We start from the raw sequence: 60,466 nt of genomic DNA on the forward strand, positions 1-60,466 counted from the left end.
CACCACCACGATGTGGAACCAGCTGCCCACTGAAGTATTTCCAAACCAATTTGACTTAGGGTCCTTCAAGAAAAGAGCGTACCGATTCTTAAAAGGCCGGCAGCGCGCTTGCGAGCCTTCTGGCAGTGCGAGTGTCCGTGGGCGGCGATGTCACATAACATCAGGTGAGCCTCCTGCTCGTCTGCCTCTTGTAACATAAAAAAATACTGACCCTTTCCTAGGCCGTTTGAAAAATATTTTGTAGTTGAATTTGAAATTAAATTACCCCGGAATCACAAGGCCGTATCACCAGTTGAATCGTTGCCAAGGTCCGCAATCAGGAATCTAGGACAAGAGGCTGCGGCTATGTACCAATGCGACACAATAATTATGAAATACCAATAAATCATTAATATATTGAAGGTTTTATAGACCAGAGAACTTCTTTATAATCATGGCCTGTCATGTCATCTTTTAACAAGTAATGGAATTTGGTTTGTTATAGATTCCCACATATTTTTGACATTTTATTTATAAGTTAATAACTAAATTCTACATTGAACGTAAGTAATTTTGGAAATTGTTGAAAAACTATTTATCACGTTTCAAAAATACAGTGTAAAGTATTTTTTTATTTATTTATATATAATAGGTAAACGAGCCTACGAGACGCACAAAAAGGGCTATCATCGCAGCCCATAGACACCCATTTTTAGTGGGTGCGTTGCCGGCCTTTAAGGGAGGAGTACACTCCACAGACCCCCACTAGAGTCGAAAATGCCTTGTGAAACGGACTGTGGAAGATTTCCAGCCATCAAGGGGATATTAGTGGTGTTCTTGCACATATAACTCCATTGTGCTATACATCAGACACCTTTTAGGTCTAGCCCTCAGAGTTCCGTGTGTGTTTCGTGTTCATTTGTTTTTTCTAATATAGCAAGTAGGTGATTAGCCTTCTATATACGCCGTTGTCTTATTGGGCCTAAGGTAGGAAGCCTCACTATCTTTCACCATACCAGCGAGTGTTTAAAGAGTAAATCCATTGGTGCAGACCCCGGGGTCTAGTTCAAATTTAGGATTCATGGTCACACGCTGAACGCACTAGACACGGCTAGTCTATACTAATATTATAAAGAGGAAAGGTTTGATTTTTTGTTTGTTTGTATGAATTGAATAGGCTCCGAAACTACTTGGCAGATTTGAAAAATTCTTTCACTGTTGGAAAGCTACATCATTCCTGAGTGACATAGGCTATATTTCATTTTCAAAAAAAATAGGCATCCTTACTAAAATTACGATAACATTAACATTTGTTTATTATTTGATACAATTCTAACAGATGGCGCTGAGTTAAAGGTAGTTTAGTTTAGGTCCGTGTCGTGGTACCAAGGTTTCACATAAGTTCTCCTACGGTTTCCCTTGATTAATTTACTACTATGTAATATAACAAAAACCTTAGCCACAGCAACGCTTGGCCGAGTCTGCTAGTATTAAATATAACTATTTTTATTCTATGGGCAATTCTTAAATTATTATTAAATTAATTAAAATATTTATAAATTATTTTTTGGAAGACGATCAAGTTAAAGAGCATTAGACAATCGTTCCTTTATCAAATGATGATCGGGGCTAGTTTTAGAAGTACTTGTACAAACTCAGTTTGTACAATTATTTTTATTTAGCTTACAACAAACGTGGTGAGGAAACTGGTTTAAACAAATGACATCGTCAGGTATTAGTTACGTTATTGAAAAGAAAATACTATAGAAATATTTTCACAGTAAAACCTAACTTGCTAGAGTTCTATCGGACTCATTTTATATAGAACCTATACTCAGTACCTGTTCAAAATCGATATGATAGTAATGATGGTCGCCCCATGTCAACATGACGTCCCACGGGCCGGGTGCAATTTAAAATCCATCAATAATGCTCTAATGGACAAACTTTCCGCCTTGCATCGCAATTACATTAATACGATTATTTCTTTGTGAACAATACATACTGCTAGAAAGTTTGGCGACATACGGACCGCACAAGAGTTACTTCTGAATATGTCGCATATTCTAATTAAAATATTTCTAACCACGTGGTTAGTTATGTTGATTTTAAATCATTTTCGATTCTTATCTTTACACCCAAACCAGTCTCGTCTATAAGCTTGTTGGGCACTACAAAGAGTTGTTACTCATGAACATATACTAATGTTATAAAGAGAAAATGTAATAGAATAAGCTCCAGAACTTCATGATGTATTCGAATAATTCTATCACCATTAGAATCCTGCTATCTCTCTCTCTTAAGTTGGTAGCTCATGAGCATATTCAACATCATCATCGCAAATCACTATAAAGCATTGGTATTTTCAGGACTTATTAAAATAAACAATAATGTATCGCACACCACTGTAAATTAATATTCTATAAATCATAATTTTGCTCTATTTCTTTCCTGCAGAAAAGAATTGAATGGGCGCGACACAAAACAAATGCTGTCCGCGTAAGGGCGGGCGTCTGAGAACAAGTGTACGCGAGCGTTAGTATTCTAACACAATATGTTCACAGAACTCTCCGCACGTGTGTCGCAGTCAACAATCCCTTTTGCGGTCGCGGGTTTGAAGCCCTACCACTTGAGTTAATAGTAAAGTTTAGATTCGTAATTAGCTGTAGGATAATTAAACTAAGATAAATCGTTTTGGGTCTCATGCAGTGTATCTTGCAACTATGAATGTCTACATGGGAAACAAAGTCACATTCCGCTGTATGTGTTTATTTAACTACCCGACGGTTCTTAATTAAGTTTTCATTGATGGAAAAATATAATTAAAAATATATATTTCTATTTACTCAGATAAGCTGATCCCGCGATCTTCGTTTCGCCTTTATTTGATTTTTTAAGAAAGGTTTTAGACGACTTGTACTTCACGGGCTGGGCTGGATTCGTAGATAAAATATGCAATTTAAATACAACTATATGGGAAGAACCAACGGGAAGAAGAAGAAGAGGATGCCCTAGAAATAGGTGGAGAGAACATATAAAAGTATTTGCAGAAAGTCATAGATAGAGAAATTTGGAAAAAGCTTGAGGAGGAGGAAAAAATGAAACTGACTTTATTATTATTATTATCAAATTGAAGACTGGCGCTCTTCACAATAGTTTAATTCAGAAAAGAGACTTAGCGCGAACGAAGGCTTCCGGATGTTAATATTTAATACATTTTTTACATATAGGAGGTTCTACTTATCGCTAATTCTAGTTATACATTTCCCTTCGATGTCATAAACCACTGCATGGTTTTCAATATAAAATTATTTTAATATTTAGCGGGGATATTTGGAATATCGCGACATTTACCGATGTCAGAGCTCTTTCTTGTTTTAACCGTTATGTCAAAAAGATTTAATTTATTTGGCCCAATTAGTCATGTTTAAGTCGATATGGGAATTGATAGTATGTAGTAAAAATGTCTCGCGAACTCACGTGTTCTGCAAATATACTTTGCTTTATATTAGTTGAAAGTAGTAATGCCCGTTTCGTTTTCGAAATGTAATGCTAAAAACTACATAACCGATACAGAAACCAATATCTAAAACCGGGGATATCTGAATAGCTCTGCTGTTTCTGCTAGAGCATATAGAAGTTATTTTAACAAAGTTAATTTAATATAGATGAGGTACCAAGAAAAAAAATACTATAGGCAAATTACTGAAACATTGTTACACACTTGACCTGATATTTATTAGCGAAATGTAAATTAAACGTAACATTTGTTCGTATTAACAATTTTCATAATAACAAACCAAACATTTATTTTGGATCTGTATTTAGATACCTACTCAATTCGGACGCGAACATAAACATAACAATTGGAGCGTTTATAATAATTAACAATGGAAAATTTTGAATTTACGCACTGTACGGAATTATTTTACATTTAAGCAATAAAAACTCAGTATATATCATATTTGATATCAGTCATATATTTATAGATCAATACGAATTATATATGTGTCCAATACTTAATAGCACATGTTAATCGCTGTATAATCAATCAGGTTTTTAGGTCAACTAACAAAACTTCTACAATTTGTTAAGGCCTTTGATAATTTTAAAAAATATGTTCTTTTGTCTTTTTACGTTTTAACTTTAACTTTTGTTTTTCTCTATTTGTGTGTGACTTTCTTTGTATGTTGTGTGTGTTGATATAGCCTCTTTAAGTCGTTTAGAAATTAAAATCTTCCTTTTTATATTTTTAAAATTTATTTACGAATCTTAATACAAAAATATTAATATATTTGATTTATCATAAATTAACTGTTATTGGATCTCGCACAGTTTTAAATCAGTGAGATAAAAATCAGTTAAATCATTAATTATAAACATCAAAAATGGTGTTTGCATCTTATGAGATTCTATCTCCGCACAATTATTGTCGGGAGTCAATATATAGAATTTTCTATATTGTAGAAAATATCTCTCGTTCATTTTAAAAATAAATAATTACAAAAAGAAAACTTCTAAACTACGTATAGTTTATATTTCTCATAAAAAATTGCAAAAAAATATAAAAAGTTATGTCAGAAGTGGGATTCGAACCCACGCCCTCAGAGAGGACCAGAACAGCTCAACCCGATTCACAGGCAAGATTTCTCTTGAGTCTGGCGCCTTAGACCGCTCGGCCATCCTGACGAATACGTGGCAGCACCAAATATATCTAAACGTTCTATTTAACTAAATATATCTATAAGATACCGTAGTAATTAGTATAGCAAAATAAATCTCATTATTTGTTTTATAGTACAATTTTTCTAGTAAAATATATTTATTTTATTTATAACGCGCAATATTTTGGGGACTTCTATTAAATATAACGCTTACCATAACTAATACATTACATACTTTTTTGTTTGTTGTCAAATACTGCAATACAAACCATAACAATTTAAATAAAAAAAGTAATAATGAAACAATATTGCTCATAGTTTAACATAGGCGCTGCAAAATTCAAAACATATTTATCAATATACGTTTATCATTTGATAACTAAATCGATTAATAAACTTACTCGCATCTCAGTAAAATATTAATTATTTATACGAGTATTAGCAGCAAGAAAAGCTTTCAGTATCACTTTTTCCATGCCCAATTTTTAAAATTTTTTAGGACGTAATTTTTCAGTGGTTTTAATAGTGTGCAGATGCGATAAGTAGTAGGAGAAACTGTTTCTGGTTGGTATTGCAGAAGGCTAAAGGTCCTGTGGCTGAACCAAATGGACTTTTTAATTGAAAGCCTCATCGTCCTCAAACCTGTATAATGCACTAAGAGAGGTCAGAAACTGTACATCTACAACAACCATTTAATGAATAACTCAAAGTACGATATATATAATTGTTTTGTCCAGTTTTAATGAAATCCCCAGTGTCCTAAAAAGGCAGGAGTAATAACATTCTATATGGCTAATTTTTGTATTAAATATGTATATGTGCATAGCACGTACAACACATATGTAACTTTTAGTTCTGTAATTATTTTAGGTTGACTAATAATAATTACTTTTAGTTGTAAGACACGCCTTTTTTAACCTTTGTCTTACTTTTACATGGTATTTCTGTGCTGAAAATAAAGTGTTTATATACTTTACAGACAGGATTTTTAAAGTCGGTTAAAAGTATAATTTCTATGCACAGTGCGTAAAAGGATCCGAATCAACATTTCCCCGATTAACAATAAGATATTAAATTGCGATCTACCCTCAGTGCAAACAGAAATCAATCATCGTTCCATCACGCCAAGGAAGGGGTTAATTCAGTTCAAATACCTCGAATACTCGCTCCAGTGATTATCAAGGATCAAGATTTGTATTGGACAAATTGGTGGACGGAAAGTGAAGTAAGGTATATGGTATATGTATTTATCTGATATGATATTAAATAGTACTTGTGAAGCAGACTTCAACAATACCGTAATAATCTACTCCAAAATTAACTATAGGATTGAGGTATTTATATGAAGTACTTAACAGTTATTTATATAATTATATATATATATATATATATATATATATATATATATATATATATATATATATATATATATATATATATATATATATATATAAAACAATTGCAGTTTAATTTATATTTTCGTTGTATTTTATTAATGTTCTTAAATTTAAATAAAAAATATTAATAAGGATGATAATTAGGTTTTAGTCGAACCTTTCTATGGGACCTATTCTCTTTATATATATTTTTTGAAGTCAGTTAATAAGTTAATATTTCGTATAACTTCATTTTGCTCCATACAAAGAAACTGTTGCAACATTAAACTATCTAAAAGTTTTAATCGCTAACTTTAATGTGAACATGTATGTATTAACAAGCCACTTTAAAACATCCTCCAACATCCCACACGATATTTTTAAATAGGGTGACCAATTAAATCAAATTAACAAGATAATTTAATAGTCTAACTTAAATGTAAGACTCATTCCTTAGAGATAGGGGAAAAGAAGAACTATGGAAAACAGGCGGATAGTACAAGAGATAGGAAGATGAAATAAACGGTTGCGGGCATGATTTGGTCAAGAGTGGAGCCAGAAAGCTCATAATTGAAGGGAGAAGGAGGCAACAGTCCTTTGCCGAAAAAGGTAAACTTAAATGACAAACAGACGTAACAAAAGAGAACTTGTCTGAATGTAAGTTTTTTTAATTTTATTTATCTATGAACAATGTTCACTCCTTGTTATCTGTGTGCCATTTTTGTATGTCACTCTCTGCCAGGGTTTTCCCTAACCTTGTATATCCATAGTTGAAATAAAGGAAACAAGATCTAATATAATAACTGTCAAAATTTAATATAATATAAAAAAGATTTTTCAAGTTACTGAAAAGTATTGTCACTCCATAAAAGTAACACACGCGGGTACATATAAATTAATTACTATAAGTTAAACCCTCTCACTCATTAAAGCTACAAAACTTTAAGCGAACGGCTCTTAGCTGTCTGCTAAAATTAGCAGTCGATTAAACTCCTATAAATAAATAAATAAAAATAAAATAAAATAGCCTTTATTGCTGAACTTATTTTTACAGTAATTTTTCTTACAAATACGTTTATAACTTTTAACAGTTTCTTTTCTTTTCATAAATCAGGTATCGGTAAACGGTCGTTTCTACATTTCAGCTTGTCTTTCGACATAGGCCTCCTCTAAAGATTTCCACTCTGTTCTATTTTTCGCTATGCGCGTCCATATTGGGCCCGCCACTTTTTTGATGTCGTCCTCCCATCTTCTAGTCTGTCTGCCTCTGTTTCTTTTACTATCTCGTGGTTGCCATTCAGTTATTATTCTCGTCCATTTCTCCTTCTTCTCTCTTATCATATGCCCAGCCCACCTCCACTTTAAGCACCTGTATGTTGTGTATGCATTCTTAAATTTTGTTTTGTTTTTGATACATTTTAGTTTAACTCGGTCTTTTCTTTTAATTCCTATTGTGCTTCTCTCCATTCCATTCTGACAAACTTTTATTTTCCTTGCTTGTTCTTCTGTCAATGCCCATGTTTGGCACCCATATAGTAAGCATGGTAAGATACACATATTGTATATTCTCCTCTTGTTCCTCATAGACATATCCTGGTTCTTCATGACTTCACTGAGTGACCAATATCTCTTCCAAGTATTAGTTATTCTTCTTTCTATTTCTTTTTGCATACATTCCTCAGTAGATATTAACTGTCCCAAATACACATACTCCTTTACATACTCTATTTCTTCATCATTTACTGTTATGGACTCTGTTTGTGAGGAGTTAGACATTACTTTTGTTTTCGTTAAGTTCATTGACAGGCCTGCCTTCTCACTTTCTTCCGCTAACTGTTGCAACATTTCCTTTAGGGTTTTCGGGTTTTCCGAAAATAAGATTAGCAAAGCGTAGGTGACTCAGATTTTCGCCATTTATATTTAGTCCTTTATTCGTCCAATCCAGATTTCTGAATATCATTTCCAGAACTGCTGCAAATATTTTTGGTGAAATTGGGTCTCCCTGGCGTACACCTCTCTCAACCGGAAATTCTTCGCCTATAGATTCTAATTTTACTTGTGTGGTGCTTTTTGTGTATACGTTTTTCAGTATCCGTATGTATTTTGCATGTACGCCTTGATCTTTTAGTGCGTCCCAGATAAATCTATGTTCAAGTGTGTCGAATGCTTTGTTGAAATCCACGAACCCTATGTAGTAAATTTTGTTATATTCTTTAAATTTCTGGAGTATTTGTCTAAGGGCGTGTATGTGGTCTATTGTTGAAAAATGTCTACGGAATCCAGCTTGTTCTTTGGGTTGATTTTCTTCAAGTGTGTTTGTGATTCTAGATAATATTATTTTTGAAAACACTTTGTAAATATTGGACATTAAACTGATTGGTCTGTAATTTGCTATATCTCCTTTGTCACCTTTTTTATGTAGTAGTATAATTGTAGATTTTGTCCAATCCTCTGGAATGTTTTCCGTATTGATAATTTCATTAAATATATCTGTAAGTCTTGGAGCGATTACTGGTAACGTTGCTTTTAGAAGTTCGTTTGTAACAAGATCAGATCCAGGGGCTTTGTCGAGTTTTTGTGTATTTATTGCTTTTATGGTTTCTTCCTTCATTATTTCCGGTATATATTCTTCGTTAGTTATTTCGTCGTTTTCTTTTATAGTGTCTTTCTCTTTTTGACTTCGGTATAAGTTTCGGTAGAATTCTGTAGCGATTTTTAATATTTCGAGTCTTTTACCTGTACTATTACCATCTTTCTTTCTCATACTTGGTATCCAGTCCTTTTTGTAGTTTAACTCCTTCAATGCCTTTTTTATTCCTCCTGTCTTTTCTATGTAACTTTTCATTGTATTAGATCTTTTAGTTTTTCTTTCTTTCCTAAGTTGTTCACTGATCTTTTTGCTTACTTCTGTTACTCTTTGGCGGTTTCCTTTAATTTCCTTTTGTCGTAAAAGTTCTTTTCGTTCTTGTAATAATTGTTTGATTGTAAGTGAGACTTCTTTCTTGATACTTTTGTTTGTTTTTCTGGTTACTGTTTTTAGTTGATTTAGTAATAGGTTGTACTTTTCTTGTATCGATGGATATTCTTTCTTCTCTAATTCCGCGGCATCTAGAGATGTTTGAAGATTATTAAGTAATAGTTTAGGGTCACCTGAGTATTGTACCGCTAATTGTTTATTTTGAAATCGTCTTGTTTTCTTGAACATTCCTGACATCGCAACTCGAACCATCCTATGGTCTGTGTGGAAGTTTAAATTGTTTATGATCGAAATGTTCTTGAAGGCTTTTCTATTATTAGACATAATAAAATCGATTTCATTCTTATATTGTCCATTGGGTGAGATCCATGTCCATTTTTTTGATGGTTTCCTTTTATAAAAACTGTTTAGAATACTTAATCTGTTTTCCAGTGCAAAGTTTACTAGTCTTGTTCCGTTTTTGCTTCTATTTCCATACCCATAGTTTCCTATGGTATTTTCTTCCCCACTATTTTGAATCCCAATTTGTCCATTAAAGTCTCCCATCACGATGACGTTTTTGTGTGCGTTATCAAGAGCGTTTTGGAGATTTTCATAGAATTCCTCAATTGTTTTTACGTCCTCTTTTTTATCAGATTCAGTTGGTGAATATGCCTGTATAATAGACCATCTCTCTTCTTTATCTCCGTTCACGGGCAGTTTTATATTAAGGATTGCAATACGTTCCGAGAATCCACTAAGTTCTTCTATGTTGTTGACTAGATTTACTTTCACCATGAATCCAACTCCATACAGCCCGGGCGTCTCCCCTTTATAATGTAGTACGTATTTGCCATGGTTTTCTATACCTTCTCCAAATCTGCGCATTTCGCTAATACCTATAATATCCCACTTTAACTCTTCTATTGCCAGCTCTAGTTCTTGGAGTTTTTCAGGTGTTCTAAGAGATCGACAGTTAATAGTTGCTATGTGGATGTCATTTACTTTGTTTTTCATGTTAGTGTTATTTTTTTCCTTTAGAGGGTCGTGGTCATTTTTCCCCACGATGACCAGTCGGCTTGGGGAAGTATTTTGTTTTGTTATTTTATGTTGGTTCATGTTGAGCTGTTTATTTTTCCGTTTACCGACAGTTAATTGTTATTCTTTGTTAGTTGTTGTCTTAGCGGGAAGAGACGAAAGAGAATTAGCTCTAATCCTCATTACGTCGAAAGCATTTGGTCTATTGTTAATCGGCGGCATTAGAGTTTGTTGTTTCCTTGGTTGAGCATTGTTTTGTGGGGATGATGATGTTTCTCTTTTGCGCTTTTCCTTATTTATGTTAGTATTTTTTCCTTTTACTACTAGTTTGTCAAATTTCAGGTACGCGATATTTCCCTTTTCTCTCTCCTCTTTTAGCTGCGCCTGCAACGTTTTCCTTTTCTCTATTACTTCCTTTGTGTAGTCTTCTGTAACATATACATTTTTGAAGTTTTTCTTCTTTCCCATAACTTCATTCTTCTTCCATTCGCTCGTAAAGGAAATCAGAATTGGTCTTGGTTTTCCAGAAGACTTTCCCTTTCCTAGACGATATATTTTGTTTATCTCATGTTCTTGTAATTGTATGTCAAGGTCAGTTTTGAAAATATGTATTGTATTTTGTATTGGGGGGTAATGGGGGAGAACGGACTCAACATCTTTCCGGCCCCAACTGTCAACCTCACCTGCACGCGCGGACAACATATCATCCGCGGCGGTATTCCTATACCGTGGTCCCCCTGCTAGATAACGGACGAGGCAATGGCGACCGAGCCGTGGCGGTATAACCACATTCCTGACCAGAGGTCAGAAGAGGCTACAGTGGCCTTGGGGTTCAAATAACCCCTAAAAGAACTGGCGCAGAAGGCAACGGGAAACCACTGCAGCTAATCTCCCAAGACAATCGCTATGGAAGTACACACAATAGAATCACGATTGCCATGCGAACCGCCTAGCCAGCGGCGCCGCGCCGCGTCCGGGGCGAGCGGTGGGAAATGGACTACCGGCCATGTTGGAGTTAGAGACCAGGCTCCACGTGGAGATAATGCTACTGGAAACTCCGTAAAGTTGCGAAAAATCCAGAGAATAGGCACGTGGAATGTTCGCGGGTTGCTAAAAACCGGTAAACTTAACATCGTGGAAAGGGAAGTTACTAGATGTGGTTTATCCATTTGCGGTCTAACAGAAACGCACTGGAGAAAAAATGGGCACTTCTTTACCGACGCCCATGCTGTTTACTTTTCCAGTAGCGATGACAGTAGCCGAAACGGAGTAGCGATTCTTATTCCTAAGCATGAGAATAAAAGTGTGATAGGGTATGAGGCAGTTAGCGACCGCATTATATCTATGAAGCTCAAAGCCTCACCTGTAAACTTAAATCTAATACAGGCATATGCCCCTACTAGTGAAGCTCCACCCCTCGTACTGGAGAGTTTTTACCAAGATTTACAAACAACAATTGCCAAAATCCCCAGTAGAGAATTACTTATAATAATGGGTGATTTTAACTCAAAAATTGGCGCAAACTCTGCCCAGTACAGCAAATGTGTAGGAAACTTCGGACTTGGGGTACGTAACGAAAGAGGTGAAAGATTCATGCAGTTCGCAGACGAGAACAACATGGTAGTGGTAAACAGTCTATTCCAACACCATCCCCGTAGACTGTTCACCTGGACATCACCTGGAGGTGGAGCCAAAAACCAGATTGATTACATACTAATAAGATCACGTTGGCGCACCTCCATTCTTAATGCCCACACGCTCCCTGGGGCTGATTGCGGTTCCGATCACCAACTCGTCATCGCAAAGATGAGGTTGAAGCTCAAGGCCACTCGATCCTCCAAGATGACAAGACGGATTGAAATAGCAGATAACGAGAAATTCACTACATCCATTGAACGGAATTGGCAAGATTGGAACGTTGTGAGCCGCAATGAAGCAACACCAGACACGCTATGGAATAAGGCTAAACAACTCATCCAAAATGCAGTCACTGAGTCTAATCCGAGATCAGAAACACGCAAACGTCAACACTGGATGACCGACAGTACCCTTGCCCTTATAGAAGAGAGACGCCTAAAGAAAGCCGCAGGAGCAGACATAAGAGAGTTGAATCAACTGTCTGCTAACATACAAGCCTGCTGCAGGCGAGACCACAATTCCCACCTTCGTAGCATTTGTGACGAACTTGAAAAACATGCTATGAAGCACGAGTCTAGAGACCTTTACCATAAAATTCGTCTTATTACTAAAACTCTACCTGCTAAAACCTGGGCTATCGAGAACGACAAAAATGAAGTGGTAACAGAACTCGAACAAATCTCTGAAACGTGGAGGACCTATTGTCAATCATTGTTCCTAGATCCGCAGTCACGACTGTCTATAAGCACAGAACCAGAGCCAGATAATTTGGAACCAGACATCCTTCTGTCCGAAGTAAGAGCTGCCATAAAACACCTGAAAAGCAAAAAAGCAACTGGTAGAGATGCAATTCCTATAGAGACAATTAAAGCCTTAGGAGAACGTGGCGACCAGATGTTTCATCTCATCTGCAATAAGGTGTGGCAGACAGGAGTTTGGCCTACGGAATGGACACACACCATATTTACACCCCTGCATAAGAAGGGCTCAACGAGGAAATGTAACAATTACCGCCTCATTGCTCTAATACCACACGCTAGCAAAATATTGCTGCATATCCTCAACGAGCGCTTGAAAACCTATCTCTCTGGGGAGATCGCTCCGGAACAAGCAGGTTTTGTCAGGGGAAAAGGCACTCGGGAACAAATCCTCATTTTACGCCAGATTATAGAGAAGTCAAGAGAATTTAACAAGCCCATATTCATTTGCTTTGTTGATTTCTCAAAAGCATTCGACTCAGTGAAATGGCCGGTGTTGTGGAAGACCCTGCTAGATATGGGCACACCGAAACATCTTGTGCACCTTTTAAGACGGCTCTATGAAGAAGGTACAGCTTCAGTTCGCACAGATGATGTTCTATCAGGTGATTTCCATCCCAGTGCCGGAGTACGCCAGGGGTGTATAATATCACCGCTCTTATTCAATGTGTACACAGAGCTAATAATGCGGATCACTTTGGAGGACTGGACAGACGGTGTAACAATTGGTGGATACAGGATTGCGAACTTGCGTTACGCGGATGATACGACTTTGTTTGCATCCAGTTCGCAATACTTGGAAGAGCTTCTGTTAAAGATGGAGCGAGTGAGTCGTGAATTTGGCCTCAGGATAAATCGTAGCAAAACCAAGGTGATGATTGTTGACCGTGCCGGAAATAATTCGCCTCAAGTGGCTCAAGTCGCGAAATGCAACGTGGTCCAATCGTACATTTATCTTGGGGCTCAGATTTCGAGCAATGGCGGCTGCATCGACGAGATCAAACGTCGGATGGGCATCACGAGAACGGCGATGGACAAGATGCAGAAAATATGGGGAAACAGAAATATAACAAAAGCCACGAAGACCAGGCTCGTGAAGGCACTCATATTCCCCATATTTCTGTACGCAGCCGAAACGTGGACCTTGCGAGATGTGGAAAGGCAGAAAATAGACGCTCTCGAAATGTGGTGCTGGAGAAGAATGCTTGGGGTATCGTGGACCGAGTTTCGTACAAACGTCTCGATACTTCAAGAACTCGGTGTTAAGCAGCGTCTATTTTCAACAGTACAATCTCGCATCCTTACATTCTTCGGTCACGTATCTCGGCGTGGCGATCAGTCCTTAGAACGCCTTGTCGTCCAGGGGAAGGTGGAAGGCGCTAGACCGCGCGGCAGGTCACCTACACGCTGGACTGATCAGATTAAGTCCGCCGTAGGAGAAACACTGAATCAGTGCAGCAGGATGACCTCCAATAGGCAGCGGTGGCGCAGCGTCGTGAAGCGCATTACATCTGCGCCTTCTACTTCTACTACATAGCGATCACGACCGCTCTGCCAAGAGCGAAACGAATGAGAAGAATTTTGTATTAATTCTTGTGTAGACCTTTCGCCTTCATTTACTCCAAACATTATCAAATTGTTTTGCTTCTTTCCTCTTTTTAAACTTTCTACTTCCTTTTCGAGATTTTCTACTTTTATTTTTAAGTTTCTATTTTCTGTTATAATAGGTTGAAGTTTTTCGTCTAATCTCTCCATTATATTATTTGTTATCGAATCTTTCAATTCTATTGTTTGGTTCGAGATTTCATTCTTCATTTTATCAAACAATAGTTGAAACTGATCCTCCATTCTTGTAAACTAAATCTGCGTGTTATGGAACGTAATTAGTGGTAGTTTTTATTTACTTGCTCTGGCAACACTAGTTAGCTGTTACTGTGACAAGTGTCAATGTCATTGATCGATCATTGATCAATCAAACTCCTATAAACAGTAATAAATTATTATAAAAATGACTCCGACTATTAAAAATATGTATTAATGGTATATATACGAATTAACAATAACGAGCTTATACAATGTATTCTTTATTTATTTATTTGTATCCTTATTTCCTATTTTTACAGTAACTTAATACTAATAACAATAGAAAACTAAGCTAAAAACAAACACAACAAGTAAAAACTTAAAACCTAACCAGTATTACTAATTATAAATAATTCAATTCTTGTGAATTCAGTGTGGTTTTTTGTGCACACGCAGCCCCAGTTTCTCCAACATTTTTGCATTATAAACTTTACCTCTAAGGACCTTAAAAATTAATTGAGATAGTAAGGTCCCTCCTTACCTCTAGCTTGTTATATATTGCTACCATACCCAAGACAAAGTTGGATACATTACTGGATAACATGGATACAAAAACAAAACAAAAATTGTCTAAAAAATAAATAAAAAAATTTAGGGGGGACCTTAACATTTAGGGGGATGAAAAATTGATGTTGTTCGATTCTCAGACCTACCCAATACGCACACGAAATTTCATGAGAATCGGTCGAGCCGTTTCGGAGGAGTTCGGTTACTAATCCGTTGACACAAGAATTTTATATATTAGATATTAAATTTAATTTTCAAGTGTCCAATGATATTAGGCAATAAATTATGACGTAAATTACAATACGGTTAGTCGCGGATTTCGCGAATATTTATGCGTGACGCCTGACAACCGACAAGGGTGCATTGGTCATACAGTACACAAACTCTGTAGTAGTTCAAAAATACACAAAGTTCACACGAGTAATTATAACTAAGAATACATAGAAGTATATGTGAGTGTTGTGTAGTAACAACTAGTCGAGGATACTCCCTTCAAGTCGAAGAAAGAGCAGCACTTTCGCGGATCCAGGGAGGGGTGTCATGGAGTCTAGACCACCCTGAGCTGGTTCCAGGAGTTAGGTAGATCACTAATTGAACTTAATCATTTTATTTCAATATTTTGTCACCATATAGATTTTATGTAACAACATACCTTCAATATTTTATTAATTTAATATAATATAGTAACTTTGTATGATGGCAATTATAATTATTCTATATATGACTATCTGATATCCTGGCACCAAAGCTGGATCCGCCCTTGGTAGCGGCTCTATAAAACAATAGAATCCAGCACATTAAACGTAATCTGCTTTTTACAACTACGCGGTCTAGATACTGTGTCACTGTCACAAGCGGCGTGACGCCGGTCCACACGGTGGCATCAACACATGATAAATTAAACTTTACAAAAATGTTTTACGTAAAACCCGTTTTGCACGTTTTAAGGGTCCTCTGTATAATCAGTATGATTTGAAAATTTTTGGTAGATTTCTGAAGTACTGTTGACAGCGCGACTTGTGAATGCACGTTAAACTGATTTTTTCAAAAGTAGTTTAGTAAATATGACTTCTAAAATCAAATTCACACAACTTTAATTATATTTAACTCCCGTGCGACTCCATTTTACGTGTATATAAATAGACAATTAGTTAATTAGATAAATAGACAATTAGTATTATCAATCATTATTTTCTAAGTGCCGAGTTTTCCAAAAATTGTCTAGTTTATGTAATTTTAAATATAAATTTCTAGAATCAAATTCAGATAACTTTACTTATATTTATTAGTATATTTAAAATAAACCCTGCCGCGTTTTTGACGGCTACAATCAATGCGATGACGTGTTAATGAAGTTATTGCAAATAAAATAACGCAGACCGCGTTATATTTTTCTGATTATTCAGGCCAAGATTATTTTGCTTACTTATATATATTAAAATACTTAGTATTTGGAATAGCTCATATAAACTCAAGCGCACCCAACGTTTTACGCTCCACGAAGCAAGGCAGATGCCAAAGGCTTTAGAGGAATTTAATCCGGTTACAAAAAGTCCGCAACAAACAGTGTCGATGTGTTGAAGCATTGCTTAGCGTTTAAACGATTTAAACCAAAGGATTTCACGGCTCAGGGATTTTGTGTGGACGTATTGAGTATTGCGGTTGAATTGATGAAAAGGGGAAAATTTTAGGTATTTAGAAGGTTTGGGTTTATAGTATGAAAGATCAAAGTGCTGTTGCCACGGCGATATTTTTTTCTTTCAAAATCAGTCAAGACAATTTTTATGTTATCGAGCTTAGTGTAAATTTTTGAGTATATAGCAAGACTTTTATGTTAGTATATCTATGAACAACAAAATGTCAGGTCGTTTTTCTCGTCACTCTCTACTTACTCTACTACTACTCGTTACTCCCTTGCCTCTGTCAATGTGCCAGCCACTTTAGAATAATTTTGAAGATTATTAGTTTATTTTAAAATACAATAAATCAATCAGTGGCGCTACAACCTCTTTAGATCTTGGCCTCAGATTTCTGAATCTGTTTCATGATCATTTTTAAATCCAATAGGCAAGTAGGTGATCAGCTTCCAGTGCCTGACACACGTCGTCGACTTTTTGGGTCTAAGACATGTTGGTTTCCTCACGATGTTTTCCTTCAACGTAGTAAATGTTAAATACGCACATATAAATAAATTGCATTGGTGCGCAGCCGGGGATTGAACCTACGACCTCAGGTATGAGAGTCGCACGTTGAAGCCATTAGGCCAACACTAATTTCTTTATAACATATTCGTAATATTCATATCGTCCCTATAAGATGTCAGGTTATCTAATTACGTAATAAATATTAAATTTAGACAGAACGTCTCTTAATTAGAGACTGAATAGGACGATGGCGTAGGACTTTTCTTCCACATAATTTTACATTTGAGAACACGATTAATGCTGCTATAAAATAAATAAAATTCTTGTAATTTTTCCCTCAGCGGGTGCTTCTTTTTTTATTGTTCCATATTAAGGTTGCCTGGAAGTAATCGCTTGTTTGCAATAAGGCCGCCCGTTGCTTAATAACTTATGTAACCATGCTTTCTTCTGTTTTCTATACATATGATTTTGTATATCATGGTAACGAAGTGTACATAAATAACTAAACTAACTCTAAATAAATTCTCATATTAACACGTATGTTACCTGCTTTATTAGGATAATTATAGCGACATAATTATCTATCACCTGCAGACACCGCAGAGAGATTCCTCCAAATTGCAAAACCACGTGTTTCAACCACATAGAATATCTATATTAATTATGTACATTGTTTACTTGACGTAATAGACAAATAGAACAGACGTGTAGAATAGTAGATAGAACTCAGTGGAGTGTAATGGGTATGAAAATGGGGCAGTTAATAGCCCGCCTTGACAAACCGATTGGCAAGGGGCAGACAATTCTACGCCTGTTTATTAATAGTCAAGTGTATAGAATTTGAAAGAAATATATTTTTCGGTTAAAAAGCTAAAAATTATGATTTTTATAATGTATTATTATTATTACTTATTCTTTATTATTTTATAATTTCAACTTATTAGCTGATGGTCAACATCATAGAACGTATAGAAAAATATCTTCAGAGTCTCTGTGAAATTAACATTTCTGTTACAATGCGTTGTTTAAACACAAATTGTTGGAACGATTTCCTGCACACTTTCTAACCCACTTAGTAGCTGGTTCTGCGACCCATAGGGTGACTTTGTCTCCGAAATAAGAAACTGTCACTGTGGTTTTACTCTCCTTTTGAACTTTTTCCATCTCATCTTATATTGTTATATAAAAAAATCCTGTTTTTTTCAATCAATCAATCAATCAAAATATCTTTATTCATTTAGGTAAACATGTACACTTATGAACGTCAAGAAAACTTTTTGCCTTTGTAAAAAGATGTGATAGCGAGATATGCCGGCATCAATAATAATATTATTTTAGCCTGTTGCAGGCTTTTAGCTGCAGAATAAAAAAGCCGAAATAGAATAATTTCTGGCCCAGTCCACATCTTATACGCGTAAATAAATTTTCAATATTTTCCAACCTGTACTAACCACCTCTTAATATATTCAAAAAGCATCTGTCGTTTAGATTCCCGGTCCCCCTGATGGAAGGTTACACTGTAACGCGAACTAAGTGAATCAAACTGTCATTCTGCCTGCATTATTGCTTTGACAGTTTGTTTTGTATGGATATGTCTACAGTAAAAACATAATAATATGACTAGCGACTAAAATACATGTATGGAATTACGTTGGACCTGTGTTTTTTTACTTGTAATTAATTGATTTTTTTTTAATATTACTCATTACGGAATTCGTACCCTTTTTAAAGAACTTATCAGTTCTAGAATCGAAAAAAAATTGTGAAGGCATTATGGACTGCCTTCTGGAAAAAAATCAACACTTTTGTATTAAGAAAATACTCGTTTTATTTTTATTGTCAATATCAGTCTAAACTATATTCTGCACTATTACTTTACAAGTGAGTTGCCATCACTATAAATACAGATTTACATGTTATTGCATGAAAAATCATACATAATTTACCTTACCTTTCAATTTTAAATCACTTTAATGAAATTTAAATTAATATTGTTGGGAAATTTTAAATGTTTCGCTTTATCGCACGAACCACTTTTCACAAAGTGTATAAAGTATATAGGAAATATTGCGAGACTTCACTATTCAATAAAATTTCTGAGACTCATTTATTATATAATAAATTACCAAGAAAATGATAGAATCGTATTGATTAATTATATAAAAAACCGCACAAACAACTATACAGAAATCGGCATTCAAATATCATAAAAATAATTGAGTTATATAATTCTTGTCAAAATTTAATGATTCATTGATTTTTTTTCTATACTCTTTTAGAATTTACGGAACTGAGTTGAACGTAAATTTTACTATTATATAAATTATACTAAGTTACTTAAGTGTCATACAATATTAAAACTCGTAGCGAATCGTAACTACGAAGCTGCTACGAAATTTATTTTAAACAATGACCTTTTCTATTTGTATGCAAACACTCCATTTTCTATATAAATTTGAAACCTGGAAATTAGCAAAACCTCATAACAATACATATATTCCCATTAACAGTATTACGGCAGTATGTATGTGAATGAAAGCGGTCTGATTGATGAACTGTCTCCGAAGATGCATTGCCGGCCTGACCTTCTTCCATCACTCAGGCCATTAGTTTATTGCTAATTTAATTGTATGGAACATTGTGCAAAGTTTGGCAAAGAAACACATGCATATTTTTCTGGCACGAAAACCCTTGTAAAATATCACGATTTATGTTAGCGTAAGCTTATGTTGGCTAATGGATTACTATAGCAAGTATAAAGATGTTAAGTCAAAAGTTATTCTGTATTTTTCATCACAAATTTTATTTTTATTTTTTTTTTTTTTTTTTATTTATTTGGTGCACAAAACACATTATAATCTTTACAAAAATAAACTTAAAACTAATAGTTATGAACAGGATTCTAATGTAAAACCATGTGCACACTGCAAAATTAATGTTACATCAATAAAAGGCTCATAACTAACAAAGGTAACATAGTAAAAAAAAAACAATAATAATGATAATAATAAGTTCCTCGACACCAATTTAACGTAACGTTAACCAGGACCACAAGGGTCAGCACTTAACCTACGATGGAGGATGTCTTTAACGACACTAATGAATTTATTGATGTTGCGACAGAATATGTCCACAAGTAAGTGGTTGCTCTTTGCCATCTCGTTATATTGACGAGCCATCCTGGTCAAAGGGTTGTAAAAAGAGATGTTATTCTTATAAGTTTGAAGGGAAAATAAATTGACTTCGTTAGCTCTACGGGCACTAAATCTAATGTTAAGGCTAATGTGAGCTAGTAGTTCGGGAGAGTCTATAATGGAGTGGGTGATTTTGTAAAGGTAAACTAAGTCGAAGACTATGCGTCTGGATTCTAATGGTTGAACTTTAAATTTCAGGAGTCTATCGCAATAATTTAAGTTAGACCGGCCAGGTTTTATACGATAACATAAAATTCTGAGAAATTTCCTCTGAATTCGTTCAATATCGTCAATGTGCACCTTATAATTCGGCGACCATATAGGACTACCGTATTCTAATATACTTCTTACGAGGCTGAAGTATAAGTACAAGGTGCTACGAGGATTTTTAAAACCTTTTGTGGATCTAAGAATAAAACCCAGTAGATGGTTTGCTTTAGACGTGATGTGACTATAGTGGGCACGGAATGAAAGCTTGTCATCGAACAGGATACCTAGGTCTTTTGCAACATCTGATCTGTTAACTAATTGACCATCTATGACGTAGTTCCATACGATTTTGTTTCGTTTATTAGTAAACGATATGACAAAACACTTGTCTATATTTAAATACATGTAGTTAGTCTTGCACCATTGTGATACAGTATTGATATCACGCTGTAATGTTAAGCAGTCATCTAAATTAGTAATAGAAGTAAATATTTTTAAGTCATCTGCATATAAGAGACAATTGCAGGACAGTTGTTGAATAAGGTCATTAATAAAAACTACGAAGAATAATGGCCCTAAGTGGGAACCCTGAGGTACTCCCGATGTAACTGCGATAGGTGCAGAGATGAAGCCCTTTAACGCAACCAACTGAGTTCTAGAGTCTAGGTATGAGCAGATCCATCTATATAAACTGCCGTGGATACCATGTGACGCTAACTTATGACAGAGCAGATGGTGATTTACTTTGTCAAAAGCCTTAGAGAAGTCAGTGTAAACAGAGTCAACTTGGCCACCTGTGGCAAACACTTGACAGAGATAGTTTTTGTATTCCAGAAGGTTAGTGACCGTAGACCTGTTTCTAACAAAACCATGTTGCTTGTCTGAAAGAACAGGCTTAAAATGACTGAACAGATGAGTATACATCACTGACTCAAATAATTTAGCAGCGCAAGATAAAATACTTATCGGTCTATAGTTTTTACAATTGGACTTATCACCACTTTTATAAATAGGTATTATGTGGGCAGTTTTCCAGCGCTTAGGAAACACACCACTAGTTAACGATTTATTAAAGAGAACACATAATGGAATGGACAACTCCTTTCCGCAACTTTTTATGAAAATAGGAGGCAGAAGGTCAGGACCTGCCCCTTTGTTAATATCCAAACTATCTATTTTACGTTTGATATCTGTTACCGTAATAGAAAAGCCAGATAATATATTAAAATACGTGTTATTTACAGCACCAGATTGGTCAGTGTATATAGTTTTATTAGTTTTATCGTCAAAAACTGAACCAAAGTATCGCGAAAAAAGGTCACATATCCCCTGACCGTCTGTCTCAGAAGTATTTTCAAGTGTCATGGTGTGAGGCACTGAAATATGGCCTTTACGATTATTCACAAATCTCCAAAATGATTTTATGTCCTTGACCAACGAGTCCTCGATGGATGCGATATACTTGTCGTAACAAATCTTGGTAAGAAATTTGCATCTCTCCCTCAGCAAAGAGAAAACGTCGTAATCGCGGGGATTCCCAAACCTCTTAAACCGTTTATGATATAAGTTTTTTTCTTTATTACATTTAATTAAGGATTTGCTGTACCAGACTGGATAAGATGAGAATTTGCTACAACAACTTGGTGTATTTCTTGATATTATTTCAAATAAAAGCTCATAAAAAGCTTCGGTGCACTCATCAATACAAGGGGACGATAAGATTTCGGACCAGTTCACAGACTGGAGTTCAGATTTAATGTTTTCAAAATTACATTTAGCAAAATTAAGCCGTTTAATGTTAGCGCGTTGAAGCCCTTTAGAAATCTGAATCGGAGAAAGAGTAATCAAAATTGCGGGATGATTTTTATCTAACAAACTTAATGCAAGTGTTTCATTGACACTTATACAATCTATATTAGAAAGCACCAAATCCAACAAGCGAGCGTTTGCATTTGTGATAAAGTTATGCTGTTTTAGATTACACAGTGACATTAATTCATTTAGTAGAAGGAGCTTCTTACTCGGGTTAGGGGAAATTGACAGAGAGGGATTAATCGAATCAGAGTAATCAGGTGTGTTAAAATCACCAATTAATAAGAAATTATCCGAAGGGAAACGATTAAGAAGTAAATTTTGGCAATGGCTATAAAAGAGTTCAAGCTTGTTAATTCTAATATCAGGAGGCAAATAGCAAACACATAAATTTATGCGAGAAGTGTCACGTGCTTCAGGAATAAGAGTAACCCAGACATCCTCCATATCACTATCCCACGATGCTTGACGGATGACCTGGTATTTTTTATGGACGGCGAGTAAAACTCCACCTCCCTCGGTTTTAGCACTGGAGGAATCCGCACGATCTCGTCTGAAGAGATTGTAACGGGCGTCAACAACTTCGCCATCGAAAACACTCATATTTAAGTTCGTTTCCGTCAAGCATATAATATCGAAGTTAGAATTTAACAGATTTAAAGAAAATTGAGTTAACTTGCTACGAATTCTGTTTACATTTTGATAAAATATATTAATCATTGTGGAAATAACGTGTGATTCAGTATATAAAAACAAAAATTGATCAAGTAACTTACTAAGCAATGATAAACAAACAAATTAGTAGTAGTAATAACAATTAAGACAATTTAGTGAAAGAAACATGACTTTTAATTAGAATGGCCGGGCTTGATTCATCCTTACGAACATAAATTTGGCCATATCGCACCCAAACAAACCTGTAGTTCTTGTCAGTAGAAAATTTACGTGCCGCATGGTGTAACTCTTTAGCTTCAGGAGACAAATGTTCAGACAAGTATATCCTGCTCGACGACGAGCCGCCAATACCAATATCGGTAGTAGATAGTTTGGTGTCAGGGTGGGACTTATTGAAGCGAGTCAACGCAGACAAGAGTGTATCACGCTGACGCTGCGTTGAGAGGGTAACTAGTATGTTTCGCGGCCTTTTGGAGTTTGAGTCCATCTTAGCTACACGACGACATGCTTTAACATCACTCTCAGATACCACAACATTTAAACACTCACAGAGTTTTTTGAATAACTCCATCAGATTCTCAGTCTTGCTTTCGGGTACCTCGTGAATCTCGAGGTTTAAGTCACGTGAAATCTTTTCAACTGTAAATAAACGACTCTGGAGTTTTGATAACGTGTTTTGAGATTTCGTAAGTTCAGTCTCGAGTACCCTGATTCGATTGTCTTTGTCTGCAATATTTGACTTCAAATCATTTTGTTCTAAGATGATAAAATCCGTTGTCGTCGTGAAGTCAGCCTTTACCAACTCAACAGCTCGGCTAACCTCGTCGGTCACCATATCCTTCAAGTCCTTTCTAAGCGCGGACCGTAGATTTAGCATAAACGATGAGTCAGGGGACAGTTTCAAGTCTATAAGTTTGCTAATACTGTCCAACGTAACCGGCTGCTTAGAAAAGTCAGCGCCTGCAGAAGTTTTCGTAGCAAAATCACACTCCGGCTCTTTACACGTCGTTATATATGAGGAGGCGCTTGGTGATTGGTTATTGCGACCCCGCCGGACAGGAGTATTATCGTCATTGTTTTTACGCCGAGTTACATTCTGACACAGAGGACAATTAAGTGATGCCAATTGCTCAGCACTGAGCTGCTTAGTCGACCCGGCAGCAACATCAAGGCATTCATAACAAAACTTGCGTTTGCAATTATTACACTTTAAAAAATGATCGACATTTAATACGTTATTACAGCCATGGCACTTCATAGCTTGATTAGATTCACTATTATTCACTTCACTGATTTTACGTATTCTGTATTACTTCAAATTTGACTTATAAAAGCTAACACTATTGTTAAAAATTGAATAATAACACTAATAATACTTTTCATTTATGTAACTGAAACTATATTATTTTAACTAATATTTTGAATTTTTGCTGATTGAATTTGAATTTCCATCTAAAAAAGTTTTTTTTTATAGAACAGGGGGCAAACGGGCAGGATTTAACCTGATGTTAAGTGATACCGCCGCCCATGGACACTCTCAATGCCAGAGGGCTCGCAAGTGCATTGCCGGCCTTTTAAGAGTTGGTACGCTCTTATCTTGAAGGACCCTAAGTCGAAATAAAGTTTTACCTAAAAAAAAATTGTGTGTGTCAGCTCCGACGCACGACTGGAGTTTACTCCTTAAGTACGATTGTCTATAATAATGATAAAAATTATTAGTTAATTTTGTAAATGTAATTCACTATTTGCTATTCTTGAATCTGTAAGATTAGCTTTTTAGTTTTAGTTATTTATTAATATTGTTTTTTTTATTTTCTCTACATTAAGGTTCTATAGATTAATATAAATATATTTTGTTTTTTATATAACTTCTGGTACTCATCATTTTTTTTTTATTGTTTTCTTTTCTTACTAGGGTTGCCTGGAAGAGATCGCTTGTTAGCGATTAGGCCGCCCGTTGCACCCCTTGTAATTTATATATATTGTGTTATTTGTGTTTCTTTCTAGCAACGAAGTGTAAATAAATAAAAAAAAAAAAAATTATAACTTCACAATAACAATATTAATTATTGATATGTATAACAAAAACAGCAATATAAGTACATTGACACTGATAGAAACAAACAAGCCCAATAACATATAGGTATAATCGCCTTGCAGCATACACTATATACGTCTTAATACACTGACAACTAAATTAGATTTTTTCTATTTTAAACATTAAACTACAACATAACATTTTTAGTATAATTTAAAATGCATGAATATCTCTTGGGCTCATGCACTAACAGCCTTCCCTCGAGCTTAAATTTACGGTTTTATGAATAATTACATTATAATTAAATTATTGGTAATTGTTTGATGTGATACTAAACATAGATGTAGTTAACAGGAACAGGAATAATACGTAATATATTATTTTTAATAGCGTTCCTACAACGACATCGAAGGGACTACTCATATTTGGTCGAAAAACCGATAGTCGTAACAGCCGATAACTTACTTAGGTACCTAATACATTACCAATTAGAATTCAGCTGGGACCTTCGATATTGGTTAATGTTGTTCTAAACGATGTCGTAGTAAACGGTTTTGACTGTATTAATACCTTTATTAAATAGCTGATGAGTGCAGTGCTTTTGGTTGTAAACTGATAATATTTTTTATTTCATTGAAATTTTTGTACACGGTTTTGGAGTGATAACACGCTTCATCCTTAAGTACCTTAACTTTTTACGTAAAGTTGGTTCCATAAGAAGTTCAAATGACTCGTCTTAATAATTGAAAAATAATAAAAACCCTTCTAAAATTATAAATCTGTATTGATCGTCTTGAATTTGATTATATCGTAAATACGTTCAAATCGAATTTCAATCGGCATTTGTTATTCAACTTTTAACTTTGTTTACCAATAGACCGTTTTCCTAATAATTTATAAAACATACAAATAATATCTTCTTAAATGGTTTAATAAAATTCTACAGAATATACGCGTTTTCTAAGTTAATTAAAACGGAATCGATCAAATTTATATCCAACTAGCTGCCCCGGTGAACTTCGTTTCACAAAATAAATTTAATTTATACTTTAGCCTCAATAACACAGGGTAATCATGATATTGAATTGTAGCTTATATGACACGTTTGTCGGTTTACAATAGCAGTGTCATCTATTGATTACTTACTCAATCCAGGCGAAAAGTAACGACATCTATTAGAATATTTTGGAATTATAAGATAATTGTGACTGTCAATTAATTATAGACAAATAATCACTACATATTATAAAACAAAGTCGCTTTCTCTGTCCCTATGTCCCTTTGTATGTTTAAATCTTTGAAACTACGCAACGGTTTTTTAATAGATAGAGTGATTCAAGAGGAAGGTTTATATGTATAATAACATCCATTAAATAGTGGAGAAGTACTGTTATTTTTGAGGTTTCTAATGTGATGTCGTAAATAATTACATTTTTTCCGCTTACATTGCAAACGCAGGCTGAACCCTACGAGTTTTATCAAAATAATGTACCTACTAAGTATTGTACACATTGAAAAGGTCTACAGAAAAGTCCGTGATGGTATATGTGTACGTCTTATGGATAACTCACATTTTTATATACAACGTTCACAGAGTTTCTCTGTAGTGTATTTAGTATTAGCATTGCACCCGTGCGAAGCCGGGGCGGGTCCCTAGTTTTTAATTAAATAAAATTGCGACTATAATTAAAGATCTAAGCTATCCTATCTCTTAAGTTGGACCAGACTGCTCACGGTGTGCCAATTTAATTTAAAATCGGTTAAAGAGTCCATCGCGGACAAATATCGTGACAGGAGATTTATATATATTAAGATTATATTGTGTTGATTGAAGTAATCTGTATTTGCATTTGTTTGACAGAGATAAATATACGAACACAACCAGAGTTAAATGACATTAATCTTTTTGAATTTTCACCGAAAAATACCGTAAAACACTCCGATAGTGTCAATCACATCCCCATTTGTCACGCAGCGTCAACAATCGTGTGAAAGCGGCCCTATTTTACATTTAATTGCATTTCTTTGTCGATCTCCCTGTTAATCTGGATGCACCCTTGTCGCCTGTGATCGACCAATTCCATTGGACCTCTCTCCATGACGACCACATCAAATTTCCATATGAGAACAAAATGTATCGTGTGTCTACGGGAATTGGTCGTGTCTAGACTTATTTGTAAGAAAGTGTGTGCTCTGTAAATATTGGTGGAGGCACTTAGCTCGATAGATTGTGTACTCAGGTTTTTTCCGATTTCAGCTCAATCTTTGCTGGTAAAGTTTGTTATCTTAAGATGGTTCTGAAGCCTTGATTACTGTTGTATTTACACTATTTGAACTATAAATGAAGTCTCTATTTATATTAGTAAAATATCTGAGAATTGGATTAGCTCAGAAACGTCAATACGTCAGTATATCGTAATATATTTATTTTTGAACGAAGCCACTCTTTAATTACATAAGTTTCAACTTACCTATTGCATACCTACCTTCGAAACAAGTAGGAGTCATTAGATAAGTAATAAAAATATGTATGTCTTAGAAGTAATAGTTGGAGTAATTAATGTATTACATTTGAGGTATAAATGAATTCTATAATGTTGTAGTAAAAGATCTGATATGAAAAGTCACTCTTTGATTTCATAAATTTCACCCGGAAAACAAATGCAGTTTGCCTCATACTAGCGGTTTGCTTGCGGTGTATTCTACTTGTGTGCCTTTCAAATTACCTATTTCATATCTACCCGTCATATAAGTAGGAGTCATTAGCTGAGTATATTAAAAATTTATTTCATATGAGAAATTAGTTGGGGTAATGTGCTAATGGGAAGATATATATTTGTTAACAGCCGATTCACGAGCGATTAATACGAAAAACTACTAACTCAAAAATTTTAATATCTTTGATTGGATCAGATCTATTATTATCAGATATATATCGATCTATATATTGTTAGTTATAAGATTTAGGAATTTTAGTTTAAATTTTTAATGTTTGTATGTAGGTTAGTTGGTGTGGGTAATATAATGGAATTCTATCGCATTAGTTGTAACTGTAAAGATAGGAAAATTTAATGGAAAAATAAATAAATAAATCTATTAAAATTTTACTTATGTAGGCTTCGTCTACACAGATTATATATACAACATTTGATATGTTACCGATGTTAAAAAAATAGCAGTTATAAATTAATTATAACTTTATAGTATAACGGCACAGGGTAAAAGAAAGAGAGGTAGACCTGTGGCTAGCGGGGAAGACGAAATAAAAAAAAACCGCTGGTCCCAACTGGATCCAAGTAGCACAATCGAGACAGACTGGCTGTCTTTGGAGGAGGCTTTCTCCTATAGAGGAGTTTTTACAGAAGAATAATAGCTTAAATGTAGGAAAAACTAACACAACTAAATTTAGGATACAAATCTAATTACTGACAAAACTAACACTAGTATGTAAGTAAACTTAATTAATCCAACTTCTTGTTCTGCTAAGTAAGAAATAAAATGTTTTTTTATTTTTATTTTAATTTTAATATAAAGACGATTTTTTTAAAAACATAATACTTCCCTACAATTCGTCAGCATATTAAAAAATCCAAAAGCAATTTATAGTCAAATAAAACGGCACTTGTTCAATTAGACTTGTCTTTCAATACACGGCGTTTAATTAAAAATAATTGAGTATGTTGATCCCGGGGCTATTTGCTGAAACACAGTGTTAACTGATTTTCATGACAAATCCAATTCAGGTTGTACTCATTAGTGTGTGGTATGTTTAATTATTAATGACTCAATTAATTTCGATACAGATTTTATAAGCCTTTGACAAATACAAATTAATTAATAAATCTTAACTGAATAAGTTATTAAACCAAGTTATTAAATCTGCGACTCCCAAACCTGAGGATCATGTTCGGGTTCCAATTCACTATGACTTCTATTGGGATTTTCTATATATGTGCTTAATTAATACTTATAAGATAAATAAAGAAGTGTTTATATATTTTAACGCACTCGCTAGGCTCTGGTATTGAGAGTGTCCATGGGCGGTGGTACCACTTAACATCGGGTGAGCCCGTTTGCCTCCTGTTTTATAAAAAAAGTACATTTGCATTCCTATGTGTAAGATTTGGGAACCCTTTTAAGTAAAAACACCTATTTCAGGGTTCCCAGCTCTTCCATAACAGACTTAATTCTAATTTCCTTAAAATAATTATATCTTTTATTTTTTTCAACTGTTATCGACACGTCCGATTGCATGAGTGAGTGTGTGGGTGCCAATGTGTGAGTGAGTCAGTGATTGAATAGTGTTTAATTACATACTTAGGTCTCAGCTTTAACAATGCATAGGATGGGTTCATGCCAGTTCTTTACTCATATTTTTAGATTGTAGACGGTGAGCGGGTAGCAAAGTAAAAAGCAAGGTAAAAGTAAGCAGACTACTTACTTTTACGATATATTAATACGTTACAGTCAATGCACATCAGACGCATATTAATAATATGTGGCGATATTCTAAGTCTTGGCTTCAAATTTCTGATCTATTTTGGAAAGGTCTTAAAAGGCCGGCAACGCACTCGCGAGCCCTCTAGCATCGAGAGTGTCCATGGACGGCGGTATCACTTAACATCAGGTGAGCCTCCTGCCCGTTTGCCCCCTGTTCTATAAAAAAAAATATGTTGTTGTCTCAATATGCTAATTAGCCTGCCTGTCACACACCGTCGGTTTATACACAATATTTTAATTCATCGTAGGAGTATGTGTGAAGAAAAATCCATTGGGGCATACGTGACTCGAACGCTCGAAGGGTTGAGAGGAACTCGACTAAGCCACTTGGTCAACACTGCTGCTTAATTATTATTACAGATAATAAAACTGTCGCAGATTAATCCGAAACGGCGCTTGGGTTGTGGGTTCAATTATATAATAATTTATTGTAAAAATGTATGGAATTTAACAATACAATAAAATACCTTTGTCAAAGTACAACGACCCTAACCCTTCACACTGAATATTTCAGTAGATATTCAGGACACTTAATAATAATCAATTCGTCACTCTGAATGAAGGCAATCAACGGTCATTGAACCTCGATGATCAATATTTCGGCTTTTCAATTGACAGCCTTCAATAGGGTGTTTTAATACCCATGGTTTCCTTTACAAAATTATTCACCAATTTTTAATAAATAACCTACTATCAAAAATTAATGGTGCTAAAGTTTATATAATATGTATTAATAAGTTTTTCTTACAATTATTAGTAAGTTATTATCATTTAACATTACAACTGCTTTAAAATAATAATTAAACAATTAGTAAATAGTGGCTGAACACACCATATATTTTGTTTTGTTATAATTTAACATTGTTTCGAAGCTATATTTATTACATATTTATTTAAGTACAATATTATCATTATTATTTTAAACTTTTATATTGCTCAAATATTATAAATAAATTAAGAGCAGAAAAGCCAAAAATCCACGTTGGTGCTTGTGAAACACCACAGTACAAATTATAGGCACTTGTTATTTTCGCTTATCTGCTAATTTTAATGGTACAGTGAATAGGCTATCTCGCTCTTACAACTTTATTACAAACATTGATGAAAATATTGATGTGTTTTACAACAGTCTACCAACGTATCATAACTTTATTTTGAAAGCTCTTAAATTTTAATGTGGTTTAAGTTTTCATTTTGCTTGTTTATTACTGTTATTTTTATCTTTTGGTTTTAGTTATTATTTATATTTTTGTTTATTTTGTTATCGTTTCTTTGGTTTTTCTCTCTGATATATAGCTTAAGTTCTAATGTAATTGATGTATGTGTTAAATTTCACACTGTTTTAGAATGTATATATATAATAAATTAGTGACTTTACATGAAATTATGCCGGATGTGTTGCGTAGCAATATGTAATTTTTATTTCATCAAATTATATTGTATGTGAATAAACAAATATAAATTAATACCGGTAATGATTTTTCTCCATACGCAAATTGGTATTTTTCTTGAGGTGGTTCGCCTGTATTAAAAGCTCGAACGTTTTGGGACCCACTTACAGCCCCTCGTTGAGAAAATTGCATACAACAAAGTAGGCTTCTAAATCCTATAAAAGAATGAACTTAAGAAAACTATGATTTCGGAAATTAAATAAATTTTTATTTTTTAATATTTCTATAATCTGTAAAATTCAACTTATAGTACCAAGAATTAGGTACAATAGGTACAATTTTTTACTGGATACTGTATGAAATTGGTTTAAATATTAATGCATTAGGCAATTACACGATTACACAAGAAGGAAACACTATCTTGAATGGATTGGCAAAACATTGCTTAAATCAAATCAAAAATGTCATTTATCAAGTAACTCAAAATACACTTAAAAACGCCTCCAAATTTAAAATTACTTGCACTTCTTTAATCAAGGCCTTGGAACGGAGAAGAAAGAAAAAAAACTCGCCGTCAATCTTTTAAAAAATGCTTGTAAGTAGTTAAGTTACCACTAAATTATCTGTCTTAATTGTCTAAAATTTATCAACTTTCAACCAAAATAATTAATATAGAGATAATAAATTTTCATAACTGGAGCAATATCAAGCTTGCATAAATATAATTTCTTCCTGAGTGTACTTGAGTAAAAAGTCTATATTAAAAATGTTGCCTAAGTCCATCTTAAACGAAGTCATTCCTTTCCCTCCCACGATTCTCGGTCAAAATAACATTTTACATGAATAAGCAATCATTTGTGTACTCGACCGTACTTCATTTTTCATTAAGAATATTTGTATGTCAATAATTCTGAAATATATATTAGTTCGTTGAAGTGTAGCTGAAGAAAAACGCAAAATCATACACGGTTCGCAATTTAACAATTATTTTTGAAGTGAAACTTCTTTTAGCTCATTAGGGTAAAATTTTTACGGATGAAACGTCACAAAGATGTGCAGCGTTTTTGTCGAAGAAAAGGGAGAGAGCGATTGAGACCGGTTGAGAGAGAGTGAGAAAGGGAGATCAAGAAAAAACACACGCTTTGGTTGATATATTTATTTAGATTATTTATATTATCATTAGCTCGTATACAGTGTATAAACAGCGTGAATATAGATATACAAATACATGGAGAGAACATATTCTGGTACATGATCATCTATTGTAGCTTTTACCTTAGTAATAATTAATTTACATAGAAGTAACTTCTGACATATTGTGTGCTTTGTACGCACGCACTTTTTTATTTTATCCATTCCTAGAAACCTCTGTGTTCTATAGATATCATAGCGTATAACTCCACAACAATGTAATTATCAAGAATAGGGCTTAGCTAATAGTAACAGTCAGTGTTTAAATATGTTAAGCATCACAAAAGATGTATAGCAAAAGCATTCAATCACAGTTACAAACCAAAGAAGCAAGAGTTATTGACTTGAAATACAATTTCAAAACGTCAAACTAAACCCAATACCGCTTGATCGCTGCGCAGTTCAATGTGTAGAAAATTGTATTTCTAAATCCGAATCTACTCCATTCCTTTCGCAAGAATTATGTTTATTTTATTGAATATTGAATTTTTATATTCCCCTTCTCGTGTTCTTTATTTCGAATGATTCTATTTTATACGTTCTACCGTGGATTTGCGCGGTTTTTATATAAAACGAAAAGACGTTCGCAATGCAGTTTGAAGATCATGTTAGCAGAGTGTAATTGAATAATAATTTACTTGTTGAAAAAGTTTTATTTTATATAGAATTTTCTTTCTATAATTATACGCATTAAACATTTGCTCGAACTGTGAAGGAAAACATCGTGAGGAAACCGCATGTCGGTTTCCTCACGATGTCTTAGACCCAAAAAGTCGACGACGCGTGTCAAGCACTGGAGGTGCTACCTACCTGCTAACCTACTTGCCTATTAGATTTTAAAGAATGGATCATGAAACCGATTAAGAAATCTAAGGCCAAGACCTAAAGAGGTTGTTGTGCCACTGATATATTTTATTTTTTATTTCTTTGTATAGGTATTTAAAAATAAGGGATATTTCAGGTCTTATTATTTCGGAATTTAATTAATTCTCATTAGTATTTTTTTTTGTATTCGTACATCACTTAGCTCCATAATCAAATGACTTAATTCCATAACTGAGTTAGACATAATCCAAGCAATCAATTTTATAAACTACGCCAATTTAAAAGCCGCAAATTAGCCCGTGCTTCAATATTGTCAAAGTTAATTTATGTTATGACATTGGGGAGCGCCGATTCATGTTTATGAAATAGTCGGAAACCGAATTTGGTACTAGGACTGGCTAGTGTGAACGTAATAAAATGTACTACAGTCAATATGGACAAAATATTTCGAATTAAGTTAGAGGCGCCAGCTTTTTACCGATGCTAAACTAAACGAAAATAAACTATATTATCTTAGTCATCAGCCTCTATTTGGTCAACATCTATATATTATATATACATTCTAAAACAATGTGTATGCCTAAAAATACAAGAAAATATGACATCACAAATTTAACACACTTTCACATCAATTACATAATAACTTAAGACTCTAACATACGCCGATGACTTTGAGGATTTGACCTCTACTACAAACAATAATTTACTAACGCCATCTAGTCTAACAAAATAGTGAATAGTCTAACAAAACTACGTGAATACGAAACCAATTATTAGCTAAATATAAAAATTTATAAATAAATATTGGTCTAGAAAAAATGGTGGCTGCCAATTATTTAACTAGTACATACATGATTTTTTTACATGTTTAATTCGTTCTGAGGTTAAAACTTTTTAATGTCAGTATTGCTAAAATACCGAAACCGAGTCATCATCATCAGCTGACGATGGACTCTGATGGTTGGTACTGGATCTCGAGGATGGTAAGCAGTAGACATACCGTCATTGAGCTCGTTGTAATCAGCTCAGCGAAACGATACTAGAAATGTGACTATATGAACCTGATGATGGACTCCGAAGGTGAGTAGTGGATCTCGAGGATGGTAAGCAGCAGACATACCGTCATTGAGCTCGTTGTAATCAGCTCAGCGAGACGATACTAGAAATGTGACTAAATGAACCTGATGATGGACTCCGAAGGAGGGTACTGGGTCTCGAGGATGGCAAGCAGTAAACATACCGTCATTGAGCTCGTTGTAATCAGCTCAGCGAGACGATACTAAAAATGTGACTATATGAACCTGATGATGGACTCCGAAGGTGGGTACAGAGTCTCGAGGATGATAAGCATTTGACATACCATCATTGAGCTCGTTGTAATCAGCTTAGCGAAACGATACTAGAAATGTGACTATATGAACCTGATGATGGACTCCGAAGGTGGATACTGAGTCTCGAGGATGGTAAACAGTAGATATACCGTCATTGAGCTCGTTGTAATCAGCTCAGCGAGACGATACAAGAAATTTGACTATATGAACCTGATAATGGTCTCCGAAGGTGGGGACCGGATCTCGAGGATGGTAAGCAGTAGACATGCCGTCATTGAGCTCGTTGTAATCAGCTCAGCAAGACGATACTAGAAATGTGACTATATGAACCTGATGATGAACTCCGAAGGTGGGTACTGGGTCTCGAGGATGGTAAGCAGTAGACATAGCGTCATTGAGCTCCTTGTAATCAGCTCAGCGAGACGATACTAGAAATGTGACTATATGAACCTGATAATGGACTCCGAAGGTGGGTACTGGATCTCGAGGATGGTTAGCAGTAGACATACCGTCATTGAGCTCGTTGTAATCAGCTCAGCGAGACGATACGAGAAATGTGACTATATGAACCTGATAATGGACTCCGAAGGTGGGTACTGGATCTCGAGGATGGTAAGCAGTAGACATACCATCATTGAGCTCGTTGTAATCAGCTCAGCGAGACGATACTAGAAATGTGACTATATGAACTTATTAATATTTAATATTAAATAAATATTAGGTAATATTTACTATAATACCACTATATTTCTTTGAGTTTATTGAAAAAATAATCAATTTCAACGATTCGTCTTCCAGTTGAAATTTTAAATATTTTTCTTGGTTCTGAAACCTACGAGTGCAGCATGTTATATCTAAGCCCGAAAATGAAATCAGAGTCAATCAGACCCAGTACCCACCTTCGGAGTCCACCATCAGGTTCATATAACACATTTCTAGTATCGTCTCGCTGAGCTGATTACAACGAGCTCAATGACGGCATGTCTACTGCTTACCATCCTCGAGATCCGGTCCCCACCTTCGGAGACCATTATCAGGTTCATATAGTCAAATTTCTTGTATCGTCTCGCTGAGCTGATTACAACGAGCTCAATGACGGTATGTCTACTGTTTACCATCCTCGAGATCCGGTCCCCACCTTCGGAGACCATTATCAGGTTCATATAGTCACATTTTTAGTATCGTCTCGCTGAGCTGATTACAACGAGCTCAATGACGGTATGTCTACTGTTTACCATCCTCGAGACTCAGTATCCACCTTCGGAGTCCATCATCAGGGTCATATAGTCACATTTCTAGTATCGTTTCGCTAAGCTGATTACAACGAGCTCAATGATGGTATGTCAAATGCTTATCATCCTCGAGACTCTGTACCCACCTTCGGAGTCCATCATCAGGTTCATATAGTCACATTTTTAGTATCGTCTCGCTGAGCTGATTACAACGAGCTCAATGACGGTATGTTTACTGCTTGCCATCCTCGAGACCCAGTACCCACCTTCGGAGTCCATCATCAGGTTCATTTAGTCACATTTCTAGTATCGTCTCGCTGAGCTGATTACAACGAGCTCAATGACGGTATGTCTACTGATTACCATCCTCGAGATCCAGTACCCACTTTCAGATTCCATCAGGTATCAGGTTCAGCAACTTATTTTACTTGGTTGTACAAGTTGCACTTGAAACTTGACAACTCTAAATTTGAGTTTTGTTTGGGTAGGAACTTATTTACATATACTTATAACATACAATAATTTCCGAAGTTCATGTCCTCGCCTGACTTGATATTTCTTTTTATATTTTGGCATTTCTAAAAAAATCCGCGGGTAAAAACTAAAATACGCAAATATTTAATTATTATTGGCTTCGACACACAAGCGTAGTCCTCCCGTCGCAAAGCGTTGAGGTGGACTGAAGACAAGCCGCATGCAGGGCTCGCGGGTGTGAAATTACGGAGGGAAGCCCATTGCGCTTGAGTTTATTTACCTTTTATTACTTTCCATGCCCAGGAAACGAATTAATACAATTTTTTTTTTATCAAAATAATAATATATGCTGTATCTAATAATACGTGTAAGATTAAAATAAATCGCATAAACCGTTTTGGAGCGAATTTGTAATTTATGTCTAATCTACGGTTCGATGGTAAATTTTTTTTTGGGAAATTGGTATTGCTTTTATCTTTTTTGATTTTATCAATCGATACAGTAGGCTTCAACCCACAATATATATTTTTTTCAAATGCATATGAGCGACAGTTCTTCCAACAATTTAATTTAAACTAGGGCTAGTTGACCGATTTGAGCACTGTTCAAGCCTTAAGCAATATATCAAAGGAACAAAAGAAACGCCCACAAAATAAACAAAAATAAAACAAAAAACAAATCATTAATCCTCCATTTCCTCCATAAAACCTCCTCTATTTTCCTGCAGTACGCTCTGCATTGACTCTGTATGGCAAGCTAACGCTTAGACCACACAACATAAATACAGAACACCAATACTATTTGCATTTGCTATATAATTTACATATGTGTTAAGCCTCTCATATGCATGTGCATTCAAATAATTCTTAATTCAATATCCATCCCGTTTTACAAACATAAATTGTTTAGGGACAAATGTGTCTGAAATTCCTCCAGTAAGAGATATTTTTTTAAGTTGGCACAACTTGTATTCATAGGATAGTAAAAGGCATACAACCAACAAAAGCAAAAGTCCCTCTCCACGGCGTCATTACAGCGATACTCTAAGCGGCAGGCTGATGTCCCATTGGTATCCCCAGATATACTTTTCTAATATTCCGATCTTCTTCCATTCTCTATAGGTTTGTTAACCGGAGTGTTAGCTTTGGCCTCCCCGTGATGCTGTGTTCGGGTACCATTCCTACTTTCTTCTGACCTGAGATTGGCAAATCCATCTTCTCATCTCCATCTTAGACAAGCATAAGTGCAAGATGATCGAAGCTAGTGTTCTCTTGACTAAGACTAACTGACTCTTGGCTCACTTTGGGTTGTTATGCCAGCGAAGTAAGTAATTTGCAGCCTTGTTGCCAGCTGCCCATTGAAGTATTATTTTCTTAAAAGGCTGGCAATGCTATCACGACCGCTGGCATGGAGACTGTCAATACGTGGCGGCACCATTTAACATCAGATGAGAGCCTCCTGCCCGTTTGTCCCTGTTCTATGAAAAAACAAAGAAAATGTTACAGAAATAATCCTCTTTTATCGTTTATATTCAAATTTAGAAAATCATTTTCCTTTATATATTTATTGATAAATAGAAGCTGATACACTGCTTATCTAACAGAAATAGTTGAGGAAATATTCATAACTTCCCTTATAGTGTGCGTTCAATGTATTCATAAAATTCAATATCCCCACAAAGTTGAGCCATATTAGCGCTTAAACTTTCCAACTTCAGGTGGCGCTGTTCTCACAGCAAACTACATCATACCGATATAGAGAATAGCCGTGTAATAATTATTAGATAAGGTAATTTTATAACTAAAAAACACATCATTGAGACTGTCCATGGGCGGCGGTATCACTTAACATCAGGTGAGCCTCCTGACCCTTTTGCCCCAGGGGGCATACATATATTATAGAACAGGTTCTATATAAAAAAAACATCAAGACACCGGCTGCGAGCCCTCTTTTGCTTGCCAGATCCCGTACCAACACACTACCCAAAGATGGCATACGCCCCCAAACGGGCCTAGTGACCCCCCTTGTGAGTTTGCAACCAGAACATTCGAACAAAAATTCCTTAAAGGAATGTTTCTCGGACTGGACTAAAAAAACTAAAAACTCGATTTTAATAGATACAAAAGGTTTTTTATGAGGTAAACTGAAAAGTTATGGCAGTTATGATTTTTAATAGAATTTGATTTGATTATTCAATAAAGTACAGGCAGTCCTCGTACTTACACCATGTTAGCTTATCGAAATACGCGACGTAAATCGAAACGACGTATGTTGAGACATATTTTTTCATATTATGTTTACATGTAAAACTCAAGGGTTAAGTTCCATACGGACTCGAAATTTAAAAAAAACTGCATTTAGAACAAAGGATATACATACTTTATATCAAAAATACATACTAATATAATACATACTTTATTATCAAAAGTAAGTTCTTAAAATATTTTTTTTTATATTTGTGTGTTATTAATTTTGATAATAATTATAAAACTATAATATATAATAAAAATATGCAATGAGAAATAATAAATTAAACTTTTGGCTTAAAGAAACTATATCATAACAGATCATCAATATCATCCGCAGTAACTGCAATTTCAGGCAAACGGTTAGCCAAATGAACAATGTTAGTTGTGGTTTCATCGATATTTGGTTGATCTGTGGATGAAGAACTTTGAGATGGCTCCTTGTCCAAATCATCCCTCCTATTCTTTTTATATCGTCTGCCAATCTCTTGCTCTGTCTTCCTCTTTTCCTTTTTCCATCGCGTGGTTCCATTCTGTAATACTTGTTATCAATTTCAACTTGCTCTCTCATCTTGTGCCCGGTCCTATAAAAAAAGGTTTATATTAGTAAAACATAATTAAAACATTTAATTTTCTATTGAACATTTCTCAATGTTGTGCGCGGTATTTCACTATACATTTTTAACATATAATACCGCATCTATTTTTTATAGAATCGCGAGCAAGTGTACAAGTTTCTAACACGTTATTTAATGAAGTTAGTTTATTAGGTTGTCGACGGAACAGTGGACAATTTTGACGTACTTCGAAAGGCTGCTACCGCTTCAACATGTCTGGTAACGAGAACTTTATAATTGTTATGTAACAACCATATTTACTGTAACAACCGACTTTGAACTGAGTAATGTGTTCTAAAAAAACCCTTAAACAAATATATTTTTTTAACAGAACTGACATTGAAATGATACAGTCATTTGTAATACCAAAACATCAAGATCATATCTTTCTGCTCTTTAAATTTTAAAAACATATTCAACATGAGATCTTCAAGAGAAGAGCATACCATCTCTTTAAAGGTTTGCTACGCGCGAGCCTTCTGGTCGAGCTTTCTGCAGTGTGTGTCCATGAGCGGCTGTATGACTTAACCTAGCCTCATGATATTTGCATCCTTTCTTTCGCCGCTATTGTAAAAAAAAATACGAAGATAAAAAGGGACACCCAAACATTGTGAACAATTTTGAAAGGTCTGCTTTATCTCAACGAATAACCAATAACAATAGTAAAAATCGGTTCTATTTATACTAAGCCCCGAGGTATCTTAGCGGAACAATCTTCACACCCGTAGGATCGCTCAAGTGCACTGAAGTACTGTTACGGCCCTCTACAATGTTCAGCAGATTTGAGGGATTTGTATGTGAATTTATGCAATTCGCATCTATTTCGTGTTGTTTAGGAAATTCGAATATGGAATATGAAATTTGAAATTTGTATTGTCTATGCACAAAATGGTGAAGAAGATGAAAATGTTGTTGTAGCTTGACCATTGCGATAGTGTTTTGTTATTTATTTTTGTTCCATGATTTGGAGCAATTTTTTTTAATTATATACAAGACAAGTTTTACTCTGGCCGTTATACTAGCAGACCAATTCGAAATTTAAAACTACGCTTGCATTTCAACAACGTTATGTAATATTAATAATATAGTCTGAATATGTCATTATGGTGTTAGTTTGATATTTCGTTAATATATAATCGTTTTATTAGCAAGCAATTTAAACCAAACACAAAAAAGGTGTGTGAGGATTAGTGTTAAGATAATTATTAGAGTTTAATCTTGGAAGTCTAAGTTTGATTAAACAATCCCTAATCTATTAGGTTTGCACGCGTATAATAATTTGTAGTTTAAGTATAAACATAAATGTATTTACTATCCTAATCTTTACGATTCAAGTTTATGAGGGGACTTAAAAGTAACTAGTCATAATTTAACTTTATTAATATTTTCATTTAATAACTTAGTTAACTTTACCACCGTACTTTGTAAATGTTATGGCTCATAAATGTTCACTTGTTTATCAGCAAAACCTCAAAAATTAATGTAGCTACATAAATTTTTGTTACCAGGATAAAATTGAATGGTATTTCTTCTTGACACAAGCTGGGGTGGAACAGTACATATATATAGGCATCGAGCAAGTCATAAATTGTTGACGAAAAACGCTTCTATTATATATCATAGTATATAATGATAGTAACTTTGATAAAAGTTGTTTGTGCATACTAAATCTTGTGCAGAATTATTATAAAACCTCATAATGAAATGTTTCATACATGAAAGACATCGCATAACTGAGCCAATGAGTAAATAATAATAAATAAAGAAACTATATTAATCATTCAAGACAAATATAAACAACATTAGTATTTCTTATTGTTTACAATTTCTTCTACATATTTGTTAAACAAATGACGATCGGGTCCTAACAGTCTTGAATATTCCATTTTCAAACTAAGCCGCAGGTAGCATAAAAACAAAACAAATCCAGTTTGCAAACAATTCCCAATTTTCCGTTCGTTACTGAACAAGTGCGAAAAAAGGTTAAAACAAAATTGCAACAAGTTTAATTGCGTTTCGTGAACGCTTGTAATTGTATCGCGAGTTGCATCGTTTGAAACGGGACAAACGCTTTGAACTGTTCTGAAAATAAAGTATAAAAAATATTATTTAATTTTTTTTGTATATTTCAGTGATACAGATATAATTCGCGTCTGTATCCTTCGTTACCGTTCGTGTAAATAATGTAAATACATGCAATGGCGGTACTACCTTTTCCGGCTGTTGGGCTCTAGGAAAATCACTTTTGCTACAAAGTGTGTCTTTACAAATTTTATGTGCGACAGATAGTTTAGGAGATATAGTCACAAACGTGTTTTCACCCATTTTCCCAAGATGGCGGTCGGGAGGACAAGGTCAAAAAAACCCATCAACTTGAGGTTAAGCTTATATTGGCCCTATATGTCCCATAAATAAAATTGCGTCCTCTATCAAATGTTTTGGCCCACAAATTGTAACATTTCAATGGACTAACAAGCAGAAGGCTCACCTGATGTTAAGTGATACCGCCGCCCATGGACACTCTCGATACCAGAGGGCTCGCCTTCTGCTGTCTGTTGCCGGCCCTTTAAGAATTGGTACGCTCTTTTCTTGAAGGACCGACTAAGTCGAATTTGTTCGGAAATACTTCAGTGGCCAGCTGGTTGGTTTAGTTTGGCAAAATGTATTTTAATATTCACGTTCAGAAGTGTTATTACCAATATGATTAAACTACAAGGAGTTGATTCATATAGGTCATTTGAAGGCACAAGACTGACAACTCTCAAGAATTAATAATTTTAATAATAATTTTTAATAATTAAATTTTAAGGTTAGTTATTAGGTATATTTTTATGTATTATGTTATTTGTTTTGAATAAAGTATTATAATATTTATATAGCTAATAATAATGTTAAGCTGATACAAACCAAGGTATGTCATTCCTGGTCGTGTGTACATACTGCACTAATCCTATCATGTGATATTCACATGACTGAGTTTCCCTAAATAGCCCTTTACCCTCAAGATGCTGTGTAACTGGATTTGCTATTTAAAATAATCACTGAAGGGTATAAATTGATAACAACACAATGTCGGATGGAAGAATAAAATCTCATTTAAACATTAAATCAAGTATTATCACTCTTTTACAAACGTAGGTAAAGGCAATTGGCATAGATTCGTGCGATAAAAAACGCTGTCAACTCCGCTTAATGATCGCCACTTGCACACAAGGTAAAGGTATAGTCCAGACATTATTTATAGAACAGGGGGCAAACGGGCAGGAGAATAATCTCAAGTTAAGTGATACCGCCGCCCATGGACACTCTCAATGCCAGAGGTCTTGCGTTGCCGTTCTATACATAGCTCCAAGTATCCACTCAGAAGTAGACCTCAGACTCCAAGACTGACGATATCTGTCAGGCTGACTCTTCTCCTCTTTAAATTAACTCCTTGACTATAAAGAAAATTACACATCGAATCTCAAATATCATCTTTCAGTTCTTGAATTAGGTAAAAAAAAATACAAAAGTATCATACAGCTGATGATGGCTTGATATAGATAGGATTGTACCGCCACTGTTATTAAGGCGAAAATACAATTAAAAAATTTGTTCATGTAGTAGTGTACACAAAGGAAGTGAAAGTTTTTTATGACCTTATTTTTCGAAAAATTATCTACCATATGCATCTTTACAGAATTGGTTAAATAAAATTAATTAGATAAGGCTTTTTAATCATAAACTTGAAAACAAATAATACAATTATTTCATTTAACCCTATTACTAAAAAAGATTATTACAGAATTTCATTAATTATAACAGAATTATTACAATCATCGTTATTATAATTCTTTGTTAAAAAAGATGGCGCGTAACCGAAAAATGTGACGTGTAACCCAGAAATGTGACGCGTAACCGAAAAATGTTACTCGTAACCGAGAAATGTGACGGTAATTTTTTTCCAACACCGATAAAGAAGTTTCACTTCAAAAATATTGCAAAATATCTACGTGTATGAGTTGCATGGAGTGCGCACGCTTTGCGTACAAAAACGAAACAATTTTACTTGACAAAAGAAAAACTGTTTCATCTCATTTCACTATTTTGTTTACGCTGTTATGGTAAATGAAAAACAGCGTTTTTGCTTTATGACACGACAGCGAACGATTTTGTTTCTGTTAATAAGAGGGTTGGTCTATAATATTGTAACGACAATGCCATAAACAATTTGTTACCAATAAACTGTAACAATACATTAAATTTATTATCACCATTTAATTAATTAAGGTCCAAACAGATTATGAGATGATAAAATTAATTATCTGTTAATGCACTCGGTAACTCCATTAGCAGTAATTGATGCGTCATAAATTGCAATACGCAAACTACTCTTGTTTAGTGAAGTATAATTTAATACCGCATTCACAAAGTACTCATAAGTACTTTGATTTATTTTTAAATATTTCGGTGTAAGCACATAATCATAAAATAAAAACTCTTTGCTTTATAGGCACAGTTTTCAACCGATATAAAAAAATCCCTGGGATGATGTGAACGATTTGTAATTTTATTATATTTTATTGTGTAATTATCTTATCTTGTTTATGTTTTTAATTGTATTTTTTTTAGCATAACTTATGTTTACATGTATTGTCATACATATTAGATATAAGATTTTATAAAATTATCAGTAGATTTAGTAATATGTATGATGTTGTAGACTTAGGGCCTGTTTCACAATGTATGGATTAAGTGCCAAATAGCTATGCAACATATAAATTATTCGAAAGATAAAAGTTCCAAATAAGATACTTCACATTTCATGACGTATAGCGCTATCTGACAGTCGTGAAACGCAAAAATACTGTTTATCCTACAAATAAGTAACAAATAGCTTATTTGGAACTTATCCGGGCATTGTGAAACAGGCCCTTAATAAATAAAATAAATAGAAACGATTGTATATTTTTATTAGAAAAACTTAGTGCTAAATTTCCATCGGCTTGAATAGATTTTGGGATCGCAAAGTTCTATCATATACTCTTATTACAAAGAAACTTAACCGGGTACTAATTTTAATTTCATTGTGTCAAATTGTAGTGATCAAGTGGTACATGATCTATTGGGGCTTTTACCTAAGTAATAATTAATTTACAAAGTTTTACTTCTGACATGTGTACTCTGACGGACGCACTTTTTTATTAAGTAGACGTCACGCAGAGGTGGTTATTCTAGTGGTACCTATAATACTATCGTATTTATCAATTTGTGAATCGTCCGACACCCTCGTATCTGTGACTGACATGAGGGATGAAGGGCGTGTGCCTAATCGAATCCAAAATTTCATTTTACGTAAAACGTTAGATGTGAGAGATTTGAGCCCATTCATAATTAATTTTTCCTGTGGGATTTTGATGCCGGTGTATTTGAGAAAATTAATATGCCTTTAAACCGCAGGTTTATGGATTTGGCATCGATAGACTTACCAACTCAAAAAAGGCTGGAAAGGCCTCCTAATAAGCTTTCCACGCAACTATATAAATAGGCTTAATAGGCGACAAATCCTAAGTCTTTATAGGTACGGTTGACAGAGAGCAGCAGTGGGATTGATTTGCTGCAGTTCAAACAATTTGTATTAAAAACTTGGCGATTGAAAAGAGTGGCGGAAAGTTTCTTGCCAGTTCTTCTTGCCTGCTCTATGCCCTTCACTTGCGAACTGGTAGTAAATGTTAATTTACTATTAATTTAATTTTTTGACGTTCATAAGTGTACTTGTTTACCTAGATGATTAAATATATTTTGTTGTCCTCGTTGTAGTCTCGATGAAGATTTAGGTCTAAACGCCTAACAGCTCTCAACACATCTGCTCAAAGTCTAGCTGATTGCAAGATAAACACTTATAAAAAAATAGTTTTTTTTTTATTTTTATTATTGCTTAAGCAGTAAAAATAAACTAATAAACCACTACGTTTGTTTGTAACTCCTTACAAAAAAAAAAGTTAAAAATTACAATCAATATAAAAACGTAACAAAATCAATAAACAAACAGGGAAAAAATCGTTTTATTCCATAATAATCAAATATCTTAAAAGGTATATTTCAAAAAGTTTAAATATTATGTATCTCTAAGAAATTTTCCGCCCCAGAAGCGCGCCAAAAGCAAACCAATATTATAGATAAAAGCGGGGAAGTGCTCAGTAATCAAGTTACAATGTGATCGAGTTACGAAGTCTCAGTTGTAAGGACGGTTTACGATATTTTGTACTGTGGAATAGTTAAGACAATTTATAGGCTCAGCCAAAACGTTTGAAAACGTTTACAGTTATTTCTCTTCAGGGACACTGAAACAATGATAAGGGTTTAAAGTAACTTAGTTATCTACGTACATACACTTATCTGTAAGATAGTGTTCGGGTTTTTGTGACTGAATTTTTGTAGCCATCAAACCACTAAAATTATGCGGTTCGATGACGCAATATAAAATCATTGTCACCTTTTTAAGTCGGTGTGTCTGTTTCATAATCATTTGTCAATCTAATAGGCAAGTAGGTGATCAGCCTCCTGTGCCACAGGGTCGTTTTTTTAGGTCTAAGGCAAGCCGGGTTTTTCCTGATGTTTTCCATTCGTTTCTTTTCGTTTGAGCGAATTTAATGAACATAGAATGAAAGTCAGTTGGTGCACAGCCGGGGATCGAACGTACGACTTTAGGAATGGTAGTCACACGCTGACCCTACTAGGCCAACACATTTAGAAATAAAAAATATATTATTATTTTAAAAATTCAGATATATCAGAACTTTTTCCTTTTCTCTATGTTACTCTATAATCTTTTGACCCTTTTTGATATTAAGAATCGAGGCCTAGCACGTAAGGCCTGCATTCACTTTGATTCGTGTGAGTGCAAGTGATTGGTAATTGAAATTGATTAGTGCAGGTGTATAGTGCAAGTAGTGTCTAATTATTATTTAGTGGCTCTATTAAGTAAATTCAGTTGTCATATAGTTTGACAGGCACGCTGCGAGTGAGGGGAAAGGCAGGGCGCACACGACGTCACCACTGGCAGTTCACTCGCAAAAAAATAGAACACACTTCTACTATGCACTAATCAGTTGCCGTCCACACTTGTTTTCTATCTAATCACTTGCAATAACCACTAATCAAAGTGAATACAGGCCTTATGAGTAACTCCAGTATGTAAAGGATTTGACAACATACAAAAATAATACGTAGCACTCAGTGTCATCTTCTTCATTTAAAAAAAATAAAATAAAAGAGCATAACCTACATTCGACTGCGAAATAAAACTAAAATAAAGAGTACACTTGCAATTTCATTTCTCGATAGGTGTCGTATACGCCGGACGTTGAAGCAATATCTTGCGCTAAAATATCAGTTTCAAAGGATATTCATATAACACTTTGATATACGATATTGTTATTTCCGATTCCATTCATGTTTATTTAAGGTACAGATTTAAATCCGTTGACTCGGTACACTCACTTCTGTATTCTTAGTTCGTCCAGTTACCTTAGATTATTTAAGAAAAAGAAAACGATGTATGATGATGATGATGATTTGCTTTTTTAAAACAGTACCGAGAGTTTTACGCCTGCTTTTTCTCTACACCTACATCCTCTGTCTACTTTGCCGATGAGTAGGGATGCCTACAGGTTCAAAATAATAACGTGGAATAAGTGATACCTGTATATCTTATGTTCCATAAACGTATTTTATTTATTATAGTTTACTATATTAATAAAAACAATGCAATGGCGGAATGTCGTGAAGCGCATCACATCTGCCCCTTCGATTACCACTACTACAAAGCGATCACGGCCGCTCTGTCAAGAGTGTAGCGGATAAGAAGAACTATTTATTTATTTATTTATCCTTTATTACCGTATACAAAAAACATACACATAACAAAAATAAAAAAAAACAGTTTACAAAAGATATAAGGCAAGGGGCGGGCTTATCGCTTACAAGCGATTTCTTCCAGGCAACCCTACTATATTAATATTTGACATAATGAAATCACTAAAGAATTCAATTTAGTATTTTCTTTGGCTTCCTTAGATCACTTGTATAACGTAAATCTTATTTCTGTTTTTTTTTCGTTTTATTTCTGACTTTCCAAATAATATTTACACACCAGACAATGCTATGCTATGAATGCGATCGTTAATAAGTCAACAGTAGAACTGGGATATAGATCTGAGTAGCATTTCGATGTTTGATGTCTAACCATGATTTCTATATAAAACAAATAAATTTTTATCAAATATAAATTACCTACTAAAAGATCCTGATTTCAATGCATCCCCTCAACAAAATAGTAACTTTTTAGCTTGCCCATTGATGTGGAAGTGACAGGTGTGGCCGACGCAGACCGGAAGTCGTCTGGGCGGCGACGAGATACCATCCGGCTCGCAGGAAATGACTATGGAATCGCCAGTTTGATTTGTTACGAAATTCTTATATAAATAGTAATATATAATGTTTTATGGAAATAAATAAATCAATAATAGGTCTTGGCGTCAGATTTCTGAATCTGTTTCATGATTTTTAAATAGGCAAGTATTTGATCAGCCTCCAGTGCCTGACACACGTCGTCGACTTTTTGGGTCTAAGACATGTTTATCGTCACGATGTCTTCCTTCAATGTTCGAGCAAATGTTAAATACGCACAAAGAAAGAAACTCCATTGGTGCAGCAGGGGATCGAACCTACGACCTCAGGTATGAGAGTCGCACGCTGAAGCCACTAGGCCATCACTGCTCTAATGTTTTATGGAAATATAAATATAATTTCCAACAAGAAACCACGATCGGCAGTCTAACATCAAAACCACTCATTTATACATATTATCCGGTGTTGTCAAAACGTGTGCTAGCCCTTAACCCTACATTTGCCTAGTAAAATATCAAACATAAGTCATCGTGTATGAATTATTGGGTAAATAAATCCCCATAAGAGGTCAACTAAATAATCGTTCGCTAACAAGTACACCCTTGTCAGTGTCAATTGCTTTTGACGGCTCGCGTTACGCTATTTATTCGTGGAGGTTTTAATAATTAATCTTTAACATTTTGATAATCAATTTAATTTTAACAAATAAATAATAAGATAAGAGGAAATAAATACAGATAATATAACTTTTTCTGCAGCTGTGATACATTTTGACATTCAACACCTTTTGTCGTTATCTTTATGTCCATTTATGTCACATTCCTTCTAGTCCAGGATCCATCGCCCATTTTTGCACTTGATTACTATCAAGCTAATTTTCCGTGAGTAGCTTTATTTTGATGAGACGCCCAATAATTTCCTATACGAATATATACATGTCGGAAAGAGGGGACTCCTTGTTCAAACCATAGATTTTGTAGGACACAAATACTACAAAATTTTCTTATTAACTTAAATATTACTGTTCCTTTTATAAACTTATATAGTTTCTTTTACTTTTCTAACTGTATTAAGTTGTCATATCTCTTGACGAAGATAAAGAATTAACTACGTATTGGTTTGATATTGCGTTCCGAGAAACGCTTTTCCGCCATACATACACATTTCTAATTTCAGCACAAACTGAGGTATGACTAAGTATTTGGTGTTCTTGGTCAAATTGTATTAACACAGTGTTAAAAAGAGATAGATAATTGTGACGGTGTAATTAGACTAATTTTTATGTGAATTAAAATCAAATTCAGCGAATAGATGCGTTAACCCAGAACTCATTGATAGGGCATGGCTTAAGCTTGCAGTGTACTTTTTTATTTATTGACGTAGCAATAGCTTACAATTAAAAATGTATAAAAAATGCCTTAAACGGCCTACCCTAGTAAAATATTCTCTATGTATTTTATTGCGTTTGTGTATAACAGATATTTGTGCCTATATACATTATATTATTTTCATGTAATGTAGTGCTTCTAAATTTACATTTACCGTCTAATTTACATTATCCAGGTCGTAGAACGGACGAGAAGGACTGGCTTTTAGCTCTATGATTATTTTTAAAGTCGCCAAACAAAGATTGCTAGTAATGTGTAAAGTTAGTCGCTTCTAACATGAACCAAACAACAAATTGCCAATGGAGTGAATATTGACATTACATTGATTTTTGTTGAAAGCCATTTACCTGACGTCATGATATTTTAGGCGTTACACTTTACACTGCTTTGTCAAAGTCAAAAATCATTTATTCATATAGGTAACACAATGATGAATGAACGTCAAAAAAGAAATTTAAATAGTTCTAATTTAACATTTACTGCCAGTTCTCAAGTCAAGGGCGTAGAACGGAAGAGAAGAACTGGCAATAAACTCTCGGCCACTTTTTTAATCGGCAAGTTTTTTGTTTTACACAACTTGGAAAAGGAGCTGTAACCGTTACACCAAGTTTCATGTGACGTCTTAAGTAATACATAATAATAATATAAATTAAAAACAAAGATTTGTCCTCTATCAGCAGGAGGCATGGAATGGCTTTAGAAGCTTTTACTAAAAGGTAAATCGATACTAATATTATAAAGAGAAAGGTTTTACTTACTTATATATGTTAAATATGTATTATATATTATTATATATAATACAAATTTAACCATAAAATATAAAAACTGTAAATATAAATATATTATAAAGAGGAATGATTATTTGTTTACATAGGCTTCACAAGTACAGGACTGATTCATGAAAATAAAGTATCAAATTCTAAATCTATTAGAATCCTCAGTCGTCCCTGATGAACAAAGACTAAAGAATATTTAAAAAATCCTACATGGCATACGCTGCAGAAACTATTAGCAAAGTTAATTTTTTTAATAGAATATATAAATATTTAGAAAAAAAATCGGGGTACCATATGTCTAACAGGAAATAATGTTTTTGCAATTGAATTAAAACTCAAATTTCAGTAACTATTTACATCAGGCATGAACATTGCTACACATGTTTGGTATAAGCAATCGTTATTGAGAATGTTTTCATAGACTTTTGTTAGTAAAATTTCACAACTGTGTATCACGGATTCGAATTTGAAAATCGAAAGCTCAAAACAAAGGAATCGAACAATGCCTGTAAATTGCCAGCACACAAACAGTCCTTTAGGTTAAAAAATTGTAAAGCCCGTTCTACACTGTCACCTCCAATCCACTTTCAATTAACGTGTCCAGAGGAGCGTTAACGCTCGCTATACGTTGCTTGCCGAGATTTAAGGCTTGGGGCACATTATATCATATTTTATGAATTAACTGTCACATAGATTTAGCTATAATATATAAACATCTTAAATGTTTTTAAAATGTGACCATCTTTTGTTACTAATATAACTATATATTTTGTTATCAATATAGTAACACTAATATCTTTTTTTCTTATTTATTTAATTTACTGAAGGTCCTCTGCTAAATGTCCGTCTCAACCAATAAACGTATACCTACTAAAAACGTACAAATCTGCAAATTTATGAAAATAATAAAAAAAACTTTAACGACTATGAATTAATCTGACATAGGAAATAGTTTAAAACTGTCTCTACATTATTTCTAAGTATCTTTAATAATTATGGTGATTCATTTTTTACACTTTTTTGTTTAACTGTAATAAAAGTAAAATTGTTGAGGAATCGTAGATTAATATTGAAACAAATATTTTGCTTAGTAAAGTGGTTTTAACTGTTTTAATTTTATTGCGATGTTAGTTCTGACCCTGATTTCGTTTACTTTTTTGTTATTAATAGTACATATTCAATCAGGTAACATAAATAAAGATGGCGACGGGTGGCCTTATCGCTAGTAGCCAGATCAGGTGGTACAGAAAAAAAGAATTGTAAGATTAGTTTGTTTATGAATCACAAATTTATACAGTAATAAATATTCGATATAGTAATTTTGTTATACAACAGTGAAGTCTACCCCTTATATTAACCCCCAGCCTTATTCAAATATCTCTCAGACGGGGCAGGATGCTAATTACGCGACCTAGGGTGTCTAAAGCCTATTGGAAGCCTACTTTGTGTTATAATAGAGAGGAAATACGAAAATCAAATTTAATCAATTCAAAATTTTTTATTAACTTTTCCATTTATATTTATTTGTAATATAAAATAGTAAATAGTTTTCTATTTGTATTAAAAGAAATCTTTTTTTTTTTGCAACTGCAAAACTCAATGAAATCAAGTTCAAAGAAAATAATAAAAAAAGACGTGCGTATAGATTTAAAAACTGGCAAAACAATTTTATTATTTATTTAATACAATACAAAATTAATATAAAGTAGAAAAAATAACAGATATGTCGACTGTTTTGACGCTTACACTTCAGAATAATATCACTAAAAGTTAAGAGACTGTTATTATTAACCGACATGAAAATATTTAGAGGATTTAATTAAATAATTAGTTTTGTTGTAGTATCTGGATTATTCATTTGTTTATACTACAAGTAGGTGCCAATGATGCAACCCTCATTGTATGCGTAAAGCTTGAAACAGAGAAGAGTGGAAGTCCTTAGAGGAGGCTTATGTCCAAAGACAAGGTATATAATGAAATCAACAATCTTGCCGATTAATTATTAGTATTTTTTTTAATTTTAGTATTATTATTTTTTTAGTATTTCATACTTCTATGTACCTAATATGTAAATACAGCAATAAAGGCTTTTATTTATTAATTTCGGTGAACAGCCGTTCTATGCCTGATTTTACATTTTTTTTTTTTCATTTAAATCACCTTAGTTAAACTGAAAAGAGTGCTCATGAAACCTACGAAATAAATATGATTCTTACTTCTATCCTAATACATTTCCCCACAATATCAGCAGGGTTAAAATATTCAAAAGCTAATAACCTTTTCATTTCCAGCAATTTAATAGAATTAGACTGGATCCCGGCTAGCTAAAAGCCCGTTTATAATAACATTATACTTTCCTTTTCGCCGGAGCGAAGCGTAAGTCAATTATACTGAATCTCTAGGTATAACTGAGGTATAGCATTTCAAAGATATGAAGGGTGTTATGAACCTTTATTTAAGCTTCGTTTGAAAATGGAATCGTTAGGTTGACATTGTTAACCTCAATACTCTAGGTTATTTAGGGAAATATTTCCTAGGTACATTTTCAAGGGAATACTGTACATGTAATTATTGAAATTTGTTGCTTTAATATTTATTATTTATGCAGTTTTTAGGAAACAAATCAGATACATATATACAAAAAAAAGATAAAAATAAAATAAACACATGGTTTATTGGTAAAATATCCACAAAAGGTTTCACTAATAAAAATATGACACAGATAAAAAAAAACAAAACATAACAACACAAAATTTATAGATCCGGACAAGGACAAATTCCGCTATAATAGAGGAGAGACAAGAATTAGGACATCAACAGTTGTTTTAAATAATTTTAAAATGTAAGTATATGTACAATCAGGTAACATAAATTAGGATGGCGACAGGCAGCCTTATCGCTAACAAGCCAGATCTACCAGGCAATCTAAATGTTTGGTAGAACGACGTAAGATTACCGGCGGTCTCAGGATCTAAAAAAAAAAAATCCTGATATCAGGTTCTAAATTTTTCTTTATATGCTGAAAACACAGCAAATACCTAGTGAAGGAATATATAGGGAGATATATACTTAACAGTACTATGTACATTATACTAAGTATATCCGAGCTAAGGCTTTTTTCCTGTACGTCCATTAAGTTTACGGTAAACGATAAATCTTCATAGCTTGCTTTTGTGAGGACATGTTCTTATATAACATTGTTACAGAAGGTAATGGAAGTTATAAATAATCCGTAAACAAAGAATGTATAAAGCTTTATATATTACAAATAAGATACACCATCCTTATATCCGATTTAATAATTTAACTTGTTCCAGCCACTCGGGAAAACGAGACTTGGAATACGAATACCATCCCAATCATGTCGACGTTCGTCGTTCCACTGAGCGTTTTCTAAGGCAGTTTTCGCCGCGCATCACTGAAGTATTTCCGAACCAATTCGACTTAGCGGCCTTCAAGAAAAGAGCGTAACAATTTTTGAAAGGCCGCCAACGCACTAACGAGTCTTCTGGCAATGTGAGTGACTTTCAGCGGCAGTATCATTTAACATCAGGGCAAAAGAAAAATAGCAAAAAAGTATTAGATTTTGACATATAGGATAGGTCTGTACCTGTTGGTACAGAAGCACTAACTATGACTCCTATATGTCAAAATTCTAACAAGAATGAGATTTAGAAACAGCGATCTCAGGGCCGCCGCAGGCATTCAACAGCGATTTTTAAGGCACATTCTACCAAGCATGATCTCTTTCTAAAATCTGCCAGCGATACGAAGAGGATTTCAAAAAAACCCGCTTCCACCCAGCGTTGCAGATGTTTATAGGCGGCTTATATGCGGTGATAACCGAAGCCTGCAAATAAGAGATCCAGGCACTCGACCGAGGATTTGCTCCAGCAAATTCACTTAGGGCATACAGAATATGTATCTGATCAAGTAAAGTCTGTTCTTGGTTCAGCTTTAGAAATTTCACCGTACCAAACCTGTATCCATCTAGTGACAGTTTCTTTTTTACATTTTCGGTTAGGAAATCAAGAAATTGCATTAAAACAAACATTGGCGTGCCAACCCAAGTAAATATCAGTAATACTAGCTAATAGCTCTTTTGAATATGTTAGGTAAATATTATTATTATGTCAAAGAATAAACAATATTTGTTACTATTATAATTGCATTTCATCGGAATAATGTGTAGGTAAAAAATTAATTTTAATATATCCGCAAAGAGTGACAGTAACAAAATAATTGGATCGAAGATAACGAGCCGGTTTTAATAATAACTTACAAATCTGGGTCACCTTGACGTGATTTGTCTTGATATGTTCCGTAACTTTAACTTAGTATATCAAGTTTCCGTGGTGTAGCGGTTATCACATCTGCCTAACACGCAGAAGGCCCCCGGTTCGATCCCGGGCGGAAACATTTTTGTGACATTTAAGAAAGTATAAGAAATTTTTTGAGTTTTACCTTTTTCGAATTAAAGTATCGAACCTTTAAAAATGTTCTCAGAAAATTCAACTTAGATGAAATTTAAAAAAGCATTTAGTGTGATATCACATATATAAACAATAGATTTTTTTTTAATTTTGAATTTATAAGTAACCAAATTAATCAGTAAATATTTTCAAAAGGTCTACAATTGTGGTGTTTTTTAATACCGTATCAACGTAGATTCTATTTAAATAAAGAAAATATTTCGTGATAGCCGATTTTCGCTTGTGTAAATCAATCCCTCGACACCGCTTGCAAATGCAAAATAAAGCTTAATAAATATGTATTTTTAATACATTTTCAAAAAAAAAAGCCGATTTTTTCAATATCATACAAAACCAACACCAAAATAACGCATTGCCCGGAACGTGATATGAATCTTGTATACAATAATATTAAATACCAAAGTACTACCACCATTGTGTTCATAATTAATTATTTTTATGTCATGAAGCTATCATATAAGTCATAGGATATTCTTGATAAGTTTCTCGTTGCCATCCCGGGTTGATATTAACAACACCCACTTCTAACACTGGACACTCTTTATTATATTTAGGTCAATGAAAAAAAAACATTTTTAAAGTTATTTATTTAGAAAAACTTCGTTGGCTCAAAAGTTACGTATCACAAAATACATGTACCCAAAATGTTAAAATAGTTTAGGTATCAGAAGAACATATTGGTTTTAAAATATAGCTGGTGAAGATTTCAAATTAGAATGAAACTCTTGGCATGTTTTTTTTTAAATTCTGCTGCTCCCACGGTTCATTTCGGAGACACCAGGACTCGTAACTGGAAAAAGGCGTTCAAAATGGGTCGTCTGGCCACGTTATATCTGGGCCGGTTTAGGTATCGTGGTGGTATAGATCTGGTGTATCCTGCACTACTTATACTACTGTGTACGGTGTTTAATTTTGAGGCAACGAGTCTGACGTGGTGAGTCCATCTCGTTGAGGAACATCAACAACTTTGACCTTCGGCTGTCAATCACAATGCGCTTTTTTAGGTACTCGTCGCGATTACGGATTGTGTGACCAAAGTCTTTCTCTCTCTATTCAGTCGGTAGCTCATGTCTGAGTGTCATAAGCAAGGAAACAACTGAGGCGGACAATCGGGTAAATTGTGTTTTACTTACTGCACGCTGCAATGTCACTTATTATATAGTATATTTACTTGATTGGAACATCTGATTGGTAAACTGTCACGTGTTCGTTTGCCGTGTGTGTTAGCAACCACAAACAGTTTCTCCAAGTTATCAACGCCTCTGTGTTGACTGGTAGACAGGGGAGTCCGTGTCTTTATGTCTGTGAATGGAAAATAATGAGAAATCAAATGCAATCAATAGTCAACGTATTTTTAAGTAATTATTTGTTTTCTTTAACCACATAAAAAAATAAAAAAAGAGTTCGCGCGTACAAAGTACACATGTCAGAAGTGAAACTTCTTTGTAAATTAATTATTTCTAAGGTTAAAGCCCCAATAGATGATCATGTACCAGTATATGCTAGTATAAATAAATAAATAAATAATAGTTAAATAAAAAATGCACTGCACAAGAAGTTATGCGACTGAATTTCCATCTAAACATTTAATATGTTAATATTTAAGTATTTTATCAAAAAATAGCGTGTACTTTTTCTCAATTTCCCTTTCTCACTCTCTCTAAATCGGTCTCAATCGCTCTCTCCCTTTTCTGACAAAAGCGCTGCACATCTTCGTGACGTTCCGTAAAAATTTTACCCTCATTCGCCTAAAGAAGTTTCACCTCAATAATTAATTTGTTAGAATATGGTGCAAAGATGTTGGTACAATCTAAAGTGCGTATTTTCTGTCACACATATTGTTACAATTACATTATGTCAATTATTCTATATCTATATCACTAAATCATTATTAACATATATTTGATAAAGTAATCAAATTAATACTAATTATAATGCTTCACGCTAATAATCATTAATAAAAAATAATACATTTTTTTAAAGAGTAGAATATTAACGCGATTTAAAGAACTCTATTAGGAAGATCTTTGAATGTTTTTTGGTAAATTCCTTACTAGATATAATACTGAATTATGTATTTCTCGCTTTAGACGGTCCCTTCCGCTAGACATTGTGAAGGTAACATTTGAAAACTGTTTGTGTTACGGCCCGATCGACTCGAATGTTTATTTTCAATAACTTCACCGAACCTTCGGAAACCGGATCCATACTTATATAGGCATATATTTCCTGCATATATATAATTTTATATGTATACTAAGGTAAGGTTTAGGTCTTGGCCTCAGATTTTTGAATCTGTTTCATGATCATTTTTTTAAATCTAATAGGCAAGCAGGTGATCAGCCTCCAGTGCCTGACACACGTCGTCGACTTGTTGGGTCTAAGATATGTCGGTTTCCTGACGATGTTTTCCTTCACCGTTCGAGCAAATGTTAAATGCGCACATAGAAAGAAGATCCATTGGTGCACAGCCGGGGATCGAACCTACGACCTCAGGTATGAGAGTTGCACGCTGAAGCCACTAGGCCAACACTGCTCAATACAGTGTATTAACTTTTTTAATAGATAAAGTATTAGTAAAGTATTTATCCAGGCCACTTTCTTTGAGCAGGTGGGTTACTTTGAAGAAAGTAATAACTTACGACCTCTAATACTGAAGGTGTGCCGTTGATATGTCAGGAAATGGTGCGAACTTTTCTGAAGGCTCCTTATTCGCATCGGAAATACCTCTATTTTCAGCTGGTTCCACAAAGTAGTGCATAACAGCGCCGTGTTATGGAAAGCCAGGCGTGGGTGGCCAGGATGAAATTTCACAGCCTGTTACTTCCTATCCTTCCGTTCCTATGATGGAATTCAACGCTGCCGAAACAACATATTATCACTTTCAACCGTAGAGCTGCAACTGTAGATTCGAGACGTTGGATCAAATAGAAGGAGCTGGGAGTAACAGTAGCGCTCCCGCCCAGAGGTGAGAGCTGTACTCAATGTGGGAGAAGCGAATTTGTGATCTACAGTTGTAAACGGACACCCAGAGCGAAGTACCGTATCATCTGCTGATCCTCCCTCTATGGCTGTAAATTTTTGAGTCAGGCCATCTTGTTTTCCTACCGATGTAAAATTTTAGTTTTTTTTTAACCCTTAAATATCGACCCTCTATGATCAACCTCTATTTTTATGTGCTAATTATAAACTTATGAAGTCTGAGATTTAAATAAAGAAAATGTCACAGAAAAAGCTAAAAGTAGCTAAGTTTTCATTCCGGAAAACCGAACAGTGTATTGGGTAGCACAGCAAAATATTCCATGTTGTTAGGTAAAAAGGTAGGTAAAATCACAGTTTGCGGAGGCAGCTAGTTATATATAAAAGCTTCTTTTTTATATTTGTTAATTCACACTAATCTAATAAGGGCTTAAATGTAATAATTAACCCACTGACCTAACCGTTAACCAGTTAAGTTGCTATGACAGATGTTTTTCACGGCGTCAATTGCCGTAAAACACGCGAAGACCACATAAAATGTCGTAAACCGGCTTAAAAACAGCTACAGTTCTCTATCAGCTGTTTGTAAATAGCCTTTGTAAATAGCAAAGTCTTGAAGGGTGGTAAAAGTAAATGATGCATACAAAACAATCAATTCGTGATTTTTCTAAATTTTTCCATAACTCACTGTATAGTATAGACTTACGACATGTTTAATTCATTATCGATCTTTCTTGTACTGTAAGTAGCGTTTGTATATATTTAAAAGAAGTTTAATGATTTGGTGTATTTATTTATTTGTCTCTCGATAACCATGCCTGATGTAAAGCACTCCCTGATCTATCTAAATAATGTAATTTATTCGTGAAAATAAATATATTTTATACATCAGCAATGGGTTCTAGAACTATCACAGAGGTGAAGAAACGTCATTTATATTTTTAAGAAGGTTGACAATGGTCAAGACGATAATGTCTCTTTAAGATACGAATAGAGAAACGGAGCTCCATTATTGTCTCTCCGTGTGGTCCATCGAACAATTGACCTATCAATCACCAGTAAGCGATCGACACCACAGAATTCTAAAACATTTATGCATCAGTAACAATTACTAAAAGTAAAGTAAATGTATTTAATTCGTGGCTTTTAGGTTATCTATGAATGACCTTGCGTGACAAAACTAATGTACTGTAGTGGAATTGGATAAGCCAGGTCAGCAGTATTTTCCTTTCCAAAAACAAAAATTATACGGAAAAGATAACAAAATATTTTTATAACTTGAGTATTATAAACTAGCTGACCGGCTAATTTCGTTGCGTCTAATAGTCTCATAATATTGTATCTTAGTTAAACTTAATTTAGGATTTAGTTAAAGTATCCAATAAAATTTATACAACTTTTTTTGGAGTATGGATATAAGGATGGTAAGAAGAATGGCAGTCACACATTAGGCCTCTTCTCTCAAGCGCCAATATTGCGATACTGTATGTTAAAGGACTTTCTGATAAACAACATTATTTTATGAGATACATGTCTTCGATTCAGATCAAAGCCAGGTTATGCATCTCCTCATTCACCTGAAGATCGGAATTTCGTGAAATGACACGAATTTGATGTAAAATAATGCGTAGTTTTGTCAACACAACACACACTTAAAATGAATTAATTTATAGATTGTTATTCGATAACTTATCCGATATTTAATTACTTATTCTGCTATACGGAGCAAAGAAGAATGCACCAAAAAAGAGATAACTAGCATCGGTCCAGCCGATATTCAGTTATAAGTGGTGTAACTAACACGACTTTCTTTTATACATTTATATATGTAATATGTATTGATTATAATTCCATAGATAACGGATGATATTAACTTTCATTACTCACTTTTCCAGTATCAACGAGTAGCCGTGTTTTAAATGTATTAAAAAATAAAGATACATTTAGAATACATTAAGTTTACCTTTTTTAAGTATTTACGCCCACGCCACAGACGCCCACCAGAAACCGGGAAGATTAAATAAACAGATAGCGGGTAAAGTTTGGATAAATGTAGCGAAAATGAGACACAAATGGAGTGTTTCACACCGTCGGAGGTTATAAACTTATTTGATTATAATAACATAAACCTTATGTAATCTATATAGTATAAATCCTATATAGATATTTTGTATTAGGTAAATCAAAATCAAAAATCATTTATTCAAGAAAAGAGTGTATCAATTTTTAAAAGGCCGGCAACGGTATCACTTAACATCAGGTGAGCCTTCTGCCCGTTTGCCTCCTGTTCTATAAAAAAACGTCAACATTGAATGCTTCTTATTTTACATTTACTGCCAGTTCTCAATTCAAGGAGGTATGACGTCAGAGAAGAACTGGCAATACACTCTCCGCCACTCTTTTTATTAGATTACTTTACTATATATCTTTAAATATACTCTATCCTTTAAGTTATCTGTAGTCAGGCTATGTAATTCACTTCCTGTATCTATCCTTAGCCCCTTTTCTATCTTCCTTTTAATATCTACTATACAATCATAACCTGTCCACGTCGTATTTCTAACTTTCGTACTAACTACTCAAGTGGTTGTTTTTTACTGTTTTAATAGCTTTGCTTTGTTACTATGTCTAAATAACTATATTATGTATCAGGTGTTTCTTACTGACTGACTTACGCGAATAAGCGACATGGCCGTCAGTTTCTCTTTTATATTACATTATTTTAATTATATTTTATTTATTTGTTTCAACTTCGTTACCATACATATATAAAAAAATAACAAAAAATAAGAAGGTTACACATACAACAAGCGATTTCTTCCAAGCAACCCTTATATGGTACAATAAAAAAAGAAATACCTACAGAGGGTAAGGTATAAGAAGTGCATAATTAAATAAAAAAAGAAACTCAAAATAACGTAACTATAACTAAAATAAAATAAAATCCAAAGAAAAATTTAAACAATAATACGCGGTAGAAACAGAAACGTTGTATTTACTATGTTTCTGTATACTAAAGTATAGAGAATTTGATATTTTATTTTTTTTATTTACTCAAGCGAAATGATTGTACATATTATTTCAAGTAAGGCTACACAATGATTGTTTTATATACGATCCCTGTTGTTTGGGGTGCATTCATCTAAACAGGAATTCGCTTCCACAGGCGGTTCTCATATCAGGCCGATAACTTTGCCCCTCGATAAAAAGTATTGCCTATCGAAGCATTTATGAGGGTGCAATTGCAATTCGTTCCTATTTTGGGTGCCTTAATAAAATCAGGCATAACAATATCTTATCGAAGAGCTTTTCTGATTTCTGTTGCCCTGGTAGGTATATTTTATTGAAGAGACGTCTTCAGAATGATTATTGAAATGAAATCTTTTATTTGCTAAGATCTACAATTAGATAGATTAATTATAAAAATCCGCACAATCCGCCATATACGCATGAAAATTTCATATTCATTTTTAAAATGTCATATAATATATTACAAACATTAACATAATGTCATAATAATAGATAAGTTATTTAGAATTGGTGTCAAACTTTTGATCTACTCCTCGCCCTCGTGTTATATTTTTTAACACTTCGTTGCATTACATAAAAAAAACATAATTTAATAAAAAGCAACTGGTGGCCTTATCGCTTACGAACTGTGCTTACTGTACTTAAGCACTGTGAGTAAAGGAAAAAACATGGATTAAATTACATAAGGTAGGCGAGAAGTGCAAATATACTTATTTGTGTATGTGGATCACAGTTGTGTAACAATGGACT

General features: G+C 34.2%; 1 protein-coding gene and 2 non-coding genes across 3 annotated transcripts; 1 reads left to right on the plus strand and 2 right to left on the minus strand.

Moving 5' to 3' along the window:
- Positions 1-4,554: 4,554 nt before the first annotated feature.
- Trnal-caa lies at positions 4,555-4,668 on the minus strand. The gene is made up of 2 exons: positions 4,631-4,668; positions 4,555-4,599 (listed from the first exon to the last, which is right to left on the minus strand). It is a non-coding gene; the product is annotated as a tRNA-Leu (tRNA).
- A 3,448-nt stretch (positions 4,669-8,116) lies between these two features.
- LOC123690056 lies at positions 8,117-14,362 on the minus strand. Its single transcript, XM_045632648.1, has 2 exons — positions 13,990-14,362; positions 8,117-10,630 (listed from the first exon to the last, which is right to left on the minus strand). Exons 1-2 carry the CDS (start codon positions 14,255-14,257, stop codon positions 10,134-10,136), a joined length of 765 nt encoding a protein of 254 aa, XP_045488604.1. The 5' UTR covers positions 14,258-14,362; the 3' UTR covers positions 8,117-10,133.
- A 39,198-nt stretch (positions 14,363-53,560) lies between these two features.
- Trnav-aac lies at positions 53,561-53,633 on the plus strand. The gene has a single exon. It is a non-coding gene; the product is annotated as a tRNA-Val (tRNA).
- Positions 53,634-60,466: the final 6,833 nt, after the last annotated feature.

This window comes from Pieris rapae, chromosome 20 (assembly GCF_905147795.1).
Source record: "Pieris rapae chromosome 20, ilPieRapa1.1, whole genome shotgun sequence".
Lineage (NCBI taxonomy): Eukaryota > Metazoa > Arthropoda > Insecta > Lepidoptera > Pieridae > Pieris > Pieris rapae.

Coding starts and splice junctions, on each gene's coding strand:
- LOC123690056 (XM_045632648.1), bottom strand. CDS start 14,257: ATGGAGGATCAGTTTCAACTATTGTTTGATAAAATGAAGAATGAAATC. Junction 10,631..13,989: donor TACACAAGAATTAATACAAA/ATTCTTCTCATT, acceptor CCCCAATACAAA/ATACAATACATATTTTCAAA.